At 39.1% G+C, this 72089-nt stretch overlaps 2 protein-coding genes across 2 annotated transcripts; one reads left to right on the top strand and one right to left on the bottom strand.

The window, feature by feature from the left end:
* The first annotated feature begins 41236 nt into the window (after positions 1-41236).
* On the top strand, positions 41237-44645 carry LOC107794414 (putative membrane protein At4g09580). The gene is made up of 4 exons (XM_016616900.2): positions 41237-41783; positions 43281-43551; positions 43634-43804; positions 44231-44645. The coding sequence occupies exons 1-4, from the start codon at positions 41521-41523 to the stop codon at positions 44351-44353; spliced, it is 828 nt and encodes a 275-aa protein (XP_016472386.1). The 5' UTR covers positions 41237-41520; the 3' UTR covers positions 44354-44645.
* Positions 44646-60578: 15933 nt separating this feature from the next.
* LOC107794415 (uncharacterized) lies at positions 60579-65906 on the bottom strand. Its single transcript, XM_016616901.2, has 6 exons — positions 64998-65906; positions 64832-64890; positions 64409-64478; positions 64187-64312; positions 63967-64095; positions 60579-61201 (listed from the first exon to the last, which is right to left on the bottom strand). The coding sequence occupies exons 1-6, from the start codon at positions 65715-65717 to the stop codon at positions 60737-60739; spliced, it is 1569 nt and encodes a 522-aa protein (XP_016472387.1). The 5' UTR covers positions 65718-65906; the 3' UTR covers positions 60579-60736.
* Positions 65907-72089: the final 6183 nt, after the last annotated feature.

The following is a 72089-nucleotide window of genomic DNA, read 5'->3' as shown; positions in this document are numbered from 1 at the left end:
TGCTCGTCCCATTTCTGATGGCTACTTTTGCTGCATAACTTGTTACCCGGGTTGTTGGATCCTCCGACATGACCGTATCTGTCGTATATGAAGCGCGGATTACAAAAACCTGCGGCTAAATCTAGGTTATGGACCGTCCTAGGTATCTTTAACAAATCTAAAAACCGATGCGTAGTGACAGCTCTTGGAGCAACCAGGTATTTTTACCTCAACGGAACTTCAGCGTTTCCGATGTACCCGGCTATTTCCTCCAAAGTCGGGGTGAGTTCAAAATCGGAGAAGTGGAAGACATTGTGTGTCGGGTCCCAGCAGGTGACCAAAGCTCTTATGATATCCCCCCGAGGCTGGATTTCCAATAAACCCTTAAGACCTTTTAGATATTGCTTGACCTCATCTTGCCCTTCACCACCTAAATCATCCCACCATAGTCGCAACTTGAAAGGGATTTTAGTCATTATTGAAAAAGGTTCATTCTGCATTGTGCTCATCCTGCACATTTATTAAGGTGAGATTTGAGAAAAAAATAAAATTTATTTGACTCAACCAAATGGCTATTTTTTAATTTTTCACAGATTAAAAGAAAGATCCGGCTCCGCACACGATTTTTCAGCACTTCGGGAACGAAGATTTTAAAGCTGGGTGAGTCAACCGGTCAAAAATCCAAAAATGAATAAAAGTGGTCGTTTATACAAAGTCAGCCTTCCGGCGTCCCTTTCGGGAACATTCGGCTATTCTTGCCAAAAACGGCATCACCCGACTTATTTATGTTAACAATTAAAATTTGACATTTTTGGCTATTTTTGTAAACGGGGAGGTTGGACCCGATGAGGGTTGCCTACGTATCCCGCACCAGTGAGAATCAAACCGGCGTAGTTCGGGTAGATAAAACAAACTCCTTTTGAAAACAAGACTTTTTTCAATGGCAAATAAAACCATTTATCATAAACAAAACCCCCTTTCTTTTTCTCTTTTTTTTTATTTTCTCAAAAATTCGACAGAGTTTCGACGCATTTGGACATTGATTTTTTCAAAATAGGCGATTAACTACCTCTATCTCTCTTTCCTTAAAGTATTCAAAAGTCGGTCAGCATACAAGTCCGAAGCAAACAAATGCACAGGTAGCAAGTTGGATGCATCAGGATGGTCTTTTGTCGTTTTGGTACACCTGTCCTAGACAGACCCAACCCCTGTGTTGAGCCTCCAAAGTCAAATGCACATGATGCAAACAAACGTTCCTACTAGGGATCCGGCATGAAGCTGAGTTATTCTAGGTTCGCAACCTGGGTATTTGTTCTAGACTGTGTACCCGAGCGGACAACTCGAATCGAGGAGGGGGCTACGTACCGGGGACCTGCGGGATCGTCCGGCTTTGTAACTTGTCCGGCCTCTTTCTTATTTCAGGGTATAACACTAACAGAATAGGGAGTCTCAACCAGTAAGCAACATCCCCGGAGGTAAGAAGAGAAGGGTTTCGGCACAGTTTATATATAGTTCAGATAATATCAAGCGGTAAAAGCATCATTTAGCACATTACGCCCAAACATGTAAAAATCACATAAAACCAAATATAACAATTTATCTAAGCTCGAACTCTTGAACCCTGATCCAGAGATTCTGGGTTATAATCCCCAGCAGAGTCACCAGAGTTGTCACACCTCCTTTTTCACTCGCGTCCCCACGAAGGCGCAGAGGGAGTTTTTCCAATTAAAGGACAATCGAACGGGATTTATTATTTAATTCAGAGTCGCCACTTGGGAGATTTATGGTGTCCCAAGTCACCGGTTGAATCCTGAATCGAGGAAAAGATTGACTTTGTATTACAGTCCGCGAACCAGAAATCTAAGTATGGAATTCTGTTAACCCGGGAGAAGGTGTTAGGCATTCCCGAGTTCCGTGGTTCTAGCACGGTCGCTCAACTGTCATATTCGGCTTAATTATCTGATTTTATACAATTATGAACCTATGTGCAGATTTTAATTTTTAACCGCTTTTGTTATTATCATTATTACTTTAACAGAGAATTGCAACGTTGTGAAAACGTATCCCGAACCACGTCACATCAATGTACCCGTGGTTATCGACATATTTCGACTCCGTTGAGATTTGGATTTGGGTCACATAAATGTACACCCGAGTTTAAGAAAGTAAATTATTAAAGGCGCACCTAAAGCGACTAGCGTGTTATCATTTTGGGGAAGGCCATGAACTTTTGCTAAACGGCTCATCCCGAAGTCTAAGGAATTTTACAAGCACTTATAGAGGGCCCCACAACTTATGTATTTTTTTATTTGTCGAGGCTCGTCTCACTCATTATTAAAAAAAAATTGCAACGTCATGGAATGCATCTCGAACCACGTCACAATCAATGTACCCGTGACTATCGATATATTTCGACTTCGTTGAGATTTGGATTTGGGTCACATAAATGTGCACCCGAGTTTAAGAAGGTAGAGTTATTTAAAATACTCGCCTAAAGAGACTAACGCATTATTATCTTGGGGAAGGCCGCAAAATTCACTAAATGGCCCGTCCCGAATTCTAAATGTTTTACTTTACCCATTTATTGAGGGCCCCGCAATTTGCATTTTTTTTTATTATTTGGCGAGGCTCATCTCATTTTTATTTAAAGACTGATCCCTAAGCGACTATGATGTTTCTAATTATTCTTGTCTCTACAAATCAGGGAAAGAAATCCTAATTAATAACGACTATATTTGAGGTCAATGGGTTTGCGCTACTTCAGCCAGCTTGGGCCTAAAGCACAACCCGTTTAAATGGACCAAAATCCAGGCACACACGAGAGCAAGCCAGTCTTAGGCTTGAGCCTAGGTTTACACGGGTGTTTAATTAAAACCAAACTTGGGCCGCCGGAAATGCATTGGAGCCCAGCCTCGAATGGGCTGTTAAGCCTTGATCGCCCATTCAAAAATGACTTTCAAGTAATCATGGACAGCTTCAAGTTATTCGTATTTCACCATTTACAACAAAGGAAAACGTGATTCACCTATTGGTTGATGAAATAACTAACCTTTCTGATTTCAACTTAAAGCTCAGATTATTTCTACTTATCTTTTGATGAGCTATTGGATACTATTAGGGTGAAAGAAAGCGTATATTGAGGATGTTAAATCAATGTTCAAACGATTCAGGATTTCATGCTAGTTTACTGTCAGTACACATGAGAATTCAAGAACTCGAAGTGATTTCCTATTTCAACTGCCTTCTGATTTTAATAATCAAATTATCAGGCACAAAATTAAACTAGCCAAAATGAAGGATAATTTCAGCTCACATTACTACATGTTCGAGAACTCTATACTAAACATACAAACTAAATTAGCCACGGCCAATTTCATTTCGCACTCATCGATCTAACCAATTAACAAACTCGAGATCCTCAAGCTGACTGACAGTTAGTTGCAACATATAATTCAGATTAGCCTAAGGAAATCCCACTTAACATTCCACATTATTACAAATTAGTCTATTACTCAAATCAATACCATCTTAATCAACTAGCAACAAGCGATAATTTAAACCACTTAAACTATATCAGACAGCATCCAAAGTGTGGAGATCTAATAGCAATTTTCATTTCAACTTCAACTTGGAGTTACATGGAAGCAAATCAAGGAAGTGTACCTAGAATTGGAACAAAGATAAAGTAGAAGAAAGATCAGCAGCAGCAGTAATGCGAGCAGCAATACAATAGCAATTCACAACAGCAATTTGAAGTTCCAAACAGCCACAAACAGAACCAGCTCAGCCTAGAAACATATTTTTCAATCCAGTAAGAGTTCAGAAATGTTTTGAACCAACCAGATGAATAGATTAACCCAAAACTGATTCGAATAAACCCAAATGACTTTCCTAGAAACATACCACAACAACAGAACACTCAAATTGATCCGAGAAGGTCTCGACTGAAACCAAAAGTCTACTGGAAAACTAAGTAGAAAACAACTACTGATTCCAGTAGCTAGCAATCAATTGATTTCTTCAGGACTAGTGCAACTCCCAAGGACTCTCTCTATTTTTGTAACACTGACCCTCAAAAAGAAAGCCTAGACCAGACTCAAAAGTTTTAAAAGAACTGATTTTCTGCTCTCAAAACCAGCCCCCTATCTCTGTCCAAAAAAACCTTTCCCTTCTTCTGCCTAAAATGACTCTATATATCCCCCAAAACAGGCCTGCCCTTCTCTGCCTTATCAGATTCTCTGCCCATGATATTCCTCCACCACTACCACATGTTTTGTTCTTTTTTAACTCACTTGTCCCCCACTACCCTTGTCTTTCCCTTATTTAATTGCTCAAACAGGTATGGGCACCTATTCTTAATCCATTTCCTTTAAACCTTCCCCTACCACTATGTCTTGTTCCCTATTAGCACTAAACAAATGCATTAGTTTAATGTTAATTAAGTGTTTTACTGACAGCCCACTTAAACTAGCCATTTTTAAACTTTTCAATTCCCAAATTACTCTCCTAAAGCCCTTGAAATTACTATCCTACCCAAACCTTTAATCTATACTACATCTTTCAGCTATAACCAGTTCAATTCGAACTCAAATGACCATTCAAACTAGAATTTAAATCAGATCAAATGGCATCAACATAAGAACAATGATTCAGGGAATAATTAAACCTAATTCCATTTTAAACCTAAATACGAACAACACTGTAAATACATTAAATGAAAATACTGAATTCATATACAAAGTGATGGGCGATCACAGATGACATACTTCAAACTAACAGTAATAGCAAGCAATTACGGGAATAGCTACAGTTTATACAAAACTTACTAATACTGACTGATTCGAATCATTCAGGAAAACGAAAGAAGGAACAAATACAGAGTAAGCACAAAACATTCGAATTTAAACAAAAAATAAGAAAGGAGTAGAGGATGAATTTATTGAACAAAAAAGAAAATAAAACGAAAACTACCAATTAAACGAGGCCTGGGTTCGAACCTCCGATGCCTTTTGGACTTGGGGCCAAGACGGACCCTAGTCGAATGTTCCTGAACGAGAACACATTCGACTAAGGTCCGTTTTGACCTCAGTCTCTGAACAAGCTTCAGATCACCACTCTGAGACTTTTGATTCGAGGCTTTCCGGTGTGATTCGACGCAAACTAAGGGTGGTTTGGGAACGAGGGAGGTCAGGGGGTGGCATGGTGTGAGTTTGGGGCCGGTTGGGGTAATTTTAAGTTTTGCTCAAATCTTCGATTGAAGATTTGAGAAGCTGGAGGTTAATTCGATGCAAACGGTTAGCGGATCTGCAATGAGGGTGGTCAGATGGCTTAGGGGTGTTAATTTGGTAGTCATCGGAGGGGGTGAGGTTTTAGGCTGATTCTTCGATTGAAGATTCGAGATGTTGGGTACTGATTCGAGGGAAACCGATATAGGATTTGGAAAGAGGACGTCGTGGGGAGGCTGTGGTGTAATTTTGGGGCTGTTTGGACCACCGGAACCACCGTGAGGCGATTTCCGGTGGGCGGTGCACGGTGGCAAGGGGTGGGGGATCTGTTTGGTCTCTGAAGCTCAGAGACGAAGAGGTGAGGGGGGTTTGGTTTGGGGCGTGGGGTAAGGGATTAGGGTTATATATGGAGGGGGTGTTTTAATCCTGGCCGTTGGATCAAGCATGATCAACGGCCTGGATCAATTCACTTGATAGGCAACGGTGTCGTTTGGAGTAATACTGGGGCGGTTTAAACCGGGGAACGGGTCGGGCCAGGGAATGTGTAAGGGAGATTGAATCTCAGCTGTTGGATCGATTTAATCCAACGGCCTTGATTAAGAGTGACCAAACGACGTCGTTTTAATACGTCTTTGGCCAGGCCGAACTGGACCTGGTTCATGGGTGATTTGGGCCTGATTTTTTGCACTGAAATTGGCCCAATTTTCACTCTTTTCTTCTTTTTCTTTCATTTTCTTTTAATTCCTTTTCAACTAAAAATCCTAATTAAATTATAAAGTTGACAATTAACTAAAACATTAACTCTTAATAATAGCTATCACACGAAATTAAACATCAAATAAAGATAAAATCACACAATTCGGACATTAAATGCAAGAATGCAAAGTACATATTTTTTTTGTGATTTTTCCATTTTGTAAAACAAACTTGTTTGTTTAATTAATTCCTAAATTATAAAATTAAATCCTAAATCACATGCAACACATATTTTTGTATTTTTCTTAATTAAAGTAGAAATAAACATGCACATACAAAAATACAAATAAATCACAAACAACACAAAACCATTTTATTTTGAATTTTTGGGAGTAGTTCTCATAGGGCAAAAATCACGTTCTCACACTACTCACTTTTATCTCACCTTATACACCTTACTATCATGGTCATGTGGTACCTTGTATGGCATTAGTCTATAAATATCGGGTATTATAGCTCGGACCGTATTTTATCCCAAATTGATAAACTTCGACGAAACTCATTATCTTTGATTCGCTTGCTCTTTCACCTTCACGAATTTACTTATCACTTGTTTGAAATATCATAATACTTATAATTCCAAAATAATCTCATTCCCGAGCTTACGTCGATTAACTTACGACAAAACTTTAACGTACGAGAATACGGGATGTAACAGCACACATGGCCATAGAACTGAATATTGCAGGCAGCTAAGGGAAGAAGTAGCTCGGTTGTTCAATGAGGTTCATCTTCAAGAATTTCTCAGTGATCGAGCTAAAAACCACTTCAGGGAAAGAGATGCAAACTGAAAAAATGAGCAGGAAGAACCACAACATGTAATCCATATGATCGTTGGCGGTGTCGATGTTCCACAAGGGCTTGTATTCAAATGCACCAAGGTGTCTATCACCAGAGAAAAAATGGACTCACAGCTATGTGCCCTAGGGCGTCCTATAATTCAATGACGAGGAAGTGGAAGGCATATCTCAGCCGCACAATGAAGCCTTGTTAATTTCTATTTTGTTAAATAAAATTCAAGTTAAACGTGTTCTAGTGGATCTAGTTAGCTCAGCAAACATAATCAGATCGAGGGTTGTAGAGAAGCTCGGCCTCAAGATCAAATTATACATGCTTCTCGGGTCCTAAATGGCTTCAACATGGCAAGCGAAACAACAAAAGGGGAGATAATCCTACCAGTAAACGTGGTCGGAACCATCCAAGATACAAAATTCCATGTCATCGAAGGTGACATGAGGTATAATGCACTTCTCGGGAGGCCATGGATCCACAACATGAGAGCAGTACCTTCAACCTTTCATTAGATGATGAAATTCCCAACAGTGGATGGTGTGAAAACGGTCTATGGATGTGACGACCCGGCCAATCTTCTCATGAATTACCGCTTAGTTTTCCCCATTTCTACTTCTTTATGCTTTGTTTATCCGTGTTATGGGGTATCAGGTTGGTCAGATCAAATTCGGAATGATTTTGGTAAGGTTTGAAACACTAAGTCTCTTTTGAGGAAGGTTAAGTTGGAAAAGTCAACCGGATATTGACTTATGTGTTAGAGGGCTCAAATGCGAGTTCTGATGGTTCAGTTAGCTTTGGGAGGTGATTTGGGACTTAGGAGCGTGATCGGAATGAGTTTTGGAGGTTTGGAGTAGATTTAGGCTTGAATTGGCGAAAACGAATTTTTGGCGATTTCCGGTTGATAGGTGATATTTTGATATAGGGGTCAGAATGGAATTATAAAGTTGCATTAGTTTCGTTGTGTCATTTGGGGTATGGGTACAAAATTTCAGGTTATTCGTACAATGGTTTGGTTGGGGGTTTTATAAAAAGCGGAATTCCGGAAGATTTTAGAAAGTTTGGCTTGAATCCGATGTGATTTGGTTGATTTGATGTTGTTTGAGGTGTTTTGAAGATTGGTACAAGTTTTAATAAGGTTTTGGGATATGTTGGTGCCTTTGGTTGAGGTCCCGGGGCCCTCGGGTGAGTTTCGGATGGTCAATCGGACCATTTCATGCCTTGGAGAGTTGCAGATTTGGAGTTCAGCTGTTGCAGAGTTTTTACTCTTCGCGATCGCGTAGGGGGTCTCGCGATCATGTAGAGCTGTTGTTGGGGCGCCAGTTTGCTCATCATTCACCAAGCTGGGGATGCAATCACATAAGGTGAAGGCATTGTTGATCGCGAACGCGTGGAGTGGGTCGCGTTCGCGTAAAGTTAAGTGGACCAGGGGTCTTGGCTTGAGATTGTTCAATGCGAACGCGGTAGCCAGTACGCGATCGCGTAGTGTTAGATGCCTAAGCATCGCATTTGCATGGGATGTTACGCGTTCGCATAGGGTTAATTTTGGGAGCTGAGAATTTGTGCTTCGCGATCGCGATGAAGGAATTTAGGCCTGGGTAGAAGGTTTAAATAGTCGTCTTTTCCGTAAATGTGGGGTTTATTTCTTCCATTGTTGGTCGTTTTTGGAGCTTTTTGAAGGAGATTGAAGAGGTATTCAAGGGAAATCACTTGGAGGTAAGATTCTTGGATTTAAAACTCGATTCTATTGTGAAATCTACCTAATAAATCATAGAATCTAAGCCTAAAATTGAGGAATTTGGGCTTGGATTAAGAGACTTTAAAATGAGAATTTGATGGGACATTTGGACTCCGATTTCAGTGTTCTTGGTATGTATGGACTCGTGGGAGGATAAGGATTCCGTTGATGTGATTTTTATCGAGTTTTGAGATGTGGGACCGGGGGTCGGTTTTGGCCAATTTTGGGATTTTTGGTATAATTTGATTATTTTCGTTTGGGCTTTGTTCCCTTATCATATTTTGACGCCGTGATTCTGATTTTGGATAGATTCGACGCGAGTGGAGGTTGATTCGAGGGGCAAAGGCATCGTGAAGTAGTATTTTCACCAGTTTGAGGTAAGTAACCATTGTAAATCTGGAATTGAGGTACAAAACCTCGGTATTTGACTTGTTTTGATAAATGCGGTGACGCACATGCTAGGTGACGAATGTGTGGGTGTGCACCGGTAGAGATTGTGACTTGGTCCATCCCATAGAGACTATTAAGCTGCGTATTTGATTTGGAATCTTATATTATTACGTACTTTAGTCATTTATAATGTATTATGGGTTGTATGCCATGTTTGGGGCATTGTGTCGACCTGTTGAGACCCTTAGGGGTATTTTTACTTTTTTTCCTCACTTTACTTGTTGAAACCATATCCTCAGTTTGTTTTACCTGTTTAAATGTTTAAAATTGGTTTTATCACTCCACTCCTAATTGTGAGGACTGTTTGGGCTGAGTTCCCTAATTTCTATTGTTGTGCCCGAGAGGCTGTGAGGTTAATGACTGAGAGAGGTTGAGAACCTAATAGTGAGGATATTATATGTATATATTATGGATCGGGTTGCACGCCGCAGCGATACTTATGATTTCTATTATTATGAGATATTAATGAGCCTGAGTGCTGAGAGTGAGTACCGAGTGACGAGAGTGAGTCACGAGTGACTGAGAGGCTACCCGAGAGGCTATATTCTGAGTGATACCTTGCCTGAGGGGCCCAGTTATGATATTTTCACTGATTTCACTCTTCTTTTAAAAATAGCATCCATTGGAAAATTACTAAGTATATGATTTCAAGTATTTAAACTAAAATTTATGATTTTACGACGGAACTGGTTTTAAACTGTGAAGTTGACCTATTATCCTGTTGTTTATTCAGTTATATGATTTTTAACTGCTCGTCACTGCTTTCAGACCTTATTTATATTAGTTACTTACTGAGTTGGCATACTCACGTTACTCCCTGCACCTTGTGTGCAAATCCAGGTGCCCAAGTGGCAGAGTGAGGGTCCTTAGTTGATCCAGAAGTTGCCGGAGACTTCAAGGTAGCTGCATGGCATACACAACCCTGTTTTCTCCTTCTTATCTTGTTCTTTTCCACATTTTCTAGACTTATGTTGTATCAGACAGTCAGTTATGTAGTAGAGGCTCTAGACTCGTGACACCAGATATTTGGGGCTATGTAGTTCATGTTTATTTGACTTCCGCTTATATTATGTTGTTTAAAACACTTATTATGGAAATTTGATATCTAAACCTGTGTTAGAAAAATGGTTTTATAAAAGGAATTTATTGTAGTCAATGGTTCGGGTTGGCTTGCCTAGTAATGTGATAGGCGTCATCACGACCAGGTATTTGGGGTCGTGACAATGGAGAACAACACGCTGCAAAGGAAATGTTTGTAGTCGATAAAGTGACACCGATTATAGTGCCTTTGACCTCAGAAAATCGGGGGCCAAAGATAAGCAGGTGGCCAAATAGCAATCACCGATCCTAGTCCCGATCGAGCTGGAGGAACAGGTAATCGAAGAATAAGAGGATTTCCTTACCCCTCAAACTTTCATTGTTCCCGAAGAGTCAAACGCAACCAAGTCAACGGTTGAGGAACTGGAACAGGTCATACTCATTGAGTACATGCCCGAGAAAATGGTATACCTGGGAACGGGGCTAATCCCCCAAACTCAGGAAAAAACTCATTCAATTTCTTATCGATAATATGGATTGTTTTTCTTGGTCTCATTTAGACATGATAGGGATCCCACCGAAAATAACCACACACCGGCTAAGTATCGACCCTAGATTCAAACTGGTGAAGCAAAAGAGAAGGCCCCATTCCGAGGTGAAGCATGCATTCATAAAGGATGAGGTAACTAAACTGCTTAAAATAGGATCCATTCGGGAGGTAAAATACCCCGAGTGGTTAGAAAATGTCGTTGTAGTCCCTAAAAAAAGGAAGCAACTTAGAATGTGCGTAGATTACAAAGATTTAAACAAGGCATGCCCTAAAGACTCTTTTCCACTGCCTAACATCGACCGCATGATCGATGCCATGGCCGGCCACGAGATCCTTACCTTTCTCGATGCCTACTCCGGGTACAATCAGATTCAGATGAACCCGAGGGACCAGGAGAAGACCTTGTTTATCACTAAGTTTGGAACTTACTGTTACAATATAATGCCCTTCGGGCTAAAAAATACAGGAGCTATATACCAACGCCTAGTTAACAAAATGTTTGAGGAACAGATAGGTAACTCGATGGAAGTTTACGTTGACGATATGTTGTGCAGAGGACCATTTAACTCATTTGAAGGAAACATTCAAAATCTTGAGAAAGTATAACATGAAGCTTAACCCGAAAAAATGTGCCTTTGGAGTCGGCTCGGGTAAGTTCCTCGGCTTCATGGTATCGAATAGGGGGATCGAAATCAACCCCGACAAGATCAAGGCCATCGAAGATATCACAATCGTGGATAGTGTGAAAGACGTGCAAAGTCTAGCAGGACGAATAGCCGCCTTGGGTCGATTCATTTCGAGGTCATCAGATCAAAGTCATAGGTTATTTTCCTTGTTTAAAAATAAAAAGGATTTCACATGGACCCCGGAATGCCAGCAAGCCTTAGAAGAATTGAAGCGATACTTATCGAGCCCGCCTTTGCTTCACACCTCGAAGGTAGATGAAAAGCTTTACTTATATTTGGCAGTGTCTGAGATAGCGGTAAGTGGAGTACTAGTTCGAGAAGAGAAGGGTATGCAATTCCCTGTTTATTATGTAAGTCGAACTTTGGGAGATGCTGAAACTAGATACCCTCACTTAGAAAAATTAGCAATTGCATTAATAAGCACATCTAGAAAGTTAAAGCCATATTTTTAATGTCATCCCATATGTGTATTAATCACTTATCCCCTCTGAAATGTTTTACATAAGCCCGAATTCTCAGGACGATTGACCAAATGGGCAGTCGAACTTGGCGTGTACGATATCAAATATCAACCCCGAACGGCTATCAACTCTCAAATCTTAGCTGACTTCGTGGCCGATTTTACGCTGACCCTCATACCCAAAGTAGAGAAAGAACTTCTGATAAAATCAGGTACATCGTCGGGGGTATGGAACCTTTTCATGGGAGGTACCTCGAACGTGAAAGGGTCCGGGCTCGGCATTGTTTTGAAGCCACCAACAGGTAGTACTATTAGAAAATCTATCAAAACTTCTAGGTTGACTAATAATGAGGCCGAGTATGAGTCCATGATTGCCGGTCTCGAGCTAGCTAAAAGCCTGGGGGCAGAAATCATTGAAGCCAAATGTGATTCCCTGTTGGTCGTACAATAGGTAAACAAAAGCTTTGAAGTTCGAGAGGATAGGATGCAAAGATATTTGGACAAGCTGCAGGTAACTTTGCACCACTTCAAGGAATGGACTCTATATCATGTGCCTCGAGAACAAAATAGTGAGGCTGATGCACTTTCTAATTTAGGGTCATCGGTTGAAGAAGATGATATCATTCCAGGACTGTCGGCCAATTATCGAGGTCTATGGTTGATGAAGGTCATGCCGAGATAAATTCTACAAGTTTGACTTAGGACTGGAGAAATAAGTATATCAAGTATCTGAAAAATGGAAAACTCCCATTGGGCCACAAAGATTGTATGCGACAATGGAAAGCAATTCGTCGGCAGAAGGTAACAGAGTTCCTTAAAGCAAACAAAATAAAAAGGATCTTATCAACACCGTACCACCCAACCGGGAATAGACAGGTCAAGTCAACAAAAAAACTATCATTCAAAACCTAAAGAAAAGGTTGGACGATTCGAAAGGAAAATGGAGAGAAGTTCTACCCGAGATCCTTTGGGCCTTTCGAACGACATCGAAGTCCAGCACGGGGGCTACTCCATTCACTTTAGTATATGGCTCCGAGGCCTTAATCCCAGTCGAATTCGGAGAACCCAGTGCCAGGTTTCGACATGCATCGGAGGAGTCAAATCATGAAGCTATCATAATCCCCTCTTTTCATCGAAAAACTTATATACATACAAGAGGGATGATTATAGTGATTGTGTTAGTTCAGATCTTCGGAACCTTGGCAAAGGTTGTCTGCCTTGCCAAGAAGGATACGTTCTCTAGCATTATCACTCAAGTAATACTAGCCTCGAGCTATTAGATGAAAAATGAGAAGCAGCAATTGTTCGGATGGCGGCGCAGAAACAAAGAATTGAGAGATATTATAATAGAAGGAAACCTTTGAAACTTCAGAATCAGGGATTAGTTCTACGGAAGGTCACCCTCAATACTCGAGACCTGAAAGAAGGGAAACTAGGCCCAAATTGGGAGGAACCGTATCGAGTCATCGAAGTGGTCGGCAAAGGATCTTACAAACTTGGCACGATGGGAGGCGAACAACTGCCAAACAATTGGAATGTATCGTTACTAAAACGATACTGCTGCTAAGGTATGATTTTCTCCTTTTGTCCATTTGAATTTGAAACTAACTCATTGTAGGTGTTCGACCGTAGACATCGAGGGAAACTTTTTACATGAAGCCTTAGGTTTTAAAGTACGTGTTGCACTCTTTTTTCCTTAGATTGGATTTTGTCCCAAATGGGTTTTACCGGTGAGGTTTTTAACGAGGCAACAACTATATGCTACCTAAGGAGAACTCAATAGTATCCAAGGCTTCTTTTCAATCATCCTCGAATAACGGGAGGCATCACCTTCGGAGATTATATTTTGGAGGAAAATACTTCACGCCAAAGAGGGCCTAGAAAGGAACACTTTGTAACTGGCCAAATGGTTAGATGAACCGTGTCCATATAGAATAATCAAGCCCCGGGGGCAAAAACATGTACGCATGTATCAATTATTCAAAGAAGCATTCCTTCTATATCAAAACATTTTGAGTCTCAAAGAAGTCTGTTGTTATACGAGCTTCATACTTGTAATTCTGCGAGAAACGGCTCAAGGGCCAAAACGCAAATACACCCTGAATACTCGGGGACTGTCATCGATAGTCAACACATTCAAGTCATGTAAACTCGAATTCATAAGACCTCAAAGAGGCATCCCCTCGACATAAAGGCCAAAACCATCATACTCGGGGACTAACCTTTCGAACAAGTTCGAAAGGTTATCGGGAAACAAGTCTAAAAGACATACCCGAAGGATACAGCCATATTAAAGACTACGGTCATATAAAAGAGGCTATGACCGAAATAATATGGCTCGGAGACATCAGACATCCGCCATAAGTTAAAGGCCATCTAATACTTTGAAAAAACCGGTTAAATCAGGCTACCCTCGACAAAAGCAAATAAAAATGGCTTCGATAAAATCAGCCCTCGAATAATTGAAAGGCTTCGATAACATCTACCTTTAAAAAAGCCTCAAGAGGTATTCAATTATCGTAACACAAATGGAATACGAATAAGGTTTCGATTGATCGAACCTTCAAAAAATCCAACGGGTACTAAAAACACATGCTAAGGCGTAAAGAAATTTTCACTAAGTCGTTTAGCCGAATAGAGGGAATTATTATAGCTGCCTTAGAGGCCAAATCAGCCCAGCTTAAAGAGCCTAAGGGCCGACCTAAATTATGTCAGTTCGGGATACCTGTCGAGATTGTATGCAACAATGGAAAGCAATTCGTCGGCAGCAAGGTAACGGAGTTTCTTGAAGCACACAAAATAAAGAGGGTCTTATCAACACCATACCACCCAACCGGGAATGGACAGGCCGAGTCAACAAACAAAATTATCATTCAAAACCTAAAGAAAAGGTTGGATGATGCAAAAGGAAAATGGAGAGAAGTTCTACCCGAGGTCCTTTGGGTGTATCGAACAACATCAAAGTCCAGCATGGGGACTATTCCATTCTCTTTAGTATATGGCTCTATTAATCCCGGTCGAAGTCGGAAAACTCAGCGCCAGGTTTCGACATGCATCGGAGGAGTCAAATCATGCAGCTATGAATACTAGCCTCGAGCTATTAGATGAAAAATGAGAAGAAACACTTGTTTGGATGGCAGTGCAGAAACAAAGAATCGAGTGATATTATAATAGAAGGACTAACCTTCGACACGTCGGAATCAGGGACTTAGTTCTACGGAAGGTCACCATCAATACTCGAGACCCGAATGAAGGGAAACTGGGCCCGAATCGGGAGGGAACGTACCGAGTCATCCAAGTTGTCGACAAAGGATCTTACAAACTTGGCACGATGGGAGGCAAACAACTGCCGAACAATTGGAATGTATCGTTACTCAAACGATACTACTGCTAAGGTATGATTTTCTCTTTTTGTCCATTTGAATTTGAAACTAACTCATTGTAGGTGTTCGATCGTAGACATCGAAGGAACCTTTCTCCATGAAGATCTTAAATTTTAAAGTACACGTTGCACTCTTTTTCCCTTAGATTTGATTTTGTCCCAAATGGATTTTACCGGTGAGATTTTTAATGAGGCAACAACTATGTGCTACCTAAGGAGAACTCAACAGTATCTAAGGCTTCTTTTCAATCAACCTCGAATATTGGGGGGCATCACCCTCGGAGATTATATTTTCGAGTAAAATACTCCACGCCAAAGAGGGCCTTGAAAGGAAAACTTTGTAATGGGCCAAACAGTCAGATCAACTGTGTCCATATAGAATAATCAAACATCGATGGCAAAAACATGTACGCATGTATCAATTATTCAAAGAAGCATTCATTCTATATCAAAACATTTTGTGTCTCAAAGAAGTCTACTGTTATACGAGCTTCATACTTGTAATTCTACGAAAAATGGCTCAAGGGCCAAAATGCAAATATACCCAGAATACTCGGGGACTGTCATCGAGACAGTCAACACATTCGAGCCATCGAAACTCGAATTCATAAGACCTCAAAGAGGAATCCCCTCGACATAAAGGCCAAAGCCATCATACTCGGGGACTAACCTTTCGAACAAGTTCGAAAGGTTATCGGGAAACAAGTCTAAAAGACATACCCGAAGGCTACGGCCATATTAAAGACTACGGTCATATAAAAAAGGCTACGACTGAAATAATGTGGCTCGGAGACGTCAGACGTCCGCCATAAGTTAAAGGCCATCTAATACTTTGAAAAAACCAGTTAAATCAGGCTACCCTTGGCAAAAGCAAATAAAAAAGGGCTTCGATAAAATCAGCCCTCGAATAATTGAAAGGCTTCGATATTATCTGCCTTTGAAAAAGCCTCAAGAGGTATTCAATTATCGTAATACAAACGGAGTACAAATAAGGTTTCGATCGATCGAACCTTCAAAAAATCCAACGGGTACAAAAAAACACATGCTAAGTCGTAAAGCGATTTTCACTAAGTCGTTTAGCCGAATAGAGGGAAATATTATAGCCGCCTTAAAGGCCGAATCGGCCCAACTTAAAGAGACTAATGGCTGACCTAAAAGAGCCTAAGGTCTGACCTAAAAGAGCCTAAGGGCCGAAACGTGTAGAGTTCGAGACCTTACTCTCACTCAACTCGGACTCAAGGGTCCCATCATCCCGAGCTCACATCAAATCGACTTAAGGATAGCTCGAGGATTAACAAAAAATTTAAGAGGTATTCTGTTATAAGTTCAAAGATCGCCCATTGATCATTAAAAAACTAAGGGTTTGTTCTATTTAAAATCCGAGCCAATGAAGTTATCAAAAAATTTCACAAAATGAAGACAAAACATAATTCAATACACATCGGAAATAAAGCAAGAAGAAAGAGAATTCCTTATATTCACATAGAGTATTTACAATGCCCACAAAGGTCCTTACACAAAAACAAAATAAAGGATCCTAATCTACTTCGGGGCCACATCTCCGGGAACCACATCTCGGGAAGCCACATCCTCGGGAGCTGCATCATCGGGAGCGCATCTTTGGGAATCTCTTCCTCAAGGACTTCGTCCTCTATTCCCCGCTCTTAGAGCCACTAGTAGAATCCTCGTCATTGGAGAGCAAAGAGGCAGCCTCTTCCTTCAAAGTTTTTTCTTTTTCAATATCAGCTGAGAGGTCGAAAACATGAGCGTGCACCTCCTCGAGAGTTTTTCTCCGGGACTGTCGCCTAGCATGGTCGAGAGCACATGATAACTTAACTTCATCCGCAATAGAGATCTTATGTGCCCGAGTGTTAGCAGCTTCCCTCTGCCTCAAATTTGGCCTTCGCAAGCTCAGCGGCTGATTTAGCTTCGAGCTCCTCGATTTTGCGACTCTGGGCCAAGCTTTCCTCTTTTGCATTTTTACGTTGGCGTTCGATTGAAGTCAGCTATTCTTGAAGCGTATCTTTCTCTAAGGCAAGATGGCCCATATGTTTCTTCCACACAGGGTCTCGGCCTCTTTCATATTGAGCTCTTCTCGATGCTGCTCCACCAGCTCGCCCTTCTACTGGGCCTGCAAAGTTGAAGTATTAATCACCTGCAAACTCAAAGGCTATATTACCTTTTCAATAAGCTCGGTCTATTCTTGACGAGCCTTCCCCAACTGGACTCGGAGATCCCTGACCTCGCAAGCTCGGCCCGAGATTTGGAAAATGCTTGTCGCTGAAGCGACACGGCCTTCATTGAAAGAAAAGGAGTTAGACTTAGAAAGATAAGAATTAAACCCGAGCATAACTATAAAGATAAAAAATTACTTGTTTAAGAAGCCTTTGGGCCTCATAAAAAATAAATGAGGTGTCAGGATCGGGACCATCCTCGATCCCCGCAACGCACTCCCGAAAAATGTCACTCCCTTCATGGGTTGTTCCCATATCAGGAGTCCTCATGGCCCGGGCATCTCGGAATTGCCCTTTGGAGAACACCGGGCCCGGTAGCAAATCATCTACATTGATTATCCCAAGTGATTCACTTGGGATATTATCCTATCTTTGAAGGGCCTCGGAATTAGGCTCTTCGAGCTAGTCCACCAAATGTCCCCCGGGACGAGATGCACTTTTTCCACCTGATGGCTCAGGGTCTTTGCTTGAGCTCCCCTACAAAATTTCTTCAGTTTGAGATTGGACCGCATCTGACACCATTGGTTCAGCGGCCTTCGAAGTGTCAATGCTTTCTCTTTTCCGATCTACCAACAGGCATTCTTCATCTTCTCCCTCTTCATCCTCATCCCAAAGGCGTTGGACTGTTTATGGAGATAGGGCCACAGAATCGGCCTTAGGCTTTCGAGCCTTTCTTTTCTTTGGCTTCGGGGAATTTGTAGGCGACCCCCTTTTCCTCTTCTTTTCCTTGGTAGGATTTGGGATTTCTTCTTCATCGGGCGGGGGCGGCCGCATAGCAACGGCGTCTCCAAGGCCAACATAATGATAAAGTGAGTATTTCACTAAGAAACATAAATATATGAACAAGAGAACTCACCATGGTTTTTAGTTTTCCATCGACCCTTGGCCAAGTCACGCCAACTGCGTTCAGTGTATGAAGAAGTGGAGGCTAGTTGCCGAACCCAACCTGTGAGGTCTGGGACCGCGCCAGGAAACCAAGAAACAGATGCATCATCATAAAGGGATTAGATCGAGAAAAGGATGAGATCGAGAAAGAGTAGGGAAAGCAGAATATTAAGTCACCATCGATAAATCGGTACTTATGTTTCATGTTCCACTCATCGGGGAATGGCATCCTCTCAGCAGGAATCAGATCGGAGGTTCTGATTCGGACAAACCGGCTCATCCTTCCTCGGTCCTTGTCCTAAATCGATGCTGGAGAAAAGAGATTTCGAGGATCAGCGTTGCAACTTTATCAGACCACCTCGATAAAGGCGAGGACTGTATAGCCTGATCAGGTGGTCGAGGGTAAAAGGCATCCCCTCGACCAGGCACGAGAAATATCTAATCAGATTGACGATGCGCCAGAACGAAGGGTAGATCTGGCCAAGTGTCACCTGGTATTGTTGGCAAAAATCAAGAATCATTGGGTTTATGAAACCCAGAGCTGGATCTACGGGACCCAACGTGAATGGATAGGTATACACGCTTAAGTACCCTGCCTTATGGGTAGTGATGTCCTCTTTAGGGGAAGGGATCACAACATCTTTGTTCTCCCAGTTGCAGTCCTTTTTCAGCTGTCGTTCATCTTTAGTTATCAAGCAGATGTATCGAGACATGGGCTCACATCGGCTTGGTGTCGATGCAGGTTTATCGATTTTAAAATCGGAAGTTAGTTCGCACGGCCCGGGAATACACTCCTCAATACGAGGTGGCACCACCGCTCTACCTCTGGGAGGCCGCGATGATGAAGAAGCTTTTTCTTTCTGAGGAACAATTTTAAATGTTTTAGCCATTGCAGTTTATAAATTCAAGAGAAGAGAAGGAGTAGATGTTGTAGTAAGAGAAAATTGAGAAAAAGGTGAACTCAAAGAAGTTGAAGGAGCTAAAGATATTTTAAGAATGATTTGAGAAGTAAAGTTTGCAAAAATTGTGAAGATGGCATATTTATAGAGCATGCTTAAGTGTTTTGGGGAAGCCAAATAGCCAACCATCAGCCGCCTCCAATTAATGACCTTGGGAACTACGCGGAAGCGACTTTTCAGTCACTTCAGCCACTGACATTATGAGATTGACATCATGATCAAGGCGTCGGAGCATCGAAGATCAAATCATTTCTTATCATCTTACACTAAGAAACGCAGGGACTATCTGTATACGGTCGAAATCAGGTATGCTCGATTTTCCGGGCTCGAGGATTCGCCTTAAGCTCTAGTTTGGGATGGATCGAGGAGAAACTCGATGGACCAGGATCGAGCTCAACGACAGAGTACGAGGCTCGAAGAATCAAGTGTTCGAGGAACGTCGGAGTCTAGTGTGACCAGCCTCGAGATAATGCCGTTATGGATTTGTAACAAAATGAGCAAGATTCCTGTCACGTCCCCAAGATTATGGGGTAAATCCCGGAATAGATTTGTATGAATCCGTACTAGGTGGTTAAATAGCTGTTCCAATAAGATTCTTTACTGTAAATGGAAATGTACTTTATTTAGGGTTTCCCCTACTATATAAAGGGGACCACAATCATTTGAAAACATCATCAATCATTATCAAAGAATATACTCTCTTACTTTCTGGTTCATATTTCATCAGAATCGTCCTTTTACTTGATTGTTCTTATTTTACTGTTCTTAATCAACCTCGAGGCCACCTAGCTCGAAGTCGAGATGGTCTTGCACACTGGTTTGATTTACCTATTTCTTGCATTTTTACGTTATACTTCTTGGTTATTAATTAGTATTGACTAAATCACATATCTTTAAAATAATAAATCAAGTTTAATTGTTACCAGTATTTTTAAGGTAAACAATTTGCATCATCTCTGTGATAATCATCAATAATTAGAGTTGAAATGGATACGGCGTATTTGTTATTTTTAGTCCAATGAATCCTCATAACAATTAGAATTTACCACCAAAGGATGTGATGCAGCGGATAGGGCTGCTCCTCCCTTAACCAGAGGTTTCGGGTTCAAGTCCTGGATATGAAAAAATTCTCGGTAGGGAGCGCTTCCCCCTGAATGGGGCTTTACCCGACACAAATCCGGATATAATCGGGCTCCAATGCGGATATAGAACAACGGGTGAGAAACCAAAAAAACAATTAGAATTTTTAGCTGCTGGACTTCTAAAACAATTAACGTATCGCCTGAAACAATTGTATTTTTTTTTCCTTGAATAGAAATATGATGACGTTGATACACTGATCTTGATTAGCAAATTGAGCATTGATTATAGTTTTGTTTCACTGTCATTTTCTTTCATTTCAATTTTGCCTAACTTCATTAGCTTTAGGTTAAGAAATTTGTTAGGTTTGAGTCTGATTTTCTACCAAATGTAACTTTTAAGCCCTTATTTCTGGTTTAGGTTTTTTAATTGCCACGATTCATAACTTTTAAGTCTTATTTGTGATTTAGGTCAACATTTAATGCCTATTAAATTTCGTGTAAGCTTAAAAGGATGTGCTAGATACTAGGATTATAATGTAAGGATAACATTAGGGGAATTAGATAATGACGGGATTATTTAGTAGATATATTTTTATTGGTAATAATTGGTACATTGAACTAAAAATAAAATACATAGAGTATAATACAAAATAGGAAGACGGCCAAAAATGCCCCTTAGGCCTCAGCGGTACGAAATAGAGTAATTTGCCCTTATTTTGAATTTGGTCCTAAACATATCCTTATCAATAGTGGATTAGGTCAGATTTACCTCTCAACTAGTGAAAATAGAATAATGATGTCTTCCATTTGAATTTGGTCTCTTATGCCCTTATCATGAGTAGACTACTTCATATTTACCTCCCTAAAATTGACAGAATTTATTTTTTCGATAAATCCTTTTACTTTAGAGTAAAAAAAATTGACTTTTATTTGGATAAGAAAGAACAAAAAGAATAAGAAGAATAAAAGATATATATATATATATATATATATATATATATATATATATATATATATATATATATACATAATTTATTTTCATAAATACACAAAAAAAAAAAAGATTCATCAAATACTTCGTTTAAAGGACAACCAATAAGTCTTCTCTCTTTTAATTTATGTCTTAGTGAATATCAACACTCTTTTGTCTATGCAATTGCACTTGCATAAATTTAGCTCAAAAGAAATAAAAATGATATTCTATGGATTTTATACTTTCAGGATTGGCAGTGATCGTAATTTCTTCAGCAAGATCGAAACTTATTGTTAAGTGCACTTTATAACTCCCCGTTCTTATTTATTTTTAATTATTTTCACTGATTTGAGAATTTTAATTTATATTTGTGTTCTTGAAGATTATTTATTTTTCCATGAAAAATGATTGATATTCTATTTAATATGTGTTACATTCTGGAGAGTAAAAAAAATTATATAGGGAAAGACATGAATATAATGAGAAATTAGATGTCTTTAACTCTTTTAATTATTTTGGATATGTATAATTTTCTGGTTAAATTTTTTGTGGTTAAGATTATTTTCCTACATGGTAGCACTCCATCTTAATAATAAAATATATTTTAAATGGGTAAAAATAAAAATTGAAGGTACGTCAGTTTTGAGGGACAAATATGAGTTAGTCAACTCATCATAAGGGTATATTTGAGACCAAATTCAAACTGATGACAAATCTATTCTATTTTTCATACTTGAGGGACAAATCTGAACCAATGCTCTAGTGATAAGGGTATGTTCGAGATCATATTCAAAATAAAGCAATTTTGTTATGTTTTTCATAGTTAAGGGGCATTTTTGGCCTTCTCTATAAAATACATATTTGATTTTACACTAGAAATACATCGATAAAAATTTATTTTAAATTTTAAGGTTAACGTCACTAAAATACTTTTGGGAAAAGAAATTTGGCAAATGACTAATTTATCATTTTGTTATTTTATTTTGAATAGTAATAGCGAGAATGTTATACCACATAGAGGGATATAAAAGTAACATCATAATTGTGATTGAGATTATTTATAATAACAACAAAAATTTAACAAACATTCCTTATAAAAGAGAAAAAGAAAAAGGTAAGACAAAAAGAAATAGTAATCGTTTTCCTTCCCACAGCAAAACGCGATAACCAAACAAAGGATGAAAACGTTTAACGTGTAGCAAGTAAGAGTTTTTGACCAATAATATCCTTTATCTTTGAGGATGGGTCTATTTTGATCCCTCAAGTATAATCTGAATATACTTAGTTCCTTAAGTGTATAGTTGCTTATCGGGCGAATTGAGCGGTTATTTACTCTTAACGGTTTGACTTATCGGTTATCGGCTTTTAAATGTATTAATCCGCTAGCCACCCGATAAGATATTGGGCAGTTTGGTATCGATTTAGCTCTTATCGGACGGTTTAACGGCCTAATTTAATCTATATTGCACATGACGCTCTTTGAGTTCATTACAGATTTACTTCCTTAGCACTTCGAAGATGGAAAAGGAAAGACAGTAACTTATTATAACAGTAAGAACAAATTTTTGAAGCATGTCTTTTTGATGGATTGAAGAGCAGTGGTAATATAGAAACTTGGCATTACAAGATAAATAGAGGAACACAAAAAGTTTTAAATTTCTGCAGCATTGTCCAACAGAAAATATACTCCTACTATATTCTTTTTGTTCTTTGTCACGATCCGGATTTCCCACCCTCAGGAGTCGTGATGGCGCCTACTCGTGAAAGCTAGGCAAGCCGAGTATTATAAATTCAATAACTCTTTTATTTAACCCTTTTTAGCAGTTTAAAACAACATACGATCAACAGTGAAATATTAACAATAAATAAAGACATGCGGAAGACGTAATCTAATAACTTAGCCAAAAAACAAGTACGACAATACCAAGTACCTCTACCCGGAACCGGTGTCACAATATCACGGACCATCTACGAATACTACAAACAATTGTCTGGAAAAAAAGATACAATCTGTCTCGGAAGTAAATGAAAACAGAATATAAATATATAGGAGAACGTCGGGGCCTGCGGCTGCCTGTAGGAACGCGAAGGCCGGGGGGCTTATCCTTCGCGAACGCCTAGGAGATCTCGTGATCGCGTAAGCCTGAGGAAGGCTGCTCTTCGCGAACGTGGCAGGCCTATCACGAACGCGATGAAGGCCTGCCCAGTCTTTTAAAACAGAACCAAAAAACGGGCAGAACTCATTTTTATCGAACTCCCAAGACTTAGAGGCGATTTTCTTCACACAAATTCATCCCCAAAGTGTTGGTAATCAATTCTAAACTTTACTCTTTCAATTACCCAATATCACTTTTTAATCAAAAATCAAGAGTTTTCATGGTAGAAATTAGGAATTTGAGTAGAGTTAAGGCTTTTTGAATAATTAAAATTTAGACCTTATTTTGGGGTCGGATTTCAAAACTAATTGCATATTTGGGCTCGTGGGTGAATGGGTGATCGGGTTTTGGTCCGAACCTCGTGTTTTGACCAAGCGGGCTCGGGGTCGATTTTTGACTTTTTGGAAAAAATGATAGAAAACCTATAATTGAGCATTGAGTATGAATTATTTAACATTTATTGATGTTGTTAAATCAATTTGGACTAGATACGAGTTGTTTGAAGGCGAATTCTAAAGGAAAAGTGGTGTTTGAGGCTTGAGTTGGCCGTGGAAGTTCGAGGTAAGTGTTTGGTCTAACCTTAGCTTGAGGGATTAGGAGTTGTGTACTATTTTCTACATGTTACTTGTTGAGTACGACGTATAGGTATGGTGACGAGTATCTATACGTTGGTGTCAAGCATGACCGTGAGTCTTAAATTGAAATTGTTGTGTTCCTAATAAGTACTATGAATGCCTAAGTTGTTGATTGTCTATGTTGAGCAAGGATTATGATTGTTCTCGTGGGAATTGCTTATAGTTGGGTATTGGTGCTAGTTGAGGTTTCTTTTGTGAAGTTAGAAGTTGGAACAAGTTTGGTTATAGCTGATTTTCCCTTGCCGGGACGTATTTACTTATACTGTCGATTCCCTTGCCGGGATAGTGTTGTTTCTTTATTGTTCCCTTACCGGGACTCTCTTTGTGATTGGTGTTGAACTGTATACGTGGATCGAGTTGCACACCGCAACAATATTATAAATGGATCGGGTTGCACGCCGCAACAATATTATATTTGGATCGGGTTGCACGCCGCAACAATATTATGTTTGGATCGGGTTGCACGCCGCAACAGTGTTTTTATGATTTGGATCGAGTTGCGCGCCGCAACAATAGATAATAAAAGTGTTTATTGATTGGTTACGATTTCCTTATTCTTTGCTGTGAATTTTAAATTGTTCTTTATGCTGTTCTCTTAAATTACTGTTGGTAAATGATATTCCCCGCAACATGTCCCCCTCCTATCTTTAATTGTCTATTTCTGCTTTATTTTCCGTTGTATGTGATATAACTGCACAGGTTTATTTGGTAGTTTGGTCCTAGCCTCGTCACTACTTCGTCGGGTTAGGCCAGACACTTACCAGCACATGGGGTCGGTTGTACTGATACTACATTCTGCACTGTGTGCAGATCCCGGAGCGGCAGCTTTTGGACCGTAGCTTTGGGTGGCTGCCTTCAGTCCAGTCGGAGATTCCGAGGTAGTCCTGTAGGTGTCCGCAGGCCCCGGCGTCCTCCTCTATCCAGACAATTGTTTGTAGTATTCGTAGATGGTCCGTCATATTGTGACACCGGTTCCGGGTAGAGATGTACTTGGTAGGCGTCTTCACGACTCCCGAGGGTGGGAAATCTGGGTCGTGACATCCTTTCTTTTCCTTTCTTTTCCTCTCTTTTCATTATTAGCTTTGCCTTTTGTTCAGCGTGGAAACCAAAGACAGTACAAATAAGAGAAGCATTAGCAAATATTGTCAATGGTGCAATGCAAAAAATGCATGAAATTTACAAACAGTAGAAGGCACTTGTTTTTACTTCATCCTCTTCTTTTCCGACGTCTTTTCCTTGCCTTAAACTCCATAACCATCCTGTATCCGTCTTCGTTGACAATTCTCACAATCCATTTTGGTCTCCCTCTTAAGAAAATGACATATCTCATAAACAATCCAAACACCATTCCACAACCATATTCTAATTAAATTGTGACATACTCCTTATTTGATTCACTCCCATTTTGATTATTATTATTATTATTATTATTATTATTATTATTATTATTATTATATATATATATATATATATATATATATATATGGATAAAAATAAATTTTATATGTATATATATATTCTTAACGGGTTAATAGATTTCTGTTAAGAAAAATGAATAATCCGCCCCCAAACCGATAAACTGTTAATAAAAAAAATTAATATGTTCCCCGTCTGTTAAACCGTTAACCCGATACCAATAAGCCATTAAGCTTCGATTTCGGTTCAGTTTTCGGTTTCGGTTCGATTTTGAACACCCCTTCTTAAGTGTGCTAAAGTGGAGCACCTTTAGCCTCATTGATATAGTGTGTTCAAAAACTAATGGTATTACCCAACTCTTATTCATGAAGCAATTCTTCTGCTATGAGCAAAACGTTTCCTCTCTTTTTATTGGATAACAAAAATTATCACTTTAATTCCTCATTTTAGATAATGCCTTCTAAAATTTTGAACTAGAAAATATCCCCTTATGTGCCAATTTTCAGTAAGAAAATTACACTGTATAGCCATCGTAAAAATAATAGCCGAAAAAATATATAAAATTTTGTATATATTTTTGTGTGTGTGTGTATATATATATATATATAAATTTGGTTGATTTTTCCAAAAAGAAAAGTTAAAATTTGAAGAAAAAATAGAGCTGCCAGGATTACTACTAGGCATATTGTTGAAGCAAACAAATAACCAGGTTGTATTATCACTTTTAGCCCGTGCCAGAAGCTATTTACATTTGGTAGCCGAAAAGTGTATAAAATTTATATATTTTTTGTATACTAATATACAAATATATATGTATGTATATATATATATATATATATATGTGTGTGTGTGTGTGTGTGTATGTATGTATATATATATACAAAAAAATATTAAAAATTTATATATTTTTTCGTCTATTAGTATTACAGCGTCTATGCAGTGTCATTTTCTCAACAAAAACTGGCACATAATGGGATATTTTCAAGGTCAAAATTTCAGAAGACATTATCTAAAAATGAGGAATTAAAGTGATAATTTGCGTTATCCAATAAAAGGAGAGAAAATATTTTGCTTCGGAGCAGAAGATTTTCTTCATGAATCAGAGTTGAGTAACATTGTTAGTTTTTGAACACATTGTGTCAGTAAAACTAAAGGTGCTCTACTTTAGTATACTTAAGGGACTAAATATGCTCACGGAGACCTGCCCAAAAGATAAGGGACAATATTGGCCAAAATGTCTAGCAAGTATAAGGCTGTATTGTGGTCTGGTCCCGGGCCTAAATGGGCTACACGGGCCGGGCCTAACGATACCAGGCTCTGGCGGGCCGGGCTCAAGTAGTCCCGGGCCAAATGGTCCCGGGCTTAACGGTACTGGAGGGTGGAACCGGCCCACTTGGTCCCCGACTAAATGAGCCGGGCCTAAGGGCCTAAACGGGCCTAAGTGTTCGGGGCTATTTTTTTTTTGAAATTTTTTTATCTAAGGAAATTTCTTGTAAATTATATTATATAATTGTGACTTAAATCTTTTAATTAAAATTTAAACACAAAAAATTCAAAGAAATATTCAAGGGAATGCCTTATAATTTTTGTTATTACGACATTAACAAAAAATGACAATATCTTTCTTAGTCTTCCTCCCCCCAATGGAATGAGCACAACAAGGTGCTAATACCACTATTAAAAGGAAAAAAACTAATGAAGATGTGCCAAAATGCAAGTTACATATTAGTCTATGTATTATCTCTAACAAATTTCATAAATCCTTAAAGGTTCGGAGGAATTTCCGTTGGTGGTGGCGGAAAAGAAGCTTGTTCATCACTGCTTCCGGGCGAAGCATCATCCTCCGCAAGTTCCACTAGAATTTCTTCATAAGCTTCGTCTATCTCCGGTTATGATTCAGCAAGTCCAAATTTCTTCTTTCCGAACGGATCCAATCTCTGAAGAGTACTGATTTTTCCAAGCTCTCCCTCATAGACGCTCTATGATCACCGATTTGAAATCTCGTTTGACTGAAAGCACTATCTGATGCCACTGTTGAAGCTTGAATACTTAAAATATCTCGAGCCATCCTTGAAAGAACGGGATAGTATTTTTCTTTGTCCTTCCACCATTCCAAAATATCAAAGGAGCCGTCGGGATCCTCTGATTCAAGTCCCTGCGACAAATAAACTTGAAGCTCATTTAGACGTGAACTATCACCAATATTATCACCTTGAGAACCCCTGAACTCCGTCCAAGAACTAAGTGCTTTTAGGCCCGCAGTTCTTTTAGATGATTGCGAACTAGACGAAGTAGGAGTTGGAACATTTGGTCTAGCATGATCTAAGGCAAGTTGATAAGCATTATAAATTGTTTGAGTATTTATTTTAATTGAGGCTTTTGCATCTGCAAGTGTAGCAAATTCCTCATCTGAAACTGATAAAGCCTTATAAATATTTGTATACCAAAAGTGAGGACCTCCTAATTTCATGGTAAGATTTAACATGGCAGCAACACCAAAAATAGGGGGGATATGGAAAAAATATTTTTTAAACTTATCTTTCATAGAATTAATAGCAAGTTGATAAATTACTCCACCCTCTGAAAATTGAGTAAACAAATCTACAAGTGTTGCAATATAAACTAAACAGTTAGAAATAGTAGGATAATATTGCCCAGATAATTCATTTGTAGCAACATGAAATTGTTCTAAAAAGTCTACAAGCATTTTAACATTAGTTCAATCCTAATTTGTAAGGTGCTCATCATCATCATCATCATCATCACCACCAACATGAGCATTAAACGTTGCGTTTATTGGGTTTCTATATTCATATGCAACAACTAAACTTTCATACATGTAATTCCATCTAGTCGGACAAGGTTTAGGAACCTTTTTTTCTCTAAAGCCAAATTCATCACATTTTTTAAAATATTCTCTAAGTCTACTTCTACGGTTTGAATAAAAGAGCCAATGAAGAGTCATTTTAACCTTTTCAATTTCAACATTTAATATTTTCATACCATCACCGACGATTAAATGGTAAATATGACAAATACATCTAACATGGAAAATATTACTAAATGTAGGATTTAGTGTAGTTGTAAGCAAGCTTATAACATTAGTATTACTAGAAGCATTATCCATTGAAACTGACGTTATTTTATCTGTAATGCAAAAATGTGACGATCCAAAGGGGTCATCACCTATTTTCTTATCCATTCTGTGCTTCCGAGGCCATGAAAACCTCATTTAAAGTTGCCTCGATTTGTGTGCGCAATTCGGGCGCGTAACCGGAAAGCTTAAATATGAATTTTGTGAAAAATGCTATGTTTTGATGTTAAAATGAATAAGTTTGACTTTGGTCAACATTTTGAGCAAACGGACCCGGACCCGTGATTTGACGGTCCCGGAGGGTCCATAGGAAAATATGGGACGTGGGCATATGTCCGGAATCGAATTCCGAGGTCCCAAGCCCGAGAAATGAATTTTTAAGTAAAATTGTTTTCTGAAAATGTTTAAGGAAATTGGAAATGAAATCTGATTAGAAAGCGATTGTATCGGGCCCGTATTTTGGTTTTGGTGCCAGGTACAGGTCTTATGTATGGTTTAAGTCATTCCTGTAAAATTTGGTTAATAAAAACGTCGCTTGATGTGATTCGGACTTGAATTGCTAAATTCGAAACTTGATGAAGTTTGAGAAAAATTTCTTGATTTTTAGGTTTGATTCATTGTTTTTGAGGTTTATTTAGGAGATTTGATCGTACAGATAAGTTCGTATAAAGTTATTGAGTTAATACGTGTGTTTCGTTAGGAGCCCCGAGGGCTCGGGTGTGATTCGGATGTGTTTCAGAGAGTTTCGGACTTAGAAAATGTTGCAGGTTTCTCAGCTGTTGGGTTTCTGGTACTTCCTTCTTCGCGTTCGCGGGAGTACCCACGCTAACGCAATGAGTTAATTGTTGGTGAATGAATTTCCTTCTACGCGAATGCGAAGCTCAGGTCGTGAACGCGAGGCTTTGGGGGGGGGGGGTAACCCTTCGCGAACGCGGTCCTGGCCACGCGAACGCGAAGGCCAAATGGGCCTGGGCAGGGGGTGGGGTAGTTGTCTTACGCAAACGCGAACGCTTGGACGCGAACGCGAGGGCTCGAGGAGATTACTCTCCGTGAACGCTAGCCCGTGTATGCGAATGCGAAGGCTCACCCAGCCTGACCATCGCGAAAGCGAAGGGTCAGTCGTGAACGCGAAGGACATTTTCGCCTAGTGATTTTAAAAAGGCCAAAAACAGAACACTTTTGGGATTTTATAAAAATTTTACAAACCTCTTCTTCTCCAAAGCTCTTAGGCGATTTTTGAAGCTTTCTTCACCATAATCTCTTGGGTAAGTAATCTTTAACTTGTTTTCTTCATTTTCCATCAACACCCACTAGATTTTTAGGCCTAAAACATGTAATTAAGGGTAGAAGTTAGGGATTTGGGTAGAGTTAGTGCTTTTTGGTTATTTGTGATTTAGACCTCTTTTTGGGGTTGGATTTGAAAACAAATTATATATTCGGGCTCGTGGGCGAATGGGTGATCGAGTTTTTGTCCGAACCTCGTGTTTTGACCAAGCGGGTCCGGGGTCGATTTTTGGGATTTTGGGAAGAATGATTGGAAAGTTATAATTGAACATTGGAATTGCATTGTTTAGCACTTATTGATGATATTGAGTCAATTATGTATAGATTCGATTGGGTTGGAGCCGAATTTGAGAGGAAAAGCGGTGTTCGAGGCTTGAGTTGGCCGTGAAAGTTCAAGGTAAGTGTTCGGTCTAACCTCAGCTTGAGGGATTAAGAGTTGAGTCCTATTTGCTACTTGCTTCTTGTTGAGTGTGACGTATAGGCATAGTGATGAGTATCTATACGTTGCTGTCGAGCATGGCCGTGATTCTTAAATATGAACGTTGTTGTGCTCTTAGATGGCACTTCGGATGCTTTAATTAATGATCTCCTATATTGATTAAAGATTGATTTTATCCTCGTAGATCTTAGTTATGATTGAGTATTGTCATTAATTGAGCTGAGTACATAATGAGTTAGGATTGGTTATAGTTGATTCTCCTTTGCTGGGATGACTGTTTCGATATTTTTGTTCCCTTGCCGGGAAGTTATTATATTATTTTTGTTCCCTTGCTGGGATTTCTTGTAATTTTGTGATGACTTGTAAATGGGAGCGGGTGGTACGCCTACCACAAGATATGATAAAATGGGAGCGGGTGGTATGCCTACCACAAGATCAATGAAATGGGAGCGGGTGATACGCCTACCACGAGATATAATGAAATGGGAGTGGGTGGTACGCCTACCACGAGATATAATAAAATGGGAGCGGGTGGTACGCCTACCACGAGATATAATGAAATGAGAGCGGGTGGTACGCCTACCACAAGATATGAGAAATGGGATCGGGTTGCACGCCTGCAACAAGATGAAACGGAAAGTGAAAGTTGCCTTATTTCTTTTTATCTGTGTTAGAAGTTAAATTGTAGTTTCCTTATTATTCTTTGATATTCTGTTTTATCTGCTACCCCCGAAGCATGTTCCCCTTCCCCAGCTTTGATTGTTTATTACCTGTTTACTTTTTCTGCCATATATTATATAACTGCACAGGTTTATCTGGAGTTTGGTCCTAGCCTCGTCACTACCTCGTCGGGGTTAGTCCAGACACTTACCTTTCTTTCAGACAATGTTATCTTTCTTTCAAACTGATGTATGTAGTATTCTTAGTAGTCCGTGGATGATGTGACACCAGGTTTTGATTAGAGGCATGTATTGGTTTCTAGATATTTAGGTTTCATATTTATTTAAGACTTCCGCTAAATTTTATTTTCCGTTGTCATTTAAATGCTTAATCATTTATAATTTAACTGGCGAAACATGTATAAACACGAATGAGTTAGTGGTTTCTAAGTTCATGGCTTGCCTAACTTCTATAAGTAGGCGCCATCACGACTCCCGAGGGTGGGAATTTTGGGTCATGACAAGTTGGTATCAGAGCTCTAGGTTACATAGGTCTCACAATTCACGGACAAGCTTAGTAGAGTCTGAGGGATTAGTACGGAAACGTCTGTATTTATCCCCAGAGGCTACAGAGTTAGGAAAATTTCACATTTGTTCTTTCATGTTGTGCGGTTTTGTTTCTCAATACTGATTGCCTTCCTACTCTATTCTTTCGCAGATGGCGAGAACACGCGCTTCCTCATCTACTGCTCAGCAGCCCGAGCCCCAAAAGTAGCTTCTATGAGGGGTAGAGGGAGAGGCCGAGGCCGTGCTAGAGGCCGAGGTAGGGTCAGAGCTCAGCCCCGAGCAGTAGCACCAGTGGCAGAGCCTCAGGTTTATTTTGATGATGAGGTTCCGGCCCTAGCGGTTCCGGTGGGCCCAGCTCAGGACCCGGAAGGGTTTATTGCTACCTCAGTTCTTCAGGACGCTCTGGTCCGATTGGTGAGCCTCATGGAGAGTGTCACCCGAGCAGGTTTGCTTTCTGTAGTACCAGCCACTTCTTAGGCTGGAGGAGGAGCTCAGACTCCTGCTACTCGCACTCCGGAGCAGATGGCTCCCCAGATTCAGATTCTAGCGGTTCATCTAGCTGGAGCAATTCAGCCGGGTGTAGTAGCTCAGACCGGCGATGGAGCTCTTCACTTCTACATTCAGCGGTGTATCTACTAAGGATCCCCAAGATTATCTTGATAGTTGTCACGAGGTTCTTTAGAACATGGGGATCGTTGAGACCAATGGAGTTGATTTTGCTACATTTTGCTTGTCTGGATCCGCCAAGACTTGGTGGAGGGATTATTGCTTAGCTAGACCAGCCGGTTCACCATCCTTGACTTGGGAGCAGTTTTCAATGTTGTTTCTGGAGAAGTTTCTCCCCATTACTCAGAGAGAGGCCTATCGGAGGTAGTTTGAGCGCCTCCAGCAGGGTTCCACGACTATTACCCAATATGAGACCAAGTTCATTGACTTAGCTCGCCATGCTCTTGTCATACTTCCTACCGAGAGAGAAAGGGTGAGGAGGTTTATTGATGGTCTGATTCAGCCGATTCGTCTTCAGATGGCTAGGAAGACTAGGAGTGAGATCACCTTTCAGGAGGCGGCCAATGTGACCCGTAGAGTTGAGATGGTTCTGTCGCAGGGAGGTAGTCATGGGTCGGATAAGAGGCCTCGTCATTCAGGCAGATTTAGTGGTACCTCGTTTGGAGGTAGAGATTCATATGGTAGAGGCCATCCTCCTAGGCCCTTTCAGTCAGCTCTTCAGGTTTCTCATGGTACTTCAAGCAGTCGTGGTCCTCCGATGCAGTATTCTAATCAGCAGTCCTTCAGTGCACCACCTGCACCTATCAGTGTACCACAGCTTTAGTTTCTAGGGTTGTCAGCCCCAGCAGCCGAGGGCTTGTTTTACTTGTGGCTTCACGAGGCACATTGCTAGGTATTGCCCTCGAGCTTCGAGTAGCTCTCCGCATCAGGGTTCTCGTGCTATGGTTCAGGCCCCAGGTATTCCACAAGCCACCCAGCCAGCTAGGGGTGGGGGTAGAGGTGCTAGAGGTGGAGGTAGAGGTCCTAGAGGTGGAACTCAGGCCGCTAGAGGTAGAGGCCAGCTAGCAGCAGGCCGTCCCAAAGAGGTAGTTCAGGGTGGTGGGGCCTAGCCCCGATGTTACGCCCTTCCATCCATGACCGAGACTGAGGCTTCAGATGCAGTCATTATAGGTATTATTCTAGTTTGTGATAAAGATGCTTTGGTGCTATTTGATCTAGGATCTACATACTCGTATGTGTCGTCTTATTTTGCACCGTATCTGATCATGCTTAGTAATTCATTGAGTGATCCTGTTTATGTGTCTACACCGGTGGGTGATTCTATTGTGGTTGATCGAGTCCATCGTTCTTGTATTGTGGTTATCGGGGGTCTTGAGACTCATGTAGATTTGTTGCTTTTAGACATGGTTGATTTCGGTGTTATATTGGGGATGGACTGGTTATCACTTTACCATGCTATCTTGGATTGCCACGCTAAGACTGTGACCTTAGTTTTACTGAGTATTCCTCGTTTAGAATGGAGAGGGACTCCTGGTCATTCTACCCGCAGTGTTATCTCGTATGCGAAGGCTCAGCGTATGGTTGAGAAGGGGTGTTTAGCCTATTTGGAATATGTTCGCGATTCTAGTGTCGAGGTTCCCTCTATTGATTCTGTGCCTATTGTTCGCGAGTTTCCTAAGGTATTTTCTTCAGACCTGCCGGGGATGCCACCCGACAGGGATATTGACTTCTGCATTGATTTGGCTCCAGGCACTCAGCCCATTTCTATCCCGCTGTATCGCATGGCCCCACCAGAGTTGAAAGAGTTGAAGAAGCAGTTGCAAGACTTGCTTGAAAAGGGTTTTATTAGACCAAGTGTTTCACCGTGGGGTGCGCCGGTGTTGTTTATTAAGAAAAAGGATGGGTCAATGAGAATGTGTATCGATTACCGGTAATTGAACAAGGTTACCATCAAGAATAAGTGTCCATTGCCGAGGATTGATGATTTATTCGATCAACTTCAGGGTGCCAATGTATTTTCAAAGATAGACTTGAGATCTGGATACCATCAGTTGAGGATTAGGGCCTCCGATGTCCCTAAGACATATTTTCGCACTTGGTACGGGCATTATGAGTTCTTGGTTGTGTCGTTCGGGTTGAAAAATGCCCCAACAGCCTTTATGGATTAGATGAACCAAGTGTTCAAGCCTTATTTGGACTCATTTGTGATCATCTTCATTGATGATATTTTAATATATTCCCGTATCCAGGAGGAGCACGAGCAACATCTCAGAGTGATTCTTCAGACTCTGAAGGATGGTCAGTTATATGCTAAGTTCTCAAAGTGTGAGTTCTGGTTGAGTTCAGTTGCATTCCTGGGCCATGTTGTGTCAACATAGGGTATTCAGGTTGATCCGAAGAAGATTGAGGCAGTCAAGAATTGGCCTAGACCAGCATCAGCTACAGAGATTCGGAGTTTCTTGGGATTGGCGGGCTACTATCGTCGGTTCGTGGAGGAGTTTTCATCTATTGCAGCCCTGATGACCAGGTTGACCCAGAAGGGTGCCCAGTTCAGATGGTCGGACGAGTGTGAGGCGAGCTTTCAGAAGCTCAAGACAGCTCGGACTATGGCATCGGTGTTGGTTTTGCCCATAGGTTCAGGGCCTTATACAGTTTACTGTGATGCATCTCGTATTGGGCTTGGTACAGTATTGATGTAGGATGGCAAGGTCATTGCCTATGCTTCGAGGCAGTTGAAGATTCATGAGAAGAACTATCCGGTTCATGATTTAGAGTTGGTAGCCATTGTTTACGCATTGAAGATTTGGAGGCACTATCTGTATGGCGTGGCGTGTGAGGTGTTCACGGATCATAAGAGTCTCCAATATTTGTTCAAGCAAAAGGAGTTGAATTTGAGGCAGAGGAGGTGTTGGAGTTGTTGAAAGATTATGACATCACTATCGTATATCACCCGGGAAAAGCCAATGTGGTGGCTGATGCCTTGAGTAGGAAGTCAGCCAGTATGGGCAGTCTTGCTTATATTCTGGTCGGTGAGAGACCGCTTGCCTTGGATGTTCAGGCTTTGGTCAATCGGTCGCTCGTTCTTCGTTATTGGAGCATATCCATGATCGGCAGTTTGATGATCCCCATTTGTGTGTCCTTAGAGACATGGTGCAGCGCGGAAGTGCCAAGCAGGTTACCTTAGATGCTAATGGAGTTTTGAGATTGCAGGGTCGAGTTTGTGTGCCTAATGTGGATGGGCTTCGGGAGTTGATTTTAGAGGAGGCCCATAGCTCCAGGTACTCTATTCATCCGGGCGTTGCGAAGATGTATTAGGATTCGCGGCAGCATTATTGGTGGCGTAGAATGAAGAAGGATATTGTTGCATATGTGGCTCGATGTTTGAATTGCCAGCAGGTTAAGTATGAGCATCAGAGACCTGGTGGATTGTTTCAGAGGATTGATCTTTCTAAGTGGAAGTAGGAGCAGATCACTATGGATTTCGTTGTTGGGCTCCCGCAGACTCGGAGGAAGTTCGACGAAGTATGGGTCATTGTTGATAGGCTGACCAAGTCAGCACATTTCATTCCCATGGCAGTCTCCTATTCATCCGAGAGGTTAGCTGAGATCTATATCTGGAAAATTGTTCGTCTTTATGGTGTGCCTATGTCTATCATTTCGGACCGAGGTACGCAGCTTACCTCGCATTTTTGGAGAGTAGTTCAGCGAGAGTTGGGCACTCAGGTGGAGTTGAGTACAACATTTCATCCCCAGACAGACGGCCAGTCCGAGCGAACTATTTAGATATTGGAGGATATGCTCTGAGCTTGTGTTATTGACTTTGGAGGTTCGTGGGATCAGTTCTTGCCTTTACCAGAGTTTGCCTACAACAACAGCTACCAGTCGAGTATCCAGATGGATCCTTATGAGGCTTTATATGGTAGGCGGTGTCGATCTCCGGTTGGATGGTTTGAGCCGGGAAAGGCTCGGTTGTTGGGTACGGATGTGGTTCAGGAGGCCTTGGACAAGGTCAGGATTATTCAGGATAGGCATCGTACAGCTCAGTCCAGGCAAAAGAGCTATGCAGATCGCAAGGTTCGAGATGTGGCTTTTATGGTTGGTGAGCGGGTATTACTCCGAGTGTCGCCTATGAAGGGCGTGATGAGATTTGGGAAGAAGGGCAAGCTTAGTCCTAGGTTTATTGGTCCGTTTGAGATTCTTGATCGAGTGGGAGAGGTGGCTTATAGACTTGCATTGTCGCCGAGCTTATCATTCGTATATCTAGTGTTCCATGTGTCCATGCTTTGGAAGTATCATGGTGATCCATCCCACGTGTTAGATTTCAGCACTATCCAATTGGACAAGGACTTGTCCTATGAGGAGGAGCCGGTAGCTATTCTAGACCGGCAGGTTCGTCAGTTGAGATAGAAGAGTTTTCCTTCTTTTGTGTTCAGTGGAGAGGTCAGCCTCCTGAGGCATCGACCTGGGAGTACGAGTCCGATATGCGGAGCCATTATCCTCATCTATTCCCCGACTCAGGTACTTCCTTCTTCTGTCCGTTTGAGGACGAACAGTTGTTTTAGAGGTGGAGAATGTGACAACCCAAAGGGGTCATCACCTGTTTTCTTATCCATTCTGTGCTTCCGAGGCTTGGAAAATCTCATTTAGAGTCGCCTCGATTTGCGTGCGCAGTTCGGGCGCGTAGCCGGAAAGCTTAAATATGAAATTTTGTGAAAATGCTATGTTTTGATGTTAAAATGAATAAGTTTGACTTTGGTCAATATTTTAGGCAAATGGACCCGGACCTGTGATTTGACGGTCCCGGAGGGTCCGTAGGAAAATATGGGATGTTGGCATATGTACGGAATCGAATTCCGAGGTCCCAAGCCCGAGAAATGAATTTTTAAGTAAAATTATTTTCTGAAAATATTTAAGGAAATTGGAAATGAAATCTGATTAGAAAGCGATGGTATCGGGCCCATATTTTGGTTCTGGTGCCCGGTACAGGTCTTATATATGGTTTAAGTCATTCATGTAAATTTTGGTTAAAAACAGACGTCGTTTGACGTGATTCGGACTTGAATTGCTAAATTCGAAACTTGATGAAGTTTGAGAAAATGTTCTTGATTTTTAGGTTTGATTCATTGTTTTTGAGGTTATTTAGGCGATTTGATCGCACGGATAAGTTCGTATGAAGTTGTTGAGTTAATACGTGTGTTTGGTTAGGAGCCCCGAGGGCTCGGGTGTGATTCGGATGTGTTCGCAGGGTTTCGGGCATAGAAAATGTTGCAGGTTTCTCAGCTGTTGGGTTTCTGGTACTTCCTTCTTCGCGTTCGCGGGAGTACCCACGCGAACGTGATGGGTTAATTGTTGCTGAAGGAATTTCCTTCTACGCGAATACGTAGCTTAGGTCGCGAACGCGAGGCTTTGGGGGGGAGGATAACCCTTCGCGAACGCGGTCCTGGCAACGCGAACGCGAAGGCCAAATGGGCCTGGGCAGGGGCTAGGGTAGTTGTCTTACACGAATGCGAACTTTTGGACGCGAACGCGAGGGCTCGAGGAGATTACTCTCCGCGAACGCGAGCCCGTGTACGCGAACGCGAAGGTTCACCCAGCCTGCCCATCGCGAACGCGAAGGACATTTTCGCCCAGTGATTTTAAAAAGGCCAAAAACAAAACACTTTCGGGATTTTATAAAAATTTCACAAACCTCTTCTTCTCCAAAGCTCTTAGGCGATTTTTGAAGCTTCTCTTCACCATAATCTCTTGGGTAAGTAATCTTTAACTTGTTTTCTTCATTTTCCATCAACACCCACTAGATATTTAGGCCTAAACATGTAATTAAGGGTAGAAATTAGGGATTTGGGTAGAGTTAAGGTTTTTTAATTATTTGTAATTTAGACCTCGTTTTGGGGTCGGATTTGAAAACAAATTATATATTCGGGCTCGTGGGCGAATGGGTGATCGGGTTTTGGTCCGAACTTCGTGTTTTGACCAAGCGGGCCCGGGGTCGATTTTTGGGATTTTAGGAAGAATGATTGGAAAGTTATAATTGAACATTGGAATTGGATTGTTTAGCACTTATTGATGATATTGAGTCAATTATGTATAGATTCAATTGGGTTGGAGCTCAATTTGAGAGGAAAAGCGGTGTTCGAGGCTTGAGTTGGCCGTGAAAGTTCGAGGTAAGTGTTCGGTCTAACCTCAGCTTGAGGAATTAGGAGTTGAGTCCTATTTACTACTTGCTTCTTGTTGAGTGCGACATATAGGCATGGTGACGAGTATCTATACGTTGCTGTCGAGCATGGCCGTTAGTCTTAAATTTGAACGTTGTTGTGCTCTTAGATGGCACTTCGGATGCTTTAATTAATGATCTCCTATATTGATAAAGATTGATTTTATCCTCGTAGATCTTAGTTATGATTTAGTATTGTCATAAATTGAGCTGAGTACATAATGAGTTAGGATTTGGTTATAGCTGATTCTCCCTTATCGGGATGACTGTTTCAATATTTTTGTTCCCTTGCCGGGAAGTTATAAAATTATTTTTGTTCCCTTGCTGGGACTTCTTGTAATTTTGTGATGACTTGTAAATGGGAGCGGGTGGTACGCCTACCACAAGATCGATGAAATGGGAGCGGGTGGTACGCCTACCACGAGATATAATAAAATGGGAGCAGGTGACACGCCTACCATGAGATATAATGAAATGGGAGCGGGTGGTTTGCCTACCACAAGATATAATGAAATGGGAGCGTGTGGTACGCCTACCACAAGATATGAGAAATGGGATTGGGTTGCACACCTGCAACAAGATAAAACTGAAAGTGAAAGTTGCCTTATTTCTTTTTATCCGTGTTAGAAGTTAAATTGTAGTTTCCTTATTATTCTTTGATATTTTGTTTTATCTGCTACCCCCGAAGCATGTTCCCCTTCCCCAGCTTTGATTTCTTATTACCTGTTTACTTTTTCCGCCATATATTATATAACTACACAGGTTTATCTGGAGTCTGGTCCTAGCCTCGTCACTACCTCGCCGGGGTTAGTCCAGACACTTACCAGCATATGGGGTCGGTTGTGCTGATGCTACACTCTGCACTTATGTGCAGATATCATAGTAGTATTTGAGCAGCAACATTAGCTCAGGAGCCAGCCTTCAGTCCACCTTGACACCGAGGTAGCCTTGCAGGCGTCCGCAGGCCGGCGTCTACTCTATCCTATTTTATATTCTGTTATCTCATGCATTCGAGACAGACAATGTTATCTTTCTTTCAAACTGATGTATGTAGTATTCTTAGTAGTTCGTGAATGATGTGACACCAGATTTTGGGTAGAGACATGTATTGGTTTCTAGATATTTGGGTTTCATATTTATTTAAGACTTCCGCTAAATTTTATTTTCCGTTGTCATTTAAATGCTTAATCATTTATAATTTAACTGGCGAAACATGTATAAAAAGGAATGAGTTAGTGGTTTCTAAGTTCATGGCTTGCCTAACTTCTACGAGTAGGCGCTATCACGACTCTCGAAGGTGAGAATTTCGGGTCGTGACAAAAAATATCTACAAATATCTGCAACTGTGTTAGCAATAAACTTACCTGTGTAATATGAATTAATTATTCTATAAGCAATAATGCGCTTTTGCATTTTTCATTCCTCATCAATCCAATGAGTGGTAACAGTAAGATAATCACAGTCATTACCACTTCTACCAATATCAGTAATAATAGCAACGCGACAATTTATATGAGTAAATAAATAGCGCAAATATTGTTCATATTCATGTTTATATTTATAAATATCGCTCTTTACGGTTGCACGAGGCCATCCTTTATAAGTAGGATTAAAAACTCTTCTAATATAATGCACAAAGTGAGGGTTAGAAGGAAAACTATAGGGTAAGCACAGAACAGTAACCATTTTTGAATTCTTCACGATCTTTATTTGGATCGTAATATAAAATGTCACCTGTAACAGTTTTAATTCTCGGTTGAACTAGATTTGACCTAGTACTAGGGTTAACCTTAGTACCTACACTTGTCTCCTCTTGCGCAGCTTTCATTTGAAGGAATCTAGCTTTATCTCTAGGGTGTGTCTTTATGTGTCTAGTCAAAGTACCCGTACCACTACGGTCTCCAGTATATTTATGAGCCATCAAAGTCCCACAAGTTTTATACTTAGCCTTATTTTGATCTCTTAGTTGAGTAAAAAAATGTTAAACAAGAGATGTTTCGCACCGTCTAGAAGGTTGTCTATTAAAAGTAGGGGTTACTACAAGAGGGTCAGGCGGGGCATCATTTGGATTATTATCAGTTGGGTTAACAACAGGACTAGTAGGTGTATCATCTAAATCCGGTTGCATTTCATCTATATCATCATTTTCATCGATAGTTTGATTATCATAAAGAGCATTCATATATTCATCATTTAATTGTTGACCTGGTGCAACATCATGGCAAAATTGACTATCGGTAAATTGAAAACAAAGGTTATCACTATCAAGAATAATAGGTGGAGGAGGACGGGTAACAGGTCTGCGTCGGGGAGCCGGGGGAGGAGTAGTAGCTTGACCACTAGATTCACCAAGTTTAGATTTTCCCTTAACACCAAACATTTTTTTCAAAGAAAAGTCCATATTAATTATAATTTTACAAACTAAAACAAACAAAACTATAATATTAAAACTTAAGAGTTGGAACGAGTTTACCGAATTGACGAACAATTTCTTGAAAATTGTATATCATTGAAGACTTCAATTCACCAACTTCACAATTTTTCACAAATTGCAATAATAAAGTAAGGAATTATAGAAGAAAATTATACAGAGATTGATGATTTTGTGAGTAAAAATGAAAGAATGAGGGGTATTTATAGTTAAGAATACAGAAAAAGTATAATTATAAAAAGTTTGGCGGGCAAATGGCTATTTTTTAAAAAGCCAAATGGCTAAATTGGCAGGTCAACGGCTAGTTTTTTAACTTCCAACCGTTGGCCAATTTTTTTAATTTTTTTTTTTTGAAAAATAGCCGTTGGGCCCGGTTGAATCGGCCCGGACCCGTCATCCGGTCCCGGACTAAACGGTACTGGGCTCGCGATCTCTACGTGCAAGACCGGCCCATAGTGGACTCCTAGGACCGCTTGGGACCGGACCATACGGGCCAGCCCATTTAGTCCAAAACCCATGTGGGCTTGCGGTCCCGGGCCGGTCCCGCTAGGCCTGGACCACAGTACAACCTTAAGCAAGTAATGTCAACCATTTCTTCGTAACTTTTCTTTAATTAGAAAAACACCCCAGAAAAGAGTATAATTGAGTAAGCTTTCCCCTGCCCTTTTGGTTTCATTCAGAGAATGAAGGAATATACTTTATCTTCCTCCATAAATTGATTGAGAAAGAAACAGAAAAAAAGAAAAAGGAAACCTTTTTTTAGCACATAGAAAGAGGGAGGGGAACGAAGAAAGAGTATTTCTAAAGCAAGCCAAAACAAACTCACAAAATTAAACTTCCTCCCCCTCTATTCTTCTTGTGCATAAATTTGTTTCCTTTTTCTAAAATTGGTTCAAGAATTTTTTTGGCTTGGTTGGATAATTGTTGAAAAAATGGAGGGAGAAGTTGGCACATCATCTTCATCTTTGAAGTGTGAAATGCAAGGGAATGGGGAAAAAGGGGGCAGTAGCGGTGCTGTAATAAATGAAACTAAATCTGTTAATAAGTTTCCTTTGACATTTTGGGAGATTGGGGTAGCAGGTGTTGTTGTTTTGGGTTATGCATTGGGTCTGCTTTGTATTTATCTAACTATGCCTGCCTCTGATTATAGCTTCTTAAAGCTTCCAAGAAATCTTGAAGATCTTCAAATACTCAGGTAAAAATGGCATCTTTTTTGTCATTCTTATTGGCTTTGAATGTATTTTTCCAATATCTTAATTGAATGCATATTTTACCTTGCCAAGCTATTTCTTTTATTGTCTTTTTTGGTTTTGAGAGAAGATAGAAAAATGGGGAATCTTTGACCTAAAATGGTGTCTGGCTTCCCCCACCCCCGATGGAAAGGCCATAATTTGTTGATTTGTAAGATGTTGGATTGTAAAGAGCTTAAGGGGGTAGTTTATGTCCATTACTACAACAACTATGCCTCAATCCAAAGCAACTTATCCTCACTGACCATGGCGCTCCAATTAAGTTCACCTTTATGCCCATTACTATATTTGTAAATTAAAAAAAAAGGGAATGCTTTTTGAGAAAATTTTGGTGCCATCTGTAAAGAATAGAATGTAGATGGAGCTGACCTGCTCGAATTAGAGAAGTGATGCTCATTGTATAAAAAAGCGGAGTAACAAATTCTTTGAAGGAAAGGAGGAGGGAAAACTTAGCCCTTTGACATTTGATGAATAAAAAAAGGTAGAAAGTTTATGATAACTAGTACATTTTTTTTGGATGGTGGGCTGAGAGGCAAGTGAAAGTGCCCCTATTGCATTGCCCTTGCTCTGCTTTACACATATACTCTTCGATCAACCTACTTGACCATGAGGTTGGATATGGGAACTGCTGATAACTCAGTGTTGAGTTAGAGAAACAATTTATTGGTAAGACTCGGTGTAAATGTTCCGCCAACCTCTTTTTAAATGTGAAAAGAGTGAACTTCAGGGGGAATAAACATGAGGGGGTTAAATATGATCTGAATTTACAAACATTTACTAGTTTCACGGACAGTTTGGGGAGTAAAAGGCTTTCTGTCTGACTATGCCTCTCTGCCTATTTCAGTCTGGGGGGTCTAGTGGCACCACAAACATTCTTTATCTTACTTTATCAATAAAAAGGGGGTGTCTCAAACATTCACAATTGCTTGTTCATTGATGGAGAGCTATAAGTACATCCCGTTGAACGGTGATTAGAATGGATTGTTAGATGTAACATGTGTAATGGGAGAAATTAAGGAAAGACGTGGACTGTTAATAGCGTTAAGCATTGAAGTTGTTATGCACCCATTGCATGAGTGGGGTACTTGGCAAAGGAATTGATCAAACAACAGGTAGGAAAATCAACTCTGTTCACTAAACTTGCTTTCTGGTGATATGTCCTGGCTTTGAACTGTGCACTTGAAATGCTAATGTATTTTTGCAAGCAGATGCATAGGTATCTACAAAAATAGCACTTGTAATTGACATTTGGCATTGTTTTTATCAAAATACTGCACTAGTAGTTGACCATGCATGCTAATCTGCATTTTCAGACTTGTGCCGTGATTGTTGGAGATGATATCATATACTAGTATATTTCTTTCTTATTCAATACTAATTTCCACAAATGACACTAGTATTATATGATTTTTATACAACATATGGTTTTAAATGTTCTGTAGGGATCACCTGGAGAGCTATACTAGTGACTACACCGTTCAGGTCCTTGTGGGATACTGTGTAGTCTACATTTTTATGCAGACATTTATGATCCCAGGAACAGTTTTCATGTCACTGCTTGCCGGATCTCTCTTTGGAATCTTCAGAGGTGTAGCACTGGTCGTGTTCACCGCTACTGCGGGTGCATCATCTTGCTATTTTCTATCCAAACTGATTGGGCGGCCTCTCGTGTTCTCACTGTGGCCTGATAAGTTAACTTTCTTCAGAGACCAGGTGATTTTCAACTCACAACCCAATCATAATGTTCCGCTTTCCTATTTGCTACTGTTGCAGTAAAGTATCTCTGATCTATCAGGTGGCTAGAAGGCGAACACGGCTGCTAAATTACATGCTTTTCTTGAGAGTTACACCGACACTGCCAAACACATTTATCAATGTTGCTTCACCAATCGTGGACGTGCCTTACCATATATTCTTCTTTGCAACTGTCATTGGGATCATTCCAGCTGCTTATGTCACTGTCAGGGTACTCGTACTCTTTATTCAACTCTTTATGCAAAGTGTCAATGACTAAGAAATAGGGAACGTAGTTTGTTTTGGCCAACTATGGTTTCTGCTCCTTTTGACTTAAAAGAAAAACATTTTAGATTTATGATGCAAAGAGGGAGTAGCCTTATCGACTCCTGGGAAGTGGGGTTCTCTAGGAAGGGGAATTAAAAAAAATTGAACATCTTACATACAAAGAGGGAGCTGATTTTAACTTGTTTTTGAGTTCATCTGATAAACTCTTTTGGTGTGCTACTTGTGTGAACATGAGCTACGATGGTAGTAAATTAGCTAAAATCCAGACACTAGTGTACAAGCTATGAATTTACGATATTTTACAGTATTAGTTTAATTCTGCTGTATTAAATTTAAAATTGACTATGCTGACCAAGGGATTACAATGCAGGCTGGAATAACTCTTGGCGAATTGCAGTCGGTGGGTGATCTCTATGACATGCATTCTATAGCTACTCTTTTCCTTATCGGTCTTGTAACTGTTACGCCCACATTGATTGGCAACAAGAGCTAATTATAGAGCTCAGCTTCAGCAGAAAACATTGTGAAGTGCCATGACTACCATTAACTTTCCTCGGCATGACTTCATTATATGTACAGATTAGCATTAGACAAGTGCATTGTGCTCGAGTCTCTGCCGCAAAAAGTCATGCAGCTATTGAATTTGATCCTGAAGCATTTGTTTGAAAAAACAGCCCCAAAAAAAGGATCTGATGTCATTGGAAGATATTGATGTGTAAGCTTCCTGTCATGATTCTGTAATAGTTTATTTGCGATGCTATTGGAAAACGCTGCCTTAGATCTTATATTCATTTCTTTTATCTGTTTCCTTTTTCTTAGTTTCATATTTAAATGAATAGAGAGTTGGAGAGCCAAAATCTTAAATAGCTTAATAGCCGATTTGGCAAAGCTTCTAAAAAAGTGCCAATATTGGAGCAGCGAATAGTGTTTGGCCAAAGTTCCAAAAGTGCTTTTTGTAAGAGGTGTTTTCCGATAAAATATTTTTGTAGAAAAACAATTTTATGTTTGGCTAAATAATTTGAAATGTACTTTTGTCGTTATTGGAGCAACAATTTGTGCTTGGCTAAGGTTCAAAAAAAGTTTTTGGTGAGAAGCTGTTCTTTTCAGCTTCTAAAAAATAATTTTTGTGTCTCAAAGTATTTTTTTTTCCTCCTAAAAGCTCGACCAAACATATCAAGTTTCTAAAATAGGCCCTTTGTAAAGAAAAAATTCCTTCCTATACAATAATATGAAACTTATTTACTAAAATTGTTCAAATATTATATATTACCCGCCCTAAGCCAGTTTTTGTTACAAATTATAAATCGATTAATCTGGTGTCCTAACTGTGGGCTTCTTTAATTAGACGCGTGATTCAAGTAACAAAATAATTTTTCGTTACAAAATAGATATGCCGATTTTTCTGCAGTATCCACCTCTATCGAAGATTTTCTCTGCTTTTATAGCAAAAACTCAACAAATTCAAAACAAAATTTTTATAGAAAATACGGGAGGTAGATGAATGTGAAGCGTGATTAATCAGCTTCGAAACTATAGCAGATTTCTATATGATTTGACGATCAAAAATTATTTTTTCAAGTTTGAAATTGCTTCGACAAGTGAATTTCGATGGCAACACTTGTGATAATGCTTCAACACATTGGTTGTTAGGATAGCTTCGGGAGATATATTGATTTCGATGTCGATGAAATTGTAATCAATGAAGATTCGAGTTACAGTGCTTTGAATGCAACAATTGTAGAACACCTAGCAATAGATACTTCTGTCGAAATCATCAAAATCAAATACCGAGTCAACGAAAGGTGTCCTCTAATGAAAATTCGCAATGATATGGGTGTGAGAGTCTATATGGAGACGAAAAAGGATAATAAAGATCTAGGAATGTATCTAGTGTATAATTGAAAAGGATTTCGATTTGGAGTGTAGTTCCTCGAATGCTAACATGTCACGACCCCAATTTTCCCACCTTATGATATTGTGATGACACCTAGTCTTTAAGACTAGATAAGCCTACCATATATTGAAAGAGAGCAGAAACAATAACTTAAACATCATTTTAAACTGTTAAACTATCATAATGAACCCCAATAGTTACAACCGACAAATATCTCCCAAAATCTGGTGGAACTGAGTCATAAGCTCTACAACGAGTGCACTAAAGTTCTAGACATACAATATTATTTTGAAGAGGAAATAAATAGTAGAACATCTAAACAGAAGGTGACTTCGAGACCTGCAAATGTCGAGCAGGTATACCTTGAAGTCTTCGAAAATAGCTAATCAGTCATTGGCGTCTAGCACGGGCGGATGTACCTGGATTTGCACAAAATATGCAGAAGCGTAATATGAGTATACCACAATGGCACCCAATAAGTATCAAGCCTAACCTCGGTAGAGTAGTGACGAGACCAGGTCAAGACACCTACTAGGATAAGAAACTGAACAGAATATAGCATAGTCTAATAATGGATCCCGAGGAAGTAAATGACAGATGAGCAGTTCAATAATATAAGCTAACAACGGAAATCTAAACGGTAAAGACAACAAGTAGTGAACACATGATGAAACAACAAGTAGTCAAACCTGGACAACTACAAGTAGGAGAATGAAGAAACAACAAGCACTATTCAACCAACAAGCCTCTTTTAGCATGAAATGTACAACAAGAATCACAACTGACGTACCGTCTCATATCACATTTTACAGTTTCAATCATAATATTTTCTTATATCACCGCGTGAGCCTTATATTTATTTTTGAAAATATTTTTCCGAAATGGCTACACGCGTTTTAGCTCCCTTATCTCATCTCATGTCTTCAAGTAATTTATCTTACTAGCAACACACGTATAATTTCTCACCTTATCTCACTGCATGCGTATCAACCCCTATCCTTATACCATTGCATGCGTATCAATATCACAACACAATAATCAACTCGCACCACATGTGCACATATGCCACAACACTTGCAAAAATCAACAATATCAATGTTACCACAAGGTAGAGCTCATGGCTCAATCATATGTGTATAAGAATCTCAATAATATCAAAATGAGGAATAGTCAACAATTAATAACTTCAACCTCAATGTGATAATGATTTCCACAACTTCAACACCAATCACTCAACAAGAAGATATTCCACAAAGTAACAACTTCAAGTAAGAGTATTTCAACAATAAAAGGGGTAACAAGACAATAAGGAAGGTAGCAACTTCAATTAAGCATATAAGAGCAATTACAACAATAAAGGGTAAAACAAATGCTAACAACATCAATTAGAATATGTAAGAATAAATTTAACAATAAAAGATGTAACATGTTATAACAAATTCAAGTAATGGCATGGAAGAAGACTAAACCGGTCAAAATACCACATATAGCCCGTGTACATACTCGTCACCTTGTGTACACATTTTTCACATAGTACAATTATTAGAAACAACCCAAATCCTAAGGGATAGTTTTCCACACAAAGTTAGGCAAGATACTTACCTCAACTAGGCCAAATCAACCCTCGAATATAGCTTTTCCTCTAAAACTCGCCTCCATACGGCTCAATTCTAACAAAAAATGACTTAATATTATCAAACAATGACAGGGAAACCAATTACAATAGATAAAGTTATGATCATTACACATTTTCCAAAAAGTTAACAAAAGTCAATTCCGGGCCTGCCCGGTCAAAACCCGGGTCCAAGGCTAGATTCTGACTACCCGTAACTCTACGAGTCCATATACATATTTTATTTTTAAATCTGAGTCCATATCGACTCTCAAAGCTCAAATCTTCGTTTTTCAAAACTTTGACAAAAAGCCCCAATTTTTCTCTTTGATTCGCATACATTTGATGTTAAATCTAAGATATAATCATGAAATATAGTTGGAAATTGATTAGAATCACTCATCCAATATTTGTAGATGAAAACCTCTCTCCAAATCGCCTCCTACTGAGTATAGGGTTCTAAAATGAGAGAAAATGATATAAAATTCCAACTCCCAGCCCTTTGTTCAGTTGCAGATGTCGCAATTGCGACTCAAAAGAAAAGCTCGCAATTGCGGCAACTGACTCACTGAGGAGATGTCTCAATTGCGACATAGACTTCGCAAATGCGAAGTCCATCCTCCTCGCTACCCAAGTCCAGACTTTGTCTACCCAAGTCCAGAATTTGCAAATGCAAACAAGGTATCGCAATTGCAATACCCGAGCCTCCCCTGCTGATATCATGAAATAATTCCATATATTTTGACATTATTTACCCTACTTGCTTGTTGTTTGGATGCTAATTTTTGCGATAATTGCGCTTAATAGAGCTTATTTCATGTGTAGGAATGCTTGGACATGAAGTGGAGAAAATTTGCACGAAATAGTACCTCAGATCTATAAAATGGAGCAATAAAAGAAGACGTGCAAGGCAACAAAAAGTCAGTGCCATAGACAGTGCCTTGCGCGGTAACAACAGTGCCGTAGACAGTGCAAGGCATTATTCAAGGCACTGTCATCAGTGCCATAGACAGTGCCTTGCCCTGAAAAGACAGTGCTACAGACAGTGCCTTGCACCAAAACGACAGTGCTACAGGCAGTGCAAGGCACCAACAATGCCATGCAAAAAAAAGTTTAATTCCTCATTAGTATTGGACATGTAAAGTCGTCCATTACCCTATAAATACCCCTTAAAGTTAGTTTTTAGAGAGGGAGACATCATTAGAGAGGGTATTCGACCCTTAAAGTTAGTTTTAAGAGGGGGAGACATCATTAGAGAGGGTATTCGACCCAAGGAGGCAAGAACACGCTAGGAGCAAGACAGAGAATTCTTCTACGAGTTTTTCACTCCCTTCTTCCTATTTTCATTATTGATTATGAATTATAGTATTGTAGTTTTGCACCCTATTATGAATAGCTAATTTGTTATCTAGGGTTTTGATGAAACCTTTTGTAGGATGAATTCTTGATACGTTTTGACATAATTGAGTTTTTGAATTTTTCTATTTGTTCAACTATGTGCTTATTTTAGTTAATTGAAGAGCTCTCAATTAACAGTGCCTATTTATTATGTATTGCTTGAAAAAGAGTATATATTTAGGTGGTTGTTGAACAACGTCACTCTTAACGTATATGAAAGATCAATACGGCGGGTTTAACAACAGGATTAGATATAACGAAGTTTTAACATGATCATAGTGAGCGGTGAAAAAGTGTGAGCTACCTTAACTCGAGAGAATATGACTAGCACATTGTTGTAGTTGCTCAAGAGAGAATTACGATAAGTCGAGTGATCATGATCAGTAGAGAATACTTAGGCGAAATTATAGAATATGTAGTGGGAAGGATTCCGACAATTGGGGAAATCATAACTCTAGACCTCCTTAATCTTTTTTCCAACCCTTAGTATCCCTAGTTGTTAATTTACTACTTTAATTTGTTAGTTAATTAGTTGGATATAAGAATCTTAATATTTATAACTTTGGAATTGTTCGAGCTTGTCTTCTTAGTGATAGTCAACAGTTGTATTAAAACCTTAGTTCTATATGGGATTCGACTCCGGACTCTTAGACCGGATTATATTTGCAGCGACCGCTTATCTTTTTTAGGGATAGAGTTAGGCGTGATCAAATTTTGGCACCGTTCTCAGAGAACTAACGGTGTAGTTGTAGCTTTATATATTGCTAGGTTTCAAGTTTGAACTTTTATTTTGTTTTGTTTATTTTTTAATTTTATTTTATTCTACTTGTTGATTTGAGAAACATGATATCTTGGAATTTTGGGAGTTTAGGTGTAGATAATTCTACTATTGATCCTTATATATATTGTGAAAGAAACCACTTATGGCCAAATTATCAAAATATTCTCGAAGTGAGTTATGTGCACCAACTCAATTTTATTTGTGAAATGTGTGTGATGTGTGTGGTGGTTGAAATGGTCACTTTCATGGTTGTGCTTATATTTCTTATCCTCCCCCCAACCCCTTACTATGATGGTTTCACTTTTTCTTGTGAAGTTAATATGAACAAAGAACCTGGGGATGCAGACCTGAAGGAGATCACGGATATGTTAAAGTTCCTTCTGGAACAAAATAATGAGAAACAATTGCAAACAGAAAGGCAAGAGGCAACTATTCACAACTTGGAGGCTCAAGTGAGTCAAGTGGTTAAAGCTTTTAATGCTCAACAAGCTAATATTAGGGATAGTAGCCAAGAAGATTCGAGGTACTAATGGAGGAGGTCAAAGTAGAACATCAACAACCTAGCCAACTACAATTTGAGGATGTCGATGTTGAAGATGCGAGACTAGAGTCAGCCAAGGATAATGAGGATATAAATTTTGTTGACTCTAGTATCATTGATGTTGAGGACGTTGAAAGTCCTGAAGTTTATGTGTTTGAGCGCATTGGTCCTTACTCCAAACATTTTTCCACATTGTGCTTGGATGACGATATGGAAATAGAGTCATCCGAGCCGACTGAGGAGTCAAGGAATGAAGAACAAGGTGCCTACATTCTGGAATTTTTCTTGCCAGAAAGACAGGACTACATACCTCATCTAAAAGCCAAGAAGTGTAGAATAGTACAATGGTTGCTTAGGCCAATTAGATTTATTCCACCACCCCTGGATCATAACCGAAAACTTGAAGCCAAATTGGAGGTTCAATTCATAAGCTCGAGGTGGATGCAGAAAGTGGTTCTCGTCGTGCCGCGATGTTAAATCAGGTGCTTGTTGGGAGGCAACCCAACTTTACTGCTTTTTTTTTATTTTAGTTTTTTATATTATTTTTGTAGTGTCATTTTTTAGTTTTTAGGAGCATGGGAAGCATAGCTATTTGAATTATGCAATAACAAGCCAGATGGTTATAACTAAGTGTGGAGTGCCCGCACAAAGGAAAAGATTCGGGAGAAGACTGAGTACCCCATGAGCTGTTAGTGCTTCGGCCTTTGGCCTACCAAGGAGTTTCTTTTACCCTCTTATTATTTATGTTGTGCATTGGGGACAATGCACAATTTTAAGTGTGAAGTGAGGAGATTGTCTGGGTGACTTTCAATGCTATTTTAGTTGTGTTAGTTTAATTGATAGTTTTTTTTATAAAAACATATTTGGACTTTTCCCAACGATGGATCTCAAAGACAATTTTCTTGAGGGATTTAAGTCTAAACATACAAAAAAATAAAAACATGTCTTTTATTTTTCTTAGGTAGTAATAATTCCCCCGTGATTTTTTTTAGTGCCTCGGTTCTTTTCTATAGGATGTAACTTGAACCGGGTAGTAGTTTTAATTTTTATTATTTTTTATTTTTACTTTATAGTAGTATGTAGGAAATAAAGAAGAAGAACTGATGTGATTTGCACTTTTTGACTTGTTTGATGGTTGCATATTTGGTGTTCTGACATGTGTTTCACCTTTCCTTGATTTTAAATATATGATGATGCCTTGATAAAAAATGAATAGCATATAGTATAACTCCTATGTCTCAGTTGCTTGACTTATGTTCACTTTGTGCTTTATGCTTAATATACCTCTTGGCTTTGTGAATACTTGTTTGAGTGAGAGTCTGAATGAAACCGTCCTTAGTGAGTCATGTGCCACGTGTGAAGTGAGTTCTTTGTATAGTCCATGTTATTACATTTGGGTCTAGAACTTTCTCGTAATGTGAATTGAATCGAAATCCTAGGTGTTACTCAGTTTGAAAAGTGAAGTTAGGCTTTTTTTGATCTGTTTTACTTTTGTTGTCTATCACAAATAAAATCTTCTGTAGTTACCCTTTTGAGCCCATAAGACTTACTTTTGGCACCCGCATTATAAGCCTATCCCCTTTTGTTCTTAATTGAATTATTTTGATCCTTATACCTCTTAAAGCACTTGAATTTTAAAGAGAGTGCTAGAGAGAAGTAATGAGGAAACTTGGGGTAGCTTTTTAGTGGAACCAATGGAAGGAAGAAATGTACACTTGTGCTTTAAATAAAAATCCACTAGTGGCAAGGTAAAAGTAAAAAAAAATAAGAAGGAACGAATAATTGAATAAATAAAGGTTTCTTATTTTTGCTAATGGATGTGATCTGAAGCAGTGCGTAAAGAAGAAGGAAAAATATTCCGGGTTAAGCTATCTTGTGATGATTGAAATGGACTGAAGAAATTTTACGCTTAAAGATGAATACGTGATGTGTTAAAGTGCTTAGGAGGATTATCCACTATATCCTAAATATATCATACCCATCCCTTAGCCCACATTACAACCATAATAAGTCCTACTTGCTTGTTGTTTGGATGTCAATTTATGCGACAATTGCGCTTAATAGAGTAAATTTCATGTGTAGGAATTCTTGGACATGAGTTGGAGAAAAGTTGCACGAAATGGTACTTCAGAGCTATAAAATTGAGTAATAAAAGAAGACGTGCAAGGCAACGAAAAGTCAGTGCCATAGACAGTGCCTTGCGCAATAACAACAGTGCCATAGACAGTGCAAGGCATTGTTCAGGGCACTGTCATCAGTGCCATAGACAATGCCTTGCGCCAAAAAGACAATGCTACAAACAGTGCCTAGTACCGAAACTACAGTGTTACAGGCAGTACAAGGCGCCAACAATGCCATACGAAAAAAAGTTTAATTCCTCATTAGTATTGGACATGTAAATTCGGCCCTTACCCTATAAATACCCCTTAAAGTTAGTTTTTAGAGGGTTAGACATAATTAGAGAGTGTATTCGACCCAAGGAGACAAGAACACGCTAGGAGTAAGGCAGAAAATTCTTCTACGAGTTTTTCACTTCCTTCTTCCTATTTTCATTATTGGTTATGAATTCTAGTATTGTAGTTTTGCATACTATTATGAATAGCTAATTTTTTATCTAGGGTTTTGATGAATCCTTTTGTAGGATGAATTCTTGATACGTTTTGATATAATTGAGTCTTTGAATTTTTCTATTTGTTCAACTATATACTTATTTTAGTTAATTGAAGAGCTCTCAATTAACGGTGCCTATTTATTATGTATTGCTTGGAAAAGAGTATATATATATATAAGTGGTTGTTGAACAACGTCACTCCTAACGTATATGAGAGATCAATACAGCAGGTTTAACAGCAGGATTAGAGATAACGAAGCTTTCACATGATCTTAGTGAGTAGTGAAAAAGTGTGAGCTAGCGTAATTCGAGAGAATATGACTAGTACATTGTTGTAGTTGCTCGAGAGAGAATTACGATAACTCGAGTGCTCATGATCAATAGAGAATACTTATGCGAAATTATAGAAGACATAGCGGGAAGGATTCCGACAATTGTGGAAATCATAACTCTAGACCTCCTTAATCTTTTCTCCAACCGTTAATATCCCTAGTTGTTAATTTGCTACTTTAATTTGTTAGTTAATTAGTTAGATATAAGAATCTTAATATTTATAACTTCGGAATTGTTCGAGCTTGTCTTCTTAGTGATAGTCAACAATTGTATCAAAACCTTAGTTCTCTGTGGGATTTAACTCCGGACTTTTAGACCGGATTATATTTGCAGCGACCGCTTATCCTTTTTAGGACTAGAGTTGGGCGTGATCACCTGCCATGTTCGCAATTGCGATGCTGGTGCTCGCAATGTGACATTAGAGCACCACCACACCAGTAATTCTGTTTCTGTTCCAAAACCATTCCGGAATGCGTCTGAAACTCATCCAAACCATCGGGGCTCCAAACCAAACATCCACACAAGTCTAAAAACATCATATAAAATTGCTCATGCGAGCAAAACACGAAAATAACATCTAGAACTACGAATCAGATATCAAATCGCATGAATTTCAAAGAAAAGTTCAAGAACCTCTAGAAATGCAACCAAGCGTCCGAATTATATTAAATCAACTTCAAATGACACCAAATTTTGCAGACAAGTTTTAAATAGCATAACAGACCTATTCCAAGTCCCAAAACCAAATTTCAAACCTGATAGCCAAAAGTCAACCTATGGTTAAACTTGAGAATTCTTCTAAACCTCGAATTGCTAAATTTCGGCAACACAACACAAATCAACCTACGGACCTCTGAATTCGATTCTGGACATACACTCAAGTCCAAAATCCCCATATGAACCTATCGGAGCCATCAAAACACAGTTTTCGGGTTATTTTCACAAAAGTCAAACTTTCATTAATATTTCTAACTAGGCCTCTAAACCAAGAGCCAAATGGTCCAAATCAACCCGAAACCTTCCCCAAACGAAATCAATCAACCCCGTAAGTCATAAACATATGTGTGAAGCATCAAAAGGGGAAATGAGCCGCAAATTCACAAAATGACTTGTCGGGTCGTTAAATTCTCCCCCTTTAAAAACAAACTTTCATCCTCGAACGTGCATAGAGACATACTTGAAGTGATAAAAAGGTGAGGATAGCGACTCCACATGTCGTGATCAGTATCCCAGGTCGCCTCCTCAACCGGATGACCCCTCCGTTGAACCTTCACTGAAGCAATGTTCTTTGATCTCAACTTTCGGACTTGCATGTCCAAGATGTCACCGGCTCCTCAACATAAGTCAAATCCATGTCCAATTGGACTAAGCTGAAATCTAATACATGGGACGGATCACCATAATACTTTCGGAGCATGGAGATATGGAACATTGGGTGAACTGTCGATAAGTTGGGTGGAAATGGAAGCTTTTAGGCCGCTTCCCCCACTCTCTCAAGGATCTCAAAAGGACCAATATACCTAGGGCTCAACTTACCCTTCTTTCCGAATCTCATCACACCCTTCATGGGTGAAATCAACAGAAAAACCCTCTCTCCCACCATAAATGCTACATCACGAACCTTTTGATCAACATAACTCTTCTGCCTAGACTATATTGTACGAAGCCGATCCTGAATCAACTTGACCTTCTCCAAGGCATCCCGAACCAGATAAGTGCCCAACAACCTAGCCTCCCCCGGCTCAAACCAACCAATTGGAGAAAGACACCGCCTCCCATATAGGGCCTCATAAGAAGCCATCTGAATACTCGATTGGTAGTTGTTGTTGTAGGAAAACTTGACAAGTGGTAGGAACTGATCCCATGAACCCCTAAAATATATAACACAGGCGCGTAGCATACCTTCCAAATTTGAATGGTGTGCTCAGTCTGCCTGTTCGTCTGGGGATGAAATGTTGTACTCAACTCAACCCGTATGACTAACTTACGCTACACGGCTCTCCGGAAATGCGATGTGAACTACGTGCCCCGATCAGATATAATGGACACCGGCATTCCATGGAGATGAACAATATCACGGATATAGATTTGAGCCAACTACTCCGAATAATAGGTAGTCACTACCGGGATGAAATGTGCGATTTAGTCAGCCTATCCACACTCACCCACAGTACTGCATCAAATTTCTTCAAAGTCTGTGAGATCCCAACAACAAAATCCATGGTAATACGCTCCCACTTCTACTCGGGAATCTCAAGTCTCTAAAGCAAACCCTCCAACCTCTAATGCTCGTACTTCACCTGCTGACAGTTGAAGCACCGAGCCATATACTCCACTATATCATTCTTCATTCTTCTCCACCAATAATTCTGCCTCAAATCCTAATACATCTTAGCGGTACCCGAATGAATGGAGTATCGCAAACTGTAGGCCTCCTCAGGAATCAACTCACGCAACCCATCGACATTAGGCACACATATCTGCCCTTGCATCCGTAACATTCTGTCATCTCCGATAGAAACCTCCTTGGCATCACCGTGCTGCACCGTGTCCAAGGACAAGCAAATGGGGGTCATCATACTAACGCTCTCTGATGCACTCATACAAAGAAGACCGAGAAACCACGCAAGCTAGAACCCAGCTGGGCTCTGAAACATCCAATATCACAAACTGATTGGCCAACGCCTGCATATCCAGTGCTAACGTTCTCTCACCAACTGGAATATATGCAAGGCTACCCATACTCTCCGCCTTCCTACTCAAGGGATTAGCCACCATATTGGCCTTTCCGAAATGATACAAAATAGTGATATCATAGTCTTTCAACATCTCTAACCACCTCTGCCACCTCAAGTTTAGGTCCTTTTGCTTAAACAAGTGCCGTAGACTCCGATGATCTGTGAATACCTCTCAAGACACACCGTAGAGATAATGTCTCCAAATATTCAATGCGTGAATTATGGCTACTAACTCTAGATCATGAACAGGGTAGTTCTTCTCATGAGGCTTCAATTGGTGCGAAGCATAAGCAATCACCCTACCCTCCTGCATCAAGACACACCCAATACCAATTCGCGAAGCATCACAATAAACCGTATATGAACCCAATGCTGAAGGAAAAACTAGAACTAGAGTTGTGGTCAAGGCAGTCTTGATCTTCTGAAAGCTCTCCTCATACTCATCGGACCACCTGAATGGAGCACCCTTCTTGGTCAATCTGGTCAAAAGTGAAGCAATGGACGAGAAACGCTCTATGAAACGACTATAATATCTGGCCAAACCAAGGAAATTTTGAATCTCGGTAGTTGAAGATGATCTAGACCAACTCTGAACTGCCTCAATCTTCTTTGGATCTACTTTGATCCCCTTTGTAGACACTATGGCTCAAAAATGCCACCGAATCAAGCCAGAATTCACACTTTGAGAATTTTGCATATAACTTCTTCTCTCTCAATGTCTGGAGCACGATCCTCAAATGCAGCTCATGATCCTCCCGGTTGCGGGAATACACCAAGGTATCATCAATCAATATGATGACGAAAGAATCAAGATATGGCTAGAATACACTGTTCATCAGGTGCATAAATGTTGTTGGGGCATTGGTCAGCCCAAAGGACATCACTAGAAACTCGTAGCGGCCCTACGAGTCTTGAAAGCAGTCTTCGGGATATCTGAGTCTCGAATCTTCAACTGATGATACCCTGACCTCAAATCAATCTTTGAAAACACTTTAGCACCATGTAGCCGGTCAAATAAGTCATCAAAATGCGACAATGGGTACTTTTTCTTGACTGTAACTTTGTTTAGCTGTCTATAATCAATGCACATCCGCATAAAGCCATCCTTCTTCTTCACGAACAAAATTGGAGCACCCCAAAATTAGTAAGATAGAGTGTGAAAATTTATTCTAATCCAAGATGGTTTGATCACTTCTCTTCTAATGTAAACATCCATATTTTATCCTTTGTTGTTGTCCAGTTAAGAATACGGGGATCGAATGGCCAACCCTTATTGCAATATCTGTGTTAGCTATGGAGCAACACTCATACAACCAGATTTGCATCGCGAGGGGTACCCTCGAAGAAGGTAAAAATGTACAGATGGGCTCAACTTATGTCTCACAGACTGAAGCAAATGTGTATAAGCATTTATACCCCATGGGTAATTTGCACATTGGCCTGAGTCAGTCAAGTAGAAGCAGAAGTAGTCGATCAAACCATTTTCTTTCTTTGAATCAAACAGGAAGAACTCTATAAGATACATAATACATAGCTTGACTGCATCCTCATCATTTAGCCTACTCTGATTTAACACAATTTTGTCACGCTCCAAACCTAGGGAGGCGTGACTGGCACCCGGTGCCGCACTGGCCTGAGCGAATCACTTTGCAACATTTATTTTCTTTGTAACTATCATGGGCCAACATGACCACAACTCGTAATGTATAACTATAAGTGGGCAACACTGTATCACTGAACCATCGTTCTTAAAACATAAATATATATGGCCCATCAAGGCCTCTGACATACTGTACAAAATGAACCTCTATCTACAAAGCCTCTAAGATTGTTTGACATCAAATAGGATAGGTCAGCCTACCCATAAGTCTGTAGCAAAACTCTGACACGATGACTCATACTTAGACATGCTTTGAATTACATTTCATAGGAATGAATAACGTAGACATCCTTAACTTCTAAGAGTAGAATATTTTATGGAATAACATTACGTTTACGTATCGTTGCTTGGATCATGCCAAAAGAAAGAAGGATTAGCCTTAACATACCTGGATTAGGGAAAAATCTGTATGATATTCTTGAGAAAGATTGCACCATACTCCCTTATAATTGTGAAATCTCATGTTTTGAATTGCCGAAGAACCTATGAAGTCTTACGTTTTAAATTGTTGAAGAACTGTGGAATCTCACGTTGCTAATGATGCTATCTTGCTGAAGCCTTTTTTGGATATAATACATCTTCATTCTTGAATTGGAGAATGAATCTTAGTCTTAGCACCTCACTTTAAGACCTATGGACAATATTACTAATTAGGGGAGGGATTTTGCTTACTTTAAGAAAAGCAGTCCAAAAAAATGTCGTACAACACAACGTTTCTTAATAACCTTCTCTTCAACAAAAAATGAGATCAGTTGGTGCACATTTTTTAGATCTTGCCACCTAGAATATTCAATGCTTAGCAAGCATACTTGTCCCCAAAATCTGACACCTTGCTTGCGTGTATGAGTCACTTAATGGACCATATGGGACTGCCATATTAAGGTATTTTTTAGGCTTTATCCAAGATTCTAATTAATTATCCAGTAATTATTAATTAACTAGTTAATCTGCCATTAATTAATAATCAACCAATTACCCATATAATTAATAATTATCTCAACTTATTTAAAAACTACTTACTTTTAACACACTTTATACACCTTACTATCATGGTCATGTGGTACTATATAAAATCAATACATACACTATTATTTTATTAAAACATCCATGTAAAAATACATGTATTTTCTCAACTTTTAATTTTTCTAATCTCATATAACGAGTTAAAATTTTCGTACGCTTAATTCTTAAAATGGTAAAAAGATAACTTTTTTTCTTGTGTGAAAATAATTTCTATCTTTACGATAAAGAAAAGCTCATAAACTTTGTTATATTATGAGTATAATTTATCATATCCGAAAATAGTAATAATGGTAACTATCCATAATTATACTTATAAAACTTTTACTAAAATACTCCACTTAAAAAAAATATCACAGTAATATAATATCTAACGGTATCAAGGTTGGTAAACTTACGGGATTTTATAATAACATAGTCACAAATCCTGTATAATCTCATGAATGGTCTTAATCCCTTCAAGCTCATATGGATTACTACAACTTATCCTAATATTAAAGTATGGGATATAACAAATTCTTTGCAGGTACTACTTTTCCACTTTTTCCTTGTTTGGAGAATAAGAGCGCATTGTTTAACTATCATATTGAGGAGTGTACCCAAGGTCTGTTACTCTGTAACACATTTGAGGCCGGTAATAAGACCAAATTCCCTCAGCCCAAAGTTCAGTCTCTGACCCTTTATATTTGCTGGAAAAAAATCAGACCCAGCTGTGTTCAGTTCATTCTTCATCAGAAGGTGAATGGTCTTATTTTGTATACATATTTTGAGCATGTTAAGAAAGTGCCCGAAACATATTTTCTTAAATAATTTTTTACCCCTATCAAATAATAACACCTTAAGTTGGGCAGAAACAACAGGGTCGGATAATGTTTGACATCTAGTGATGCCATACTCTAGGTCAGGCGGTGCAAAAAACTTTCGATTCTGCATGGAAAAAGCTATATGTAATTTAACATGATAAAAGGCATAAAAACATACAGAAGAATAATACAGCTACAACTTATCTACACACAAATAACAATATATATTGACAATTCCCAGAAAAAGTAATGACAAATTAATATACAAATCCAACAACAAAACTACAAATTACCTACACAAAACTGACAGTGCTATATTTACACACGTATAAACAATATACTGACAACTTCGTATACATATTAAACAAGAAAACTACAATTTAACATAGAATTAGAACATATCTTAAAAAATAATCCTATACATAATATCCATAATTATTTTACAAATAAAATACAATTAATATGCGTGTGAAGCAAATTGAAAAATTCAACATACAACACAAAATATATTCAATATTCCTATGAACAAGAGAACCAAAATTAAACAGAAAATAAACATACTAACAAACTACATACAACAAACAAAATTTCTACAATTATTTTACAATAAATCTGCAATTGTAGAACACTTGGGCAAATTGAAAAATTATAAAATATATACACAATGTGGACAAATTTCAACAATAAATTGCAACAAAATAAATTAGATATACGGTACTTAATGAAATCCCATTTAATTTTAAAATGTATATAGTTGGTAATTGTATATCACCATGTTAATAAGTTAAAACTTGGTTAGGTAGGGTAAATAAGTTTCATATGTAGCATAGATAGGTGAACTTTTGACCTCCAAGAAGCTTGGCTAAACAATTGGATATGCTAATTTTGGGTGCAATTAGACCAAGGGGAAGGGGAGGGGAGGGGGGGGGGGGGTTGACAGAGTTGCAGCTGAGAAAAGTGAGCAAAAGGTAGATCAAAAATTTCAGGTTTGCACACTTGGCCATCTATCCGGGGAAAGAGTGAGTGAAACACATTTTGCTTTGAAGTTTGAACTAACCATAACCAGGCAGGCCATATGTTTTCCAGGGGATGACACCCTATTCCTACATTGAGCTATCCGCGTCTTACCCGCGTATAACCAACTACTGTCTTGTACGGAACAGAAAAGGGAAGAAAAAGAAAAAACAAAGCACCATATAGCTATTCATTTAGCCTTGAAGCATGGTAACGAAGATAATCGCAAAGTTTAACAATGGCATTAAGCCATCAATTGGAACTTTGAAATTTGGACGACTGTTTACTACCTGTGAACAGCAATCTAGAAATCTCAGACAGAAAACAGAATCAATAGTGTAAACTTTGGTTAATGAGGGGGCAAGTTGTACACAATTTAGTTCTACATGAAACTGACAGCCACAATCCGAGAAGTGAACATATGAATGAACACTATCTCATGTATAACAACTTTGTGGACAAATACAAGACCTAAGATTTTCTAAATTTCTTCTTTCTGCCTGCAGTGTCAGGTGTTCGGTTGTCCAGCTTCCTTTTTGTCCCAGTTTGTTTCAAGCCGGAGGAGGCAGCCTTGAGTGCTTTTGCTTTTCGGGCAGCAACAGACGGTCTCTTTGCTATGCGATCATTTGGCTTCTGCGATAGTGTTTTTGGTTTTGATTTTCCTCGGTCGTTCATCCTAATTTGAGTTTTCTTCTGCACACCCGATTTGCTTGCTCGCATACCCTGGTAGGAGATGGCAGCCTTTGCTTTCATCTTACCGTTACTGCCTGGTGTTGCTGAATGTACTGCAAACCTCTTTGCCGGAGAACTGAATCTGTCTTCGGTTGACAAGCTTTTCCTCTTAGATGGAGTAGAATTTGCTTTAGAATGAGACACTCTCAGCTCACGATCACGTAGCTTCAAGTTACGCTTTCTTGCGACAATGTTGGCAGCATCCTGCGAACCCAAGTATAATATATAAGGAACAAATTATCTTTCAACTTAAGCAACCAGGGTTAAAAGCTACTGAAAAATTAGTGAAACTCATCTAAGACATTACGATATATTATCTTCAAATAACATGCTTACAAAATAATTAACTCCGACTACTCTGTAATATTATAAAAGGAAAAACAAAAAGATAGTCCTAGAAACTGAACCCTTCTTCTCATTTATTATTCCTTCTATTGTAGGTAATTTTATTATTCCTTCTATGATATTTTGTAACAAAGTACTGCTTCACTGACTTTAATAAAAGAACCATATAGAAAAAGAATGATATATAGTATCAAAGATGACATTCCAAGGATTGCAAAAGACCGCCAGACTAATAAATATCCGTTTATTGGGCAACTGGCTCCAATAAATCCCATAATAAGGCTGATTTGCACACCACCTCAACTAAAATATTTTCTCTCTACCACTGTTATAAATAGCGCTCGCCTCAGCGCTAATAGCGTGAGGCGAGGCAAGGCGAGCAGCCTGCACTATTTTGGCTTTGTTGCATTGCGATTGTAAAAGGCGAGCGCCTCTGCCTGTGTAGCGAGAGGCGAGCTGTAGAGTCGCTATTTGAAAAAAGAAGAAGAAAAAGGCGCAAAAACCAGCGACTTAAAACATTAGGGCTTGGGTTTTTCACTTCTTCTCCTTCAGCGACCTTTCTCTCAGCAACAGAAAAATTAGGGCTTGGGATTCATCTTCAGCGACAACAACCATTGTTGTCTTCTTTTTTTCTTCGACTTCGACCATTGCTGTCTTCTTCTTTTTTCTTTTTCTTCTTCTTTCTTCAGTGATCAGCTCTTTCTTCTTTCTTTCTTCCTTTTTCTTCTTCTTGTCTTTTTTTTGTGCTCTGTTTTTCGACCAGCAGAGCAGAGGCTCTTTCTTTCTTTCTTCCCTTCCTCTTCTTCTTCTTCTCTTATTGAGTTTTTAATTTTTGAATTGATATATTTATTATTGAGTTTTTAGTTTTATATATATATATTATGTTTTTGTATAAATTGTCGCTTCACATCAGAAAGGAGAGCGCTTCGCTGCGCGCCTCTCGCCTCAATGAAGTGGGCACTGTCGCTATTTGTCGCCGCACGCTATCCAAAACACTGCTTTCTACTGCCTGAAGATCAACAAAAATGGGACCTTTCTTCTCTCACCTCCCTCTAAATGCAGGTTTGCATGAGGCAAGAAATTTTTTCTCGTTCTGGAACATTCATAGCTACATCTGAACAAACTATGGTCTAATTTCTTGAAAAGCCAAGAAGATAGATCAATTTGCTATTTATCCCATCTGTCAGCACAATTTCCGCCAGTACGGGAGAGAGCCAAAGGGATATTTACTCAAGAATATGTATCCATTAGTTTTTGCTTGTTTGAAAGAAAGGAATTCCATCTTTCCTTGACTCATTCCTTCCTGTCCCTAGAAGGCGAGTAAAGTTTCAGGGGTTAACTTTGCTAGATTTCTACATTTTGTAAAAGATCATGTAAATTACAGGCTTCAGTGCTTATGCACAAAGGAAAGGGAAAAACGTTGATAGGGTCACTTCAAGAAGTATAATAAAAGGAGAGGATAAGTACAAGGTAGCATTATATAATGAAAAAGGGATAAAGCCGCAGAAGTTTAAGTTTAAATTTAGATTATTGAATAGGGACTGCTGCTAAGTTAGAGAGAATGACAAAATAGGGGTAGATATTCCTATCTGTAACTTTTCAAAATAACATTAAAATTGAAAAGGTATCCCAAAAAAAAAAAAAAAAAAAAAACTAAAGCAACTAAAGGACTTGTGTAATTTCATCCATAAAGTCCACCAGATAACAAGTCGTGATGTTTGAGAAGTGGCCAAGTGACCAGGGAAAAGCTGATTGACTCTTCCGAGACAAAGGAAAAATTGAATAACCCCAAAGAGTTAAGTAGCCTATTTTACTAGAACCAATGTCCCACAACAAATCCCAAAACCACAAAATACCTTGTCTATGCAAACCTTAAAAGTACTATAACTAAAAGCAAGAAATTAATCTAGAATTAAAATTTGATGCTCCAGAGCTCGGGACTTATAAGATGGTATTCCCCCTCTCTTTCCTTGCACATTCTCCCAGAAAGTAACTGTCACCATTTAAGGTGCCTAGCTGATGCCAGAGGTTTACAGATTGGTGCCAGCTCATTACCAAAAGAAAGTGCTTAAAAGGGAATGGAAAGAAGCTTCCAGTTTCAACGACAACTCAAGGGATAGATTCAAATAATTGTTTTTATGGCTGCAGAAAAGACTGGCAAAACTGCAAAACACCTACACTGATGGAGATGCATGCCAACAACAGCTAAAATAGTCGTCTATGTAATATGAAGCACGTATCGCAAATCTTAAACTCCTTGTAAGTTAGTACAGCAATTAGACATGAAGAAACTAAATAGACTAAGACTTGACTCTCTTTACCCAGATGAAACTAAATGAATTTTGTCTTTCTAATCCCAGATGAGGAGTAAAGCAATCAATCAACTAAGCCTTGATTCCAAACTGGTAGACAATATTATTCCGCTGTATCCATCATTCAGAGGACCCAGATGATGCTAAAGCAAAAAAAAAAAAATTATTTCCATCTACAGCTAATTTCTAGCTTGTCTATAGAATCAAAGTGCCAACTTTTAAGACTGAATCACCTCAAAGTGAGTATGATGTAGAAAAATAATGTTAATGCAATTATAAATTTGGAAAGCAAAAGAAGTTGATAATATATACCCTTGTTTTGAACAAAACATAAGCAATTCCTTTTCCTAGGAGGGTATTGGGATCTCTGATCACACGAACAGCCTCAACGCTCGACTCCAACTCTTTCATACCAGAGAACAACTGATAAACTTCTTCATCCTGCAAGGAAATGAACAAAATCAAATTGTGGGCGACAGAAAGAAAATTGCCAATTAGAACAGTAACAAGTATGCCTCCTCAAGTAACTGACCTTCACATCAAATGGAAGGTTACCCACAAAAACAGTCCTTTTGTTATCATAGAGTGCACTATTCTCTCCCTTCATCTTTTTGTGTGGCGGACATGCTCTGTCAACTCGGATATGTCTTCCTTCAACCTATATAGATAAGTACCATGAGCAAACTTCCCAACAATCTGACTACTGAAAAAGAGTTTCTTTCAGAAGGAGCAATCAACTGTAAGAGAAGCTTACCACTGCCATATTATGAGCCAAAGAAGCCTGGGCAGATTCCTCTGATTTAAAAACAACATAAGCATGAACACTGCATTTACAACCAAGTAACCTTATCATACAATAGGAAATCAGATATAAAGAAATATATCAATACACCAATCAATGCAAAAAAGCAGCATTTTCGGGACAAGAAACTTTTATCTCCCATACCCATTAAAGTTACAATAACAGAAAGGGTGTTACTATCAACCATACACATGATCAGTTAACTTTGATATCGTAGTCCAATTTTCTAAACAATAATCATGAAAAAACATCACCAACAATCAACGAATGACGCCTCAATCACAAATTAGTTGGTGAATCCTCAGTATCAATTCGGCTCTATTGAGGTCCATTTAACTATTAAAAAACCATAACGTTATAATGTGTTCATCTAACCTGTCAGCATTATCATTGAGTTTTTTCTTAATGATAGCAGCCTTCCTTGGAGTTGCATTCTGCCAAAAGAAGTAACATTCAGAATCAGGCTCCAAGGTAAAACAACGTAAACATAATTCTTAACACCTAAAGCACATAAAAGAAAGAATAAGTAGCTAATACTCACATCAGCTAACGGAATAGACCGAATCCTTACAGATTCTACCTCTCCAAAACTCCCAAACTCCTTCATTAAAGCCTTCTTCTTGATCTTCAAAGGCAAATTCCCAATGAAAACAGTCCTTAAAAGTTTACTCTCATCATCAAATCCCTCAGTTGAGACCATCATATTCTCTGGATTATCCATCTTCTTCCTCTTTTCTCCTACCACCATTTCTCCAATCCCTTTCTCCGCCTCCGCCTCCATATCAACCACCCCATATCGCTTCGCCGCGTACTCTGCCTCAATCTCATCTCTTTTCCTCTTTTTCTTCTCCTTTTTCCCCAATTTTCCTATCATATCCTCTTTAGCTTCTGAACCCAAAATTACATCAGAAACTACACCATTTGATTCCTCATTAGCTTCTTCAGATACAGACCCTGAATCCAAGATTACATTTTTATCCTTTTTCTTCCTCTTCTTGAGTTTTGCAGAATCAGAATCATTATTTTCAAAAAACCCATCAGTTTGATTCTCAATAGAAGCTTCTACAACACCTAATTTTGGTTCTTGGGAAGCTGTGGGATTGTCATTATTAGGTTTTCTTCTGAAGGGATTGTTATCAGAAAACAGTGAATCAATGTTTGAATCTGTTGGGGTTGCTCCAAAAAGGGTGTTGAAAATATCTGAAGCATTTGAGGTTTCATTTTGTGATTGTTTCTGCTTCTCTTTGGATTTCTTTGCCATTGAGATTGAGTTTCAGACAGAAGAAGCTAAGTTTTGGGATTGAAAGTGTAAAACGGGAGATTTTGGGGGCAAGAAGAAAGAAATTGGATGTTATGATTGGAGAGAAAAAGAAATGGCACCTTATACATGATTACATGTAACGTGAACCCTAGGTTTAATGTTGTCCAAATCTTTTCTTGCTATGTTCTTTTTCCTAACTAACTAAATACTTGCCCAATTACACTTTATATTATATACCTAACCTGAACCCTAGGATTATTAATGTTGTCAAAGACAGGTAAACACAGATTATTTGTTGTTATCCGTCTCAACATTTTTATACAAGCACTTCATTGATTATTTATAAAAATCACTTTTAACACTTAAAAGTGATGGAGTAGTATTTAACACTTTATGCTTGTAAGTTAATTTAATTTAATCAATTAAGCCACCCATACACCTAACAGTAATTTGAATAATTATTGTTACTTCTAATTTCTCCTTTATAAGTATATTTTCACTGATCTGTAACTTTTTCGCTACAAGAAAAACTTGTAAGTTCTTCATTTGTGATTTCAAGCACAATTTATTTAGTATATAACAACATACTCGTATAATCCCATAAGTGGGGTGTAATGATCCGGCCGGTCGTTTCATGAGTTACCGCTCCGTATCTTCTATTTCTACTTCTTATTGTCTTGTTCAGCTGTATTATGTGATATCGGGTTGGTTGGTTCGGGTTCGGAGAAGTTTTGGAAAGGAATGAGACACTTAGGCCTCATTTGTTTTTATTAAGATTAAGACGTCTGCATCTGAATATGAAGATGTGTATTACGATTCAGACGTCTGAATCTGAATACATAACTGAATGATTAATATGATGTCTCTAGGTCTGAACACTGAATGATTAAGACTGTTGTGAGCACGTGATTTATGCCCTATGTGAGAATTACTCCCAAAAATTCAAAATAAAACAATTTTCCTTTGTGTGCAATTTTGAGAATTTTCGTGGCATTTTTGGATAACTATTTGTATTTGTCCGTGCATGTTTATTTGTTAAATTAATAAAAAATACAAAAATATGTCGCATTTGCATTTAGGATTTGATTCTACAATTAGGAGCAATTAAGTTTGTTTTGCAAGAACAAAAAATCATAAAAATAATGTACGTTGTAGTTTTAGCATTTAATGTCCAAATTGTGTGATTTTATCGTAATTGCTATTTAATTGTGTGTTAATTGTTATTGAGAGTTAATTAGCATTTTTATAAATTAATTTAGTTCTATAGGATAATTTAGGATTTTTAGAATTTAGTTTTAGTTTAAGAAAAAATAAAAGAAGAAAAAAGAAGCAATGGAAATAAGAAGAAAATCGGATTGGGCCACCTTTTTAAATTAAATCAACCAGGCCCAAACCAAATAACCCCCACCGGGTCGACCCGACCCGGTCCGCCCCATAACCCCAAACAAACACCCCCCCTTCTTCCATTTTTCATTTTTTCATTTTTTCAACCCCAAAACTCTAAAACCACCCGCCCCCCTCTTCTTTCTCCTTCATCTTCTTCAACAAGACAACAATGGAGAAAAAACCCTAGAAGAACCCTAGACACCTCTAATCATCAGCCGCAACACCCATTTGAAATTTGGATCTTCCAAAAGAGAACAACCATCCGAAACAGCCGCTGAAAACAAAAGGCCAGCCCCCCATCGAGTCTTCTTCTTCAAAAACCAAAAAGAGAACCCTTCTTCTTCATGGAAATTAGACTAGTTGAACCTAGTTGGACACGCACTTCCGTCGCTGCCTTCCAAGCCACCATCCAGCAGCTCTCCAGTCATCATCTCCTCACTCCAGTTCCACCGCCGCTCCGCTCCCAGCAGCTCGCCGGAAAACGTCATCCACGGGACCGCCTGAACTTCCTCTGAACATACCCTAACACCAACAGCCGTTTCCGCCTTCATTCTTCAACTCAAACCCACCGGACACCCCTTCTTCAATCCAAAACTTACGACCCTTCCATCTCCAGCTCCCATGGCTGCCCTTCTGCATCTTCTTCGTCCCCATCGTCCCTCGTGTCGACCAACAGTCCAGCAACAACCAAGCGACGAGTTTCATGGCTGCTACTGCTTCGCCTCTGCTGCCTCACCCATCGTCCTAAACGACCCCTCCATCTCCCAGCCACAGCTGCTCACCCCAACTCCATCTCCAGTTAGTCGCAACACCAACCAGTCCACCAGAAACCACTTGCACACACACAAAACAGTTTTAAGCTGAGGTTGGTTTGAGGACTTCACCGTCCATTCGAGGATTCCGTTCGAGTCCGTGTCTGTTAGTCAAGCGTCAAAACAGTGTTGCGAACGAAGTTGTGTTTCATCGGAAGTTCAACATTGTTCGACGTCGGATCGTTAGCATAAAGGTCAGCCATAGTTCGTTCATGGATTTTTTGTTGCTTTGTCTTTGGTTTCGCTTTAATATGTGGTTTCATTTTTGAACATTTTCACATGATATTCCTACTGCATATTCGTTGAAATTGTGTGTGTGTGCGTTTTGGACGACTTTCCTACTGTTTTGAGTTCGTTTGATGCTCAGTTTAGTGATTGGAATCTACTCGCTTGTTCCGTTAAGTTTGTTCTGATATGAATCTGACTCTGTTGTTAATTCATGAACGTTGTAGATTAGGAGTTTGTTTGGCGAGTTTGTTATGCAGGGTTTGATTATTAATTGAAAATTGATTAAATGAATTGGTTATAGCTGCTAAAGTTTAGTTAATTGACTTGGGAGGATTGGATATAGCTGATGGGGTAGAATGGTAAATTTCAGTATTTTCAGGGGCATTTTCGGGACAAGAAACTTTTATCTCCCATACCCATTAAAATAATACCTAGTGGGGGACAAGACATACGATGGTGGGAATTACTACATTGTTTAATACATGGTGGGGGACAAGACATGTGGTAGTGGGCAATAATGCATTGTTTAATATAATGGGGGACACGACATATGATGGTGGGAATTAATACATTGTTTTAAATAGTGGGGAACAAGGCATGCAAGAGTGGGGAACAAAACATAATGGTATGAAAAGATTAAAAAAGGATTGATTAAAATATGTTGCTCATACCTGTTTTGGGTTATAAATAGGGTCATTTCAAGACCAAAAGAGAGGGATTTTTTTGAAAAGAGAGTTTGGGGGCTGGTTTTTGGAGAAAGAAAAGCGAGTTCTCTTTCAGTTTTTTTTAGAGAGACTAGGCTGAATTTTTAACATTTAAAAATTCAGTAATTTGAGGAACTAGTACTGTTGCGGTTTCAATTGGTTCTTCCTGAGTTTGCTATTGGTTATTGGCTACTGTTTCATTGGTGGTTGCTGTTTAGTCTTTTACAAACTTTTGGGGCTGTTCTTTCGAGCTTGTTTGGTTTTCTTCAAATTTTTCTGAGCCTCGAATTTGGTTTGAACTGCTGCTGTTGGGTTGCTGTTGTTTGCTGTGTTACTACTGTTGCTGACTGCTCCTTCATCTTCTTGTATTTCCGTTATCCAGGTACATGTTCTACAGCTCTCAAATTTAAAGGAAAGGAAGTAAAGATGTGTTGGAAGAGATTTTTGAAAATAACTGTTTCTTTGTGTTTAATTTGATGTATAAGCAGTAGTTCATTTGATATTTCATAGTATGTATTGGAATGATTTTGAAATGCATAAACCGGACTGATTGAATCTATTTCCACAAACATGGAATATCAATTGTAATTAATCTTAGTTGGCGATTAATAGTTATGGAATATACTGTATTTAATTCTTTTGTTCAGTATCCGTGAAACAACTTCAAATAGTTTATATCACAAAACAAGTTCAAATAGTTTATGAAAATCAGTACGTTTGTTTAATAGGTCTAATTCTTAAATTGTGAGTTCGTTTAAGTAGGTAGCATCATTTTAAATAGCAATGTGAATAATGTTAGTAACTAATATTCTCAAATGTTAGTGATTGATGTTAGCCTAATGTCAGTTTTTTAAGCATTGACGCATTTCTTCGACAAGTCGTAAAAAGAAAAAAAATGGTTTTGTATTACACATAGTTAGTTCCAATAGTTCAATTCATCTAATAATGTTAGTTTAAATTAATCAAAGAATAGTTAGTTTGTTTTGATATTACTGGGTGTCAATCTCATGTTCTATTCATAATCTCAACTTTAGTGTTATTAACTAATAGAATAAGGAACAATACAACCTCCCTTGAGTAAGCTTTGTTGCAATTTTCCGTTTGCATTTGTCTTAATCTAATAAACAATAAGAGGCACGAGCTTATAAACATGTAACTAATTAGGACCTCTTCTCTTTTATTTTAGAGACGAACTGAATAGAAAATGTAGTCACTGTAGGATTGTCCTTTCAAAATAAACGAGATGAGCCTTGCCTAGTAAAACTCACCGATTGCGGGGCCCTCACGATTGTATATATATTAAATACTTAGAACTCGGGATCGGCCGCTTAGCGAATTTCACAGCCTTTTTCCCAAAAGTAATAACGTGCTAGTCCCTGTTAGGAGCGTAATATTTTTACTTTCTTAAACTCGGGTGCACATTTATGTGACCCAAATCCAAATCTCAACGGAGTCGAAATGTGTCGCTAATCACGGGTACATTGATTGTGATGTGGTTCGAGATGCATGTCCATGACGTTGCAAATTCCTTTAAAAAATAATGAATGAGACGAGCCTCGACAAACAAGAATACACAAACTGCGGGGCCCTCAACGGACAGTGATTTCAAATGCTTAGATTTCGAGACAAGCCGCATAGCGAATTTTACGGCTTTTCACAAAATAACAACTCGTTAGTATTTTTAAGCGCGTATTTAATAATGTTATCTTCCTAAACTCGGGTGCACATTTATGTGACCCAAATCCAAATCTCAACGAAGTTGGAACGTATAGAAAATTGTAGGTACATTTATGTGGCGCAATTCGAGATGCATTCTCACGACGTTGCAATTATTTGAATAAATAATAACAAAAGCGGTAAACAGTTAAAATTTGCACATAGGTTCATAATTGTATAAAATCAGATAATCAAGCCGAATATGACAGTTGAGCGACCGTGCTAGAACCACAGAACTCAGGAATGCCTAACACCTTCTCCCGGGTTAACAGAATTCCTTATCCGGATTTCTGGTGTGCAGACTGTTAAACAGATTCATTCTTTTCCTCGATTCGGGATTCAACCGGTGACTTGGGACACCATAAATCTCCCAAGTGGCGACTCTGAAATAAATAAATAAATCCCGTTTCGATTGTCCTTTGATTGGAAAAACTCCCTTCCGCGCCCCTTTGCGGTGGCGCGGGTGAAAAAGGAGGTGTGACAGCTCTGGCGACTCCGCTGGGGAAACGAACCCAGAATCTCTGGTTCAGGGTTTAGAATTCGAGCTTAGATAAATTGTTATATTTGGTCTATTATCTGATTTTTTTACATGCTTGAGCCTAATGTGCTAAATGCTGCTTTTACCGCTTTGATATTATCTGAACTGTATATAAACTGTGCCGAAACCCTTCTCTTCTTACCTCCGGGGAGGAGCTTGCTGGTCGAGACTCCCTATTCTGTTAGTGTCATACCTTGAAATAAGAAAGAGACCGGACAAGTTACAAAGCCGGACGATCCCGCGGGTCCCCGGTACGTAGCCCCTCCTCGACTCGAGTTGTCCGCTCGGGTACACAGTCTAGAACAAATACCCAGGTTATGAACCTAGAATAACTCAGCTTTATACCGGATTCCTAGTAGGAACGTTTGTTTGCATCACGTGCATTTGACTTTGGAGGCTCAACACAGGGGTTGGGTCTGTCTAGCACAGGTGTACCAAAAATGAAAATGACCATCCTGATGCATCTTACTTGCTTCTACTTGTGCATTTATTTGCTTTGGACTTGCGTTCTGACCGACTTTTGAATATTTTGAGAAGAGAGAGATAGAGGTACGAGGGTTAAAGAGAGTTAATCGCCTATTTTGAAAAAAAAACCAATGTCCAAATAGTGTCGAAACTCTGCCGAATTTTTGAGAAAATGAAAAGAAAAATAGATTTATTTGCCAATAAAAAAGGGAGTTTCGTTTTCAAAAAAATAGGTTTGTTTTATCGGGCAAACTACGCGGGTCTGATTCTCACCGGATGTGAGATACGTAGGCAAACCTCATCGGTTCTGGCCCCCAATTTTTAAAAAGTCAAAAAAAAAATCTTTTACTTCCTTCTTTAGAAAAGTTTTTCTTTACGACCCCAACTTTTAAAAATACAAAAATATATTTTCTTTTAGTTGCTTCTCACAATCAAAAAATACAAAAATATTTTCATTCTTTCGAAAATTGAAAAGAAAATTCAAAATTCGGAAATGTTTTTTAGAAGCATTTCTTTCATAAAT

This window comes from Nicotiana tabacum, chromosome 1 (assembly GCF_000715075.1).
Source record: "Nicotiana tabacum cultivar K326 chromosome 1, ASM71507v2, whole genome shotgun sequence".
NCBI classification, from domain to species: Eukaryota; Viridiplantae; Streptophyta; class Magnoliopsida; order Solanales; family Solanaceae; genus Nicotiana; species Nicotiana tabacum.
This window is presented reverse-complemented; position numbering and strand designations above follow the sequence as displayed.

Coding starts and splice junctions, on each gene's coding strand:
- LOC107794414 (XM_016616900.2), top strand. CDS start 41,521: ATGGAGGGAGAAGTTGGCACATCATCTTCATCTTTGAAGTGTGAAATG. Junction 41,784..43,280: donor GAAGATCTTCAAATACTCAG/GTAAAAATGGCA, acceptor AATGTTCTGTAG/GGATCACCTGGAGAGCTATA. Junction 43,805..44,230: donor CTGCTTATGTCACTGTCAGG/GTACTCGTACTC, acceptor ATTACAATGCAG/GCTGGAATAACTCTTGGCGA.
- LOC107794415 (XM_016616901.2), bottom strand. CDS start 65,717: ATGGCAAAGAAATCCAAAGAGAAGCAGAAACAATCACAAAATGAAACC. Junction 64,313..64,408: donor TGGCTCATAATATGGCAGTG/GTAAGCTTCTCT, acceptor TTATCTATATAG/GTTGAAGGAAGACATATCCG. Junction 61,202..63,966: donor ATGTTTTGTTCAAAACAAGG/GTATATATTATC, acceptor TTGGGTTCGCAG/GATGCTGCCAACATTGTCGC.